We start from the raw sequence: 72,089 nt of genomic DNA, 5'->3' as shown, positions 1-72,089 counted from the left end.
AAATCTCACACTAACTAGTTAGTGATATGATTAAAACACTATATATAAGTGAGAGATAAATTTTATTTCTTGTGTTAGCTTTTGAGATTAAGATAAATCTAAACTCAAATTCTAAGACCATTATTCTTGTGATTTCACTTGGAGCTCACATGTGAATTATGTCAAATAGTTTTAACATTTTCACTAACTGAGGGTCTTTTTGGCACGAAGTGCAATGTTTGAGAAGTTATACACACATTTACAATTTATTTTTATATTTTCAATTTTTAATCAGATTGAAATTCATCAATCAAAATGAAACTAAGGAGACAATCCTAGATATAATCAATGCATAATAACCCAAGTTCACTTCCAAACAAGTTGAGCACAGGGAGTAGAGTGTCAGGAAAGACAACACCATGTGTCTGCAAGTTGGTTTTGAAAGCAGTAGCCCTATGCAAGACAAGACAGAAAAGGATCAAGATCTTAGGTGGAACCTTCAAATTCCATACATATTTTCCTCCACAACCTTGAACCTTTATTGTTGCCACTCGAATTGTATTAGAGATATAGGTTAGTTGGTTAATTAGTTTTTTTTCCCACCAAGTTATTGTTGTAAAGTATACTTTGCCAATAACTCAATTTGTGGGTGGTCTGATAACTTTGAAAGTGGATGGCTTGATATTCCTAATCAAGGTTTTAAATATTGATCGCATTTGCGTTGCGATTTTATTGTGTTTTTTGATATCACAGACAAATGCAACCGATGCGGTCCCAATTATGATTATGGATAGTTAAAAAACCTTGATGTTGTGGCCCAAATCACGGTTGGAGACCATTTTTTTAAAACCTTGTTCCTAATAATCATTGCTTGGATATGCTTAGATACTATCTTAGAATTTGTGTTTGGGTCGAATTCAACCCCACAAAACCTAACTAACTTATGTTCTCTATTTCAGTTACATCTCTAGTCGAAGGGAGATTTCCAACAACTTACAAACTACTACATTTGTTTTTAAATATAAGTTTCTTTTAACTAATATACACCCTTTAAGAAAGTTGGTTAAATTAGTTAGTAGAATGATTTATTTAAGCAATTTGTATTGTTTTTTCAAAATTACTCTTAAAATTATTATGACTCATTATCTCTTTATTTCTACTTAATTACTTTTTATATAATTAAAACGTGATAGTTTTAATCTCCAATTCTTGTATGGGAGAGAATTAATTTATCTTACTCCCTCTAGTCTTTATTACTATAATTAAGGATATTTTTTTTATCAAATCATAATTAATGCAAAAGATAAATTGAAAAAATCTTATAAAAAATACAAACAATTTTTTTCTTAAAAAAACCTTATGTTTAGAGACAGAGGTAGTAATCACATGTGGTTACCTGTTTCCATTGTATACACAAGTCACATAGATGACTTGACTTTATTACTCTACTTTCTATTGGTTACATATTTTTGGTTCTCTCATTTTCTCTCACATTTTCCTTTGAACACTCTAGTCGAGAGCAAGTTATTCAGTTTCAGTTTCACCATTATTAATACCCAACTTAATTTATTGTGCCAACGCAACTATATTCTTGCCTTTAATTAGCATCTTTAATTGAATCCTCCTTTAACCAGAGATTCTTCCATTTTGTCCCTACAAAAACACATAGGATTAGCTTTTGAATTTCATGAAACAATCCATCTAGAAAGGGGAAGCAAGACATCGCATCAGAAGGGTATATGGTATTGGCATTGCCCAATAAAATTAAAATTGATTGGATGAATAGTATTGTACATGCATGGCATATGGAATAGAGTAATGGACCTTATGTTTCTTGACACCAAGTTTATGTCATACCCTTGTAAAAAATATGTAGTTCGAGGAGTTTTTTTTTTTTTAACTAGAGTATAGTAATATAATTTTTCTCTTATTTTTTTATTTTTTTCCTACATCAGATATCAAAAGTGTCTCCTAATCCATTGGATTAGAGACTAATCCCGCTCGTGGTGTGTGAGCGACTGACCCAAGATAATTTTATACACAATGAAAATCAAACACACATTCTTCCGCTAAGTAAATCATTCTCACCCAAATTCTCCCGTTGGTAACCTCGAAAATCCGTCGGCAATTCAAAATTTCTAACAGACCAAAATTCGTCGGAAAAATGGTCAAAGGAAATTTTAACCAACAGATTTTTGTTGTCCGTTAGATATTTCCAACGAAAATATCCGTCGGAAATTTCCTACGGACAACATCTGTTGGTAAATCCATTAGTAATTCTATTTTATCAAGAATTGTTTATTTCATTTTTTTTCATTTTTATTATTTAACATCGATAATTTACGAATTATTTTTTGCATCTATATTATTTAACGTCAAAATTTTAATTAACACATACATGTAATTAACAAAATACTCAAATTCATAAATTCAAAACAAATAGTAAAATAAATCATTCAGTTAAATTTAAAGTAAATCTAAAAGAAAAGCACAATATGTAATATGTAAATAGTAATTTTGTGTTGCTAAGTCAATAATCAAAATATTCATTAGGAGAGTGCCTCTGCTGGTCATCGTCTTGTTGTTGGCCATTTGGGTGGTTATTGTCTTATTGTTGTTGCTGCTGGTGGTGTTGATGTTGATGAATAATATTTCGCGCTTTAGAAGATAGGAACTAAAGGACAACTAACTAAAATACACTTATCTCCTCCTTTGATTGACGAAGCTCCTCCCTTAGTCGTTGAATCTTGAGTGCGACTGGAAGATCCTTGTGTATGTTGTATGAAGTTTTCATCTCCACATTTATAAGAACAAGCAAAATCTCTAGTACCATAAAGGCATCCCTTACGCTTTGGTCCAACAATAACAACCTAATACCGAGTCCTAAGTCTTTGTTCTTCAGCCCCTAAAGGAGTAAGTGGTCATTCACCAACACTTGATGCAACATCAGACTTAGCTTGAGATAGTCTAGCCTCAAATTCTTCCTATCATTCATAAATAGTTATTATTTCATAAATATAATAAACATTTAAAAAAAAACATTCAAGATAATGGTCTCGTATGTGTTTGCCTAATTTTATCATCGACAAATTGACCAATATCCTTTCGTAAATGTGTTTGCTGAAAGACCTTATCTACATATGCAGATCGACCAAGCTTCTCTGATTATTAACAAACATTATAAAATAAAAATTTAGTGATAAATTAAACAAGTACAAAGAAGTATGTATTACGATTTTAATGTACATAGCAAGTGAATGGTGTGATCCTACAAGCTAATGGAACCACCTGTGTGCATACACCCACACTTTTCAGATGCCCAATTTGTTTTTGGCATGCGCACACTTGAAACGATACCCAAGTGCATTCCAATGTGATTACAGGTTGTTCTAGACATGATCTCCAATCTAATATGGGCTTTTATTTTTATTTCAAGTATCCTTAAACATCTCAGAAAGTCTACGAGAGGCTTTCGAGTTAAAAGCTTCCTTAGTTTCATTCTTTTCCTCAGGTCTCCAGACCAATTTTCTCTAAAGTATCACAAAGTTATGAAATGTTACACAATTAGCAAAATACAAATTTTACAATTTCATATCAAATAAAACAAAATCAGCATTACTATCCATTTCAACCATTGAACTAAATCATTAAGACGTGAATAAGTTACCTTAAAACACTGGAAAAAAAGTTCCTGATGATCTTTTGGAATTGCTCCCATGTAGGCCATGGGTGACCAAATTGTTGTCTAATGGACAATGTGATAACGTTTGCCGCAATCTTAGATGGATGAAACCTAAATAGGAAAAATAATTCGTGAAAAAGTTAAAGATCAAATGATGTATCATATATAATGATAATTATTTAAATTTTGTAATACTTACACTCCATTGATAAGTGTAACCATATGACGATCATTGAGGGGGAAGGGGTCTTCCATTGCTAAATTTGGAACGTCTTCATCAGTAGGCATGTTTGCTACAACCAGGGATGGGGATGGTGTGGATGTAGGTATCGAGGATGCTCCATGTGCATCAATCGGGGATGGGGATGGTGTGGTTTTAGGTATCATGGACGGTCCACGTGCATCAATCAAAGATAGAGATGGTCTAACTTCAATCGAAGGTGAAGATGGTGTAGGTGCAACATCCGAATATCTGATTGGTATATATACAGTAGATGACGGGGATGGGGTAGATGATGACAGACTATCTCTAAGTGGTAGTAGTCTAACCACATATCGTTTTTCTTCCCACTTGTCCCTTTCCCACTGGAGTCATGTGATGGGGGTTGAGGAGGGTCAGCACCACCAGATAACATATCTATATATAGAAAAATAATATTATAAATAATTAATCAAATGAAATATTGGGAATTAAAATTAGATAACTAACAAAATTTAATTTCACACCAAAAATAAAATACACTAATAAAATGTTCAAGTATTAAAACAAAACAAAGATGTCACTAATAACAAGCATTATAACTGACTAACAAACATCAATGTCTAATCCTCTTCAGAATTGTAAACTTCAAAGTCATCTTCTAATTCCCCTTCATTGTCTAGTTCAATATTATTTGATTCTTCTTCGTTTGCCAACAAGTTAGTAGGGTCTACTTCTTCAACACCACCTCTTAAATCTTGCAATCCAAAAATACTTCCAACTTCAATGACTTTGTTCACATGTGACATTTCGTCTTCTTGGTAAGGCACATCATCTTGTACATTATTGGATTTTTATGTAATCCCTTGGCTTCATTTTAATTGCAACACACCAACCACACTTGTCCCTTCTTATTGTTGGATATGGTACATAATAAATACACTTGCCTTACATTATGTGCACTGATGAATGGGTCAAAGAGATTATATCTTTTATCCATTCAAATTACCACAGTGCCATATTTGGGATCAACTCTTGTTCTTCTACTCATTGGATCAAACCAGTGACAATAAAATAATACTACTCACTTAGGATAGCTTGTAGTATTATAATCTAGCTCATATATATGTTGAATGAACCCATAAAATCATCTACACCTCACATTGAGACTATAATTCTTACATTGAGTCCCAGGCATGAAATGACTTTGACCCCAAGGTATATGTAGACAACAATGGAAAAGGATCACATATCATGTCAACACATGCTCTAAGCTGCATAGTTGCTCATGCCTAACATATTGTGAACTCCAACTTTACAAAACTGAAAGCTAATTATTGTATAAGCTATGTAAACAAAAGTATCTTATCTAGTGTAACGCCTCGTCGCTATGACATTAATAACTCTAAAACATGACATTTCAATTTTTAAGTGAAAACTCCATTAATTTGATTATGAAAAACGAGGGTAAATTTTTTTATATATATACATTCACCAAACAACGCACAAATACTTAAATAAATACATACATACACACACACACACACATACATACATACATACATATATATATATATATATATATATATATATATATATATATATATATTAAACCATTATACATCATTCACATGAAAAAAAGTAATTTAGTTTATACATGTATCTAAGCCTGAGATTTACATGTCCAAATAAAAAATAATCAAGGAACCAACTATGAAAGAGTTGATAACAAAACACAACTCTCTCCCAAAACAATCCCAATGTTATCATGTCGGTTTGATGGCTCCAACAAAAGAATCTCCCTCCAACATCACCTATTGCTGCCCATCTACTTCTACTAACGAAGGTTCGCGATCATCACAGGTATCAACTACACGGTACAAAATTTCAAGGGTGAGTTTATTATAAAAGATCAACAAAACACTATATGACAATAGTTAGCAAGAAAACAATAACAGTAACCACAATCATATTCAATAACTTATCAATTCAATGTACACTTAACAATTAGTCATTGACTTTTCCACAATTCAATCAATTATGCTCAAAATGATGCATGCACCTGACTCAACTCTCAAATGCAATATGGTACCATTCGTCAGGAAATAGTCTAAGTGTGTCCATGCGACACTCTCACATAGAAAAACTAGGCATCAATTGTTGAGGTCACCCTGTCGTGCACAAGCAACTTCCCCCCATGGTGATCAACCTAAGTCTCAAGGAAGTTCCAAACCAAGTGACATGCCCTCAAGTACAAGTATTTTTCCTCATGAAAAACTACAAATACTTACTGACAAAGTTTATACTATTTCCATGCAATTATGAAGTGTGAAACATGGGCACAATTAATGCACTGATCGTGGATAGTTAAAGATTCTAAGCAATCCCCTTCCATTTTTTAGTGATGCTTAAAATTATTTAACCACTCTCTTTGCCCCTCTAGGGATATCCAACATGTTTATTTCACCCCCAATGTACATATCACAATGACAACATCAACATCAACATCATCTCATATCGATATCATCATCAACATCATCTCATATCAATATTATCATAAACATCAACATCAACATCATCTCATATCAATATTATCATAAGCATCAACATCATCTTATCTCAATGTCATCAATATCATCAGTAATCACATTCCACATATATACATATAAATTTCATGCCTAGGATTCACATTCCTCAGGTCTTCAAACAACACAAGTCTCATACAACAACAATATCATCATTCACAATTCCATTCATTAAAAATAAATACATAACATCCCATAAGTAAAAAACACAGTTTTTCTTGAAAACCAGCATGCACAGGAACAAACACACATCCTCATAGTTGGGTTCCATGATCCCAATTGTGGTATCAAAAGTTGTAAACCAATCATAAACTCCTATCACCTATCGATATCTCTTTGTTAGATCCTCTCTGTGTCGCTCGGAGGTCTCTCACTTTCACGTCCGTTGGTCCAAACACAGAGCTCTATATACCAAATCAAAGACACTTTAGTATAGATTTCAAGGATAAGGTTAATATCAACATTTGGCGTCAAATACCCATTCAAATTAAAAAAAAGGCTAAGGGGTGTTTTAGGGTTTACATAAAAGAGAAGTCATTTTGAAATTCCAATCACGACAATGTGACTGAGGTTCAACGAAGGTCATGAAAACAATATCAATTTTATCAAAGGGTAACTTCTACAATGTCTCATTTTCAAAGGTTTTTCAAAGGAAGTATAAAAACATCCTATTATGGTACCCAAATCACAAGAGATACTAAGAGAGACTCAAACTAACTAAGAGAAGACATGAGAATCATGGTTACCTTGAAAGGACCACAAAGAAAGGATTTAGAGCTTTGTTCTGTATCGAATCCTTGAGGTGGATTCTGAAAATTCCACTCCAATTAAAGTGTTCCTCTCCATGTAGTGGTCTGGTGGCAAGCAATGGCGGCTTGTGGCAGTCACTGGTGGTCGTGGGTGGTGGAGGAGGAGGATTGGGGTTTTGGGTGAGGGTTTGGAGAGAGAGAGAGAGAGAGAGAGAGGTGAGAAATGCATATTTTTACGCTGTTGGACGTATTTATAATCTGTAGATCTCGCTTAGCGAGCTCGTCTCGTTAAGCAAAACTCTACTTTTGGTGTTGAGCGCAACATTTCGTGTTGAGCGAATTACCTCCTTGGATTGGAATTGCGCTTAGAACGCCTATCTCACTAAGCAATTTCCTCCTTGGGTTGGAATTGCGCTTAGCATGCTAGTCTCATTAAGCGAATTTCCTTCTCGGGTTGGAATTACGCTTAGCGTGCTAGTCTCGTTAAGCGAATTTCCTTCTCGGGTTGGAATTACGCTTAGAGCACTTGTCTCACTAAGAAAGTTGTCAAAAGATGTTATTTGGAAAATCCCAACGGTTAAAACATGAAAACATGAGCCATGAACATACAGTTCAAGTTTGAAGGTGATCCAACGGTTAACAAGTCCAGGATCATAGTTTTGCCAAAATAGGTTTTTGGGTCAAACTTGAAATCTCATATTTCCAACATAGGTCAATCAAACTCCACATAACCTAACATTCACACCAAACGTTTGCACACAGATAATTTCACACAACACCTCATCTAATCCAAATTAATCAAATAATACAAATACTACATCAAACATCTATTTTTAGATATCAAAATTTTAGGGCATTACATCTGGCAGCCTCAGAAAATTATTAGATATTTAGTCCATCCTCTAAAATAGCTTCAAAATTATTATGAAGCACCAATAGTCATCTTATAGTATTTTTTTTATCAGCCAGATAGTATCATGCTACATCTTATCTTTTGAAGCCTATGTTATTAAAGAATACTTCCTTGTTCCTATAAAGTAAATATCACATATTTTTACAGTTTGACAATTGTTTATAAAACCTTTAGGTTGCCAATTAAGATAAAAACAAAAGCCAAGCATTTCTCTCTCTCCAGGATAGTTGTACATCCAAATATATTTACCCATTACACAATACTCAAATATGAGTCACAAGTGTGATATCAAACTATAGATAAAAACAAAACATAAGAAGGTTAATATAAAGTTGAGCCATACTACTCTACTCATTAAGTTCATGCTCGATTTAGTTTGTTTTAGTCAAATAATTGCTTTTTTTTTTATCTCCTTGAGAGAGCTTTTAAAAAAATAATGATTATTTCTCTCAATTTAAGTAGAACCAAACATGCTAAGATTAAGGCCAAGTAACGAAATAAATTTAGATGTCAAGTGCTAATATGACCTCACTAAAATGTTGAGTAACAAAAGATATAATAAGAGAAAAGAAACAAAAATCTATTACCCAAATGCATACTACTCAACAAGACAATGAAAAGATGAATATTTTATATAAGAAAAACAAATTTCCTGTCGATGCCAAAACATAGGACGTGTAAGAGAAAAACAGACATGAAAAGGGTGAGATAGCAACACAAATAACTCAACAAAAGAAAGAAAATGAGTGATGCTTCAGAAGCCACAACAAATATGGCATTTCCATCACACAAGAATGAAATAACAACACAATTGTGACAATGTTTCACAGCTTCACGATGTGGGTACCTGATTAGAAATCTGGTGGAGAATGTGAGCCAAAAATGGAAAACAAAGCTGGCGTGGGAACAACGGCATGGGCGATAGTGGTGAGGGATTGACGGTAGCGGCATGACGATGTGAGTTAGACAATGACTTCACGATGTGCGAGACAATGACCATGCGATGACAACTTGGGTGTGACGTGAGAGGATGATCGAGATAGAGACCTAAGCAGCTCGTGCAACGACAACTTGACAATGGGTGTGAAACCTTAAAAAAACACGAAATGGTAAGTGACTGAAATGTGTTAGGGTTGGGTTCTTAATTTTGGGTATAATTTGAATTTCCGATAGAAAGGCATTCCGTCAGAAAAATCCATCGGTAATATTTCATTTCTGACGGATTTAATTCAGTGGGTCAACATTCGTCAATAATTAGTAATTTTTGACGAAAAACTTGTCCGTGGGTAAATTTTGTCAGAAATTCAAACATTTTCCCACGAAATTGACTCTGCCAGTAAATTCCGACATTTCCAACGAAATGTATTCCGTGGAAAATATTACGTCAATAATAACGATTTTTCTTGTAGTGGGAAACACATAGAATATCATTAAGCAAAAGGAAAGAAACACAAGGCACAAAATGAGAGGACTATACCAAAACCCATAAACAACATAAGGAAAACCTACAAGAACGTATAATTTACTATATTTTGTTTTTATTGATTTTTTTAATCAAAATATTGTTAAAATAATTTTTTTTATTTTTTTATTTTGAAAATTCTACCCTTTTATTTTAGAGGATAAAATGCATTCACAATCACTAATTAGAAAATTAAAGATGGAAAATTGTAATAAAATCCCATACATATTCTGCATATTGTGTTTCTAGTGATTATTTCGACAAGAGCATCTTAGGGGATTTTCTTGAATGAGAGCATTTTTAAATATATTTTTAACCTCTCATTTCTTTTAATTTGTCATTTTCATCTTTAATTTTAAATTTAATTTTAATATTTTTAACATAAATTATTAATATTCAAAATCATATCACAATATGAATTATTCATCACAAATTTCTGACATAATTATGTGTTAAAAATATTATTTATTACAAATTTTAGGTATAATATAATTTATATATTTAAACATATTTATTTACTATAAATTTTTGTCTTATAAAATAAACATTTTTCTTGTGCAGTGTACAAATTAAAATTCTATAGTATATAACAAACTCAATTTTTTTGTTATAAGAACAAACTCAAAAATTAATTAGAATCTCAACTATTAATTTTTTAACTAATCTTTATTGTTGAACATTTTCTTATAAAAAAAGCTTCCCTCTAAAGGAGTTAAATCCTTTAACTGTGATATACTTATTATATAGAAGGAGATTCGTATAATAAAGAAATAAAAGAATTTTTTTTGGATAAGCCAAAGATTTTATTGAATTTAAGTGAGAGCACAAGAAATGCTCATTTAGCAAAAGCATTAAAGACTACAAAATTTGTACATATCACCCCTTAAACATCAACCCGAAATGAAACATTCAAGACTTGAAATGTACAAGTAGACTATACTGTAACATCTACGTGAATTTGCCTCTTAATTCCATAATGGCTTCCACATATTTTTTTATATGGTTATTATGAAGCACTGCTATGTGTTACTAGCTAGGCACGCTGCAAGATTAGAAAACCAACATGATGCATGAGTGATTTAAATCCCTATACTTAGCTTTTATCCATTGCCAAGATTTAATTTTAACCTTGTGCGTGTGATTTAATTTTAACCTTCTGTGTGTGAGTGAAAGGGAATGTAACAAACATGAAAATATTACATTTGAGCCTTCAGGTCTGGTAAGGGATGTCAAATTGACATTGATCTTATTCAAAAAGTTGCAATACATCCACTATATATGCTAACTAGTCTGTAACCCGTGCATACGCACGGGTCACCAGGTTAATAAATAAATTTGCAATCACAGGAGCATAATTGAATATTAAATAGATATATAATTATAATGTTGATGAAATAGAGTATCCGTGTTATAAATACTATCTGTCAGGATGTTGTCTGTATCATTAGACTGTAAGTGGAAAAATAATATTTGTCAGAGTGTTGTTTGTATATTTTGACTGTAAGTGATATAAATACTATTTATTAAGATGTTGTTTGTATATAACATAAAGATAATTTGCATGAAGACTTGATTGTGTTGAAAATATTTTAGAGTTGATTTAAATTATATAAAAGAAACATGGGAAATAAATTAGAAATATTTTGTTTTTCTGGAAAGAAATTATTTTAGATGTATTTAATTGTGAAGAGGGACTAAATTTTAAAAATAATTTTGTAAAAATGTTTAGTGAGCATATGAAAATAATATTTTGATTATAAAAGATAATTTAGACTCATAAAAAAACTACGTTTTAGTCTTTGTTTAAAAAAATGTTTCAGTGTATACAAATAATTTGTTGTGATGTTAAATAATTTTGTTATCTCTATAAATAATAGTATTTAATTCTGATCCAAAATAAAATTTAATTTAATTCACCCATAAATATAAAGAGAAATAACTAAAATACACAGAAAATCAGAAATATATTATGTAAATAAAAATGCAGTAAGCAATCAGCAAGATAAAAATAGAAACATTATTAATTAACTGAAAAAGAAAAAAGTGATTTAAAAAATAAAACATCAAAAAGGATATATAAAAGTTGAAAAATTAATAAGATAAAAAATAAGCACACTTGCTAAAGTTAAATTAACAACACATAATAATAATAATAATAATAATAATAATAATAATAATAATAATAATAATAATAATAATAATAATAACAACAACAACAACAACAACAACAAAATAAATAAATTAATTAATTAAATACAAAAAGAGAAAGTAAGGAAAATTTTTAATTTTCATTGTACTACCGACATGATTTGTCTCCCGTGTGAATCTCGGCATTAAAGTTGATAGAGTATTTTCAATTGCAATAAATAAGAAATTAAGAGTATAATTTGTTTTCACCCATAAATATAAAGAGAAATAACTAAAATACACAAAAAATCAGAAATATAGTATGTAAATAAAAATGTAGGAAGCAATCAGCAAGATAAAAATAGAAACATTATTAATTAATTGAAGAAGAAAAAGGTGATTTAAAAAATAAAACATCAAAAAGGATATATAATAAGTTGAAAAGTTAATATGATAAAAAATAAACACATTTGCTAAAGTTAAATCAACAACACATAATAATAATAATAATAATAATAATAATAATAATAATAATAATAATAATAATAATAAAAATAACAAAATAAATTAATTAATTAAATACAAAAAGAGCAAGTAAGGAAAATTTCTAATTTTCATTGCACTACCGACGTGATTTGTGTCCCGTGTGAATCTCAACATTAAAGTTGGTAGAGTATTTTTAATTACAATAAATAAGAAATTCAGAGTATAATTTATTTTCATCTATAAATATAAAGAGAAATAACTAAAATACACAGAAAGTAAAAAATATATTATGTAAGCATAGAAACATTATAATTAAAATAGAAATATTATTAATTAACTGAAAAAGAAAAAGGTGACTAACCCTTTATTCTTTTTTATATAAAAATTTCCAAACTCCACACGAAAAAGAAAAACTACTTGACATATCCTATTTTATACATCTAGTTTACCAAAACATGGATTTTCAATTTAATCATAATTCATTAAGTATCGTAGGTAGAACACCAAATCTAAACTTAGTATTTAAATCTACAGGTGTGGAGTTTTTGCTAGTTTGTAGACCCAAATCTAACACAGCAATCTCGAACCCACCATTTTGAAACCATGCTCCCTGTGGTAGACCTAAAAACTGGTGTGGAGTTTTTACTTGGAGTTGGTTTTCAAAATAATCCACAATGTCTGAGATGACTGCATGAGAATCTTCCTGGCCCACTCTGTTAATAGCAGCAACAATATCATTTTGCCCAATATCAAATATGTAGATAGCCTTGGCAAAGTCCTCTAGCCTAGGAAAGTGTTATATGAAGGAGTTTCTCCCTTCTACATGCATATCACCAACACACATTTAAGTAGCATTATATAACATAAAATTACTTCACGATAGAAATATAAGGTGAATTGAAAGGAGAAGAAAAAGAAAAAAGGTTATAAGTTCAATCTCTAATAAAAACTAATATTCTAACAAACTAACATATTTGATGATATAGAAGAAATGTAAAATCACTTCATCATCGAAATAGAGGCTAAGTTAAATATATTATGTCATGTGTATATAGATATCTTGGAAGAACCTTGCCTGAAGAACTTTCCGATGCGTGCCTTAAACTGGTTGAACTGTGCAACCTGTATTTCAAAAGTGAAAGGAGTGCCACCCTCAAAGACTGTCCTTTTTTGGCGCCTAATGGTTGATGATCCTGCAACAAATTAAGTTTGCTCCATGCCTGTAACTTGTTCCAATTGAGTATATGTATGCACTGAAGAATGGAAAACCAAGATGCTGGGCTGCATAGATAAATCGCACCATATCATTATTTTGAACGAATAAAACTATATGATCTTCTCCTATTTTGTTTCCGGTGAATGAAAATTTTAGATTTTTTATATGACCATTATAGTTTTTTATGAATAATAAATAGATAAGTTGATATCTATATATTTAATTATAATTAATATAATTATAAACAGAGATATATGTACAAAATTAATCTTCACGATTCATTCTTATTGAATCCCAGCTTTATAAACAGAGATATATAAAAAAGGACACCCAACTACATAATAATAATAATAATAATAATTAAAGAACATAGGAAAAAACACAAACTAAGAGAGAGCAAGAAAAAACATGTGCTTCTTCCTGTTGAACAATAAATTAAAATAATTAAAGAATATAAATAATATAAATACCAATCATGTCAATCTCACAAAGAATTGAGTAAATTATCAACTAATAACAAATGCAGTGTATAGGAGACAATAACATTTAGCGAGAATCCTAAGAACAAAATTACAATACAGTTAGAAAAGTTACAAATTGCAGCAATAGGGAGTGGATGAGAGGCAGTCGTGTGAAGCAGAGCACACAGCGGGAGCCAGAAGTGAGGGAAAAGAATAATATACATGCTAGGAGTGAACCCAGCAGAAACATCTTGACCCAGAATCCATGCCTCTTTCGGCCACTGCACACCATAGTAAAAACAAATGCCACAGGAACAAAGTTTAGAGTAGGATTTTCAATCAACAAAAAGAAAGTACACAACTGACAATTTTGTTCTCGTGCTTCCAACCAATAATACAACATGCATTCAACTATAAAATTTAGTAACTTCATTAATAATTTATGTAATTTTTTGAAGTGAAATATATTGATGTAATTAATTCATTAAAATCTTATGAGTATAATTTAATTCAATCTTTGTCCATTTGCTTAAATAAGATTTAGTACTAAAATAAACCTTCAAATCAGCCTTGATGGGCATGCAAGGCACATGGCGTGAATTTGGGTTTCGGGAATCTTTCGCTGCGTGATATTCTCAAACACTTGGTGAGCACGCTGCAAAGGGATTACTCATTGCTTTCTAAGAGTAGCACGACCCTGAACCATCTGCTCTCACACACAAATAGATAACAAAAAGAAAGCAATACATTAGAACCCCATTCAAGTCAAGGGCAAAAAAAAAATTAAATTAAAGCTTTCACAAACAACAAAATAATATCAAATCATATATATTGTCAAGCAACTCTCTTGCCCTCTTCATCTCCACTCACACTCTCTATGTATCTTGTTTGTGTTTCTTTTTGGATTTTTTCGCATCCATGAATCTCCTTGTCTCTTGATTCTGGAGATCTTATAGAAATCTTTGATCTATTGGACAACGTCAACTGTTACCAATTCCCAAAAATAATCAGAATTTTAGGATTGAGCTAATGAACTTTGGGATAAAACAAAATTTCAATAGACAAACACATAATAAATAAGGATCAAAATTATTTAAAATCACTTTGAAATATATTTTTTTTTTTAACGAAAACTAAACTAATTATATATGGTATCATTAAAGAAAAAGATGGAGCTCACACCTTGCTTGGATTGAAGTTACAGAGAATCTCCAATAGTTTGAAGAGCCTATACAGAAAACATGCATGTAATTAGATTTCAGATTCAAGAAATTGAAAATCACACTCATATATATTGTTATAAAGTGCGTGAACAGCTTTAACAGGAGAAGAATCTCGTGACTCAACCACAAAAATAAAATAAAAAGAGAGGGGAAAATTTTTAAGATTAAAAACTAAAACTTCATTTAGGCATTTCATCAAACACATAACTTACAACCCATATGGGGAAGATGACAAAAAAATTAGCTCGGGAAAATAAAAAATGAACCAAAAACAGAGTTGAAAATCAGTAAAAAAAATAACTATTATTAAGAAGCAAACATGCATAACAACAAACAAAATTAGAACCTTGCAAATAAAAACAAATAGTAATGAAACAAACATGCATAACAGCAAAAGAGGAAAAAACATGCCTGTTGGATGCTTCTTCGTCGATAGCCCGGCAAAATAAAAAGGAACCAAAAACAAAATTGAAAACTCAGTAAGAAAAAATATAACATTGAGATGTTAATGCTATTAAAGGACACTCGTGAAGAAAACTGCAAAGCAGTGAAACCTGATAATCTTCTGAACTGCGAAGAAGCCATGGCAGTGAGAATAAACTGCTCCATAAAAAACTATAATGGTCGTATAAAAAATGAGTGTTGGGCCATAAATAGAAATAACAAAAGAGAAGAAGAGTGATAATTACGGAATCAACTCCAATGGTACTTACATAGTTGTCGACCTAGGAGTCATCCTGAAATGAAACGAAGAAACAAAGGAAGTGAACAAAAAGAGAGATTAGGAGAAGCAAATAAAGTGATGACTCACAGCGAATCTGAGAAGCAAGCAAGATTTTCCAACGGAAGAGTCGCCGATTAGGAGAAGCTTGAACAGATAATCACTGAAACCAAACCAAACCCTAAATTAAATAAGCAACACTTCCTCGCACTCTGAAGCTTGTTGGAGAAAAGAGGGAAGAATGGAAGATTGAAGAGTGGTGAGATGAAGACAGACTCAATCTCTGTGTGGCACGCATCTCAGATGAAGTCAGAGCAAAAATGCACGCGTCAACAAATGAAGCAACGTGGCACACTCAAAAAATGAAAATTGTCCATCTAAAAAAAACGTGGCACAGAGGAGTGGCAATTGGACAGTCATGGGTATTTTAGTATATTCCACATACTTCAGTTTAAATGATCAAAAAAACAAAAAATTGGACAGGTGTCAAGCTCTCAGCCATAGGCATTTTGACAAAAAACCAAAATTTTGGACAACTGTCAACCTCTCAGAATGGGTATTTCAGTATTTTCAATTTCCTTCTCTTTTATATATAGATATAGATTAATTATGGAAACATAATTCACACAAATTAATCTCTTGTAAAAGCTGGCTAAAAGCAATTAATCCATATGTGAAATTTTGAATTCTTTCACGGCAAGAGGGCATTACGTTGGATCACTGCTAAAAAAAACTATATTTTAAAACATCAAATCAACTATGGTTCTTAAGATTCGTCTTAAATTTGAACACGTAAATAATAAAAAATATACAAACACGGTTTTAGAAACCCGTTTTAAAAATCGAATGTTTAAAGGTGGTTTACTAAAGACCGTATTTAAATATATGGGTTCAAATACGGTTCATTAAAGACCATCTTTAAAATTAACGTCCTTTCCCATTCCTATTTCTCGCATGTATATAGGAAATGCGCTCTGCGTTCTCGAACCTTCTCGTGACCAACGAAACCCCATTTTTGTGCCGCGATTCCAGAGTTCGAATTCAACCAAGAAGAGAGCCCCATCGGAGAGCAACATAAGCTTCCTGAACTCTTCGATTACTGACATGGACTCAATGGCGGATTTGGGGGTTTCATCGTAAACAACAGACCCTCTTCTTTCCCCATATCTTTCAATCCCTTCTATTTTTTTTTCTATTTCACTTTCCTCTCTCTCAATCTCCTTTGTTTATTTTATGTTCATTTGTGTTTTCTGTTATGTGGCAGTTTTGCGTTGTTGATGTTCATTTGTGTTTTTCTGTTATGCGTGTTGTCTGTGGAGACGTGTAAGGGGAGGAGAAGGGGTGGCAATGTTGCATGGTTTATGGTGATGGATTGATGGTAGCCGGAGGAGAAAGGAAAGAGGGAGGTGGAGGAGGACGATGATGACTCATCCGAGTTACACGACTTAGTGGCTCACTTGGGTGAGGAAGGGACAAGGGAGAGAAGCAAGGTGCAAACCTTAGTGAGCTTGATGCGGAAGAGGAAGACGCGACGGAGGAAGAAGGTTTCAGGTGGCGGTGGCAGCAGCAGCGGCAGCGGCTCCTCATCTCCGCTGGGGAAGGATAAGCTTATATTTATAGTTCATAATGCATCATCCTTATATTATTATATTGTATTTGTTATTTCAAATTTAATTTATTATAAATTATATAAATAATGTACTATGAAGTTGGAGATTTTATCATTATTTAACTGAGTGGGAACTGTTGTTTGGTGGAACAGACCTGCCCGCAATGATGAAGTGTTTCTCGGTGTCCTTAGCCTCTTTATGGGTTTTCCTTGCTCTCTTTTCTCTGAGGTATGCAACCATGGAATGATTCTTCTGCTTCCCTTGCTATTGTTTTGTTCATTCTGAGTTTCACTTGTGTAGTCCTTTATGCTACACTTTGGACATTGTTAGGATATGCTTGATTGGTAATTTTTGCTTATTTGGAGGCGAGTATAGGAATGGAGCCACCCTGTTCACTGGGAATTTGATCAAGCAAGGACCAATCCACATGTGCCACGTGCTCAACAAGTGCTGAAGGTTGGAGCCCAAGAACGAAGGGAGCTTGTGTTTGTGCAAGTGCAACATCGTTCTTGGACAAAGGCTCTGCTCCCATTTTTTTGCTTCTCACTCTTTTCTTCTCTAATAATGTGTGTTGATGCTATTGATATGTGAATGTGATTTTATGATTGATTCTTTCTCAGCCTTTCTGGATTCTTATAGCACATATCAATATTCCATGTGTAATGATCTTATTCTTACTCGTTAACGCTTTTTCCATTGTAGACTAATGATGATGATGATGTTTATTTATTAGGATTCTCCATAGCTGATTTAGTAATCATGATTTAATTAATTTGACTTGATGTTAAAAACTCTTGTTTTGATTTGTCATATATGTTTTTTTGTTCAATTTCATTTTGCCTTCAATTGGAGGTTTGGTGAACTCTGGATTACCATGACTATTGTCAAGTTAAATGCAATCTTTTCAAAATGATGTCTTGTGTGACACAGGAAGTGAAGGACATTTACCATCTTTTGGAACATGAGTTTTATCCCTCAAATCTTGCATTAAAAGCACTGCCCTTAATAACTAAAATCTCAAAGTTAGGGGGTAAGCTTTCTACTGCATAATCTGTTCCAGAGGTGCAATTAGCTCAGTATGTTCCAGCACTGGAAAGACTGGCTACCATGAGGTTGCTGCAGCAGGTTCATTTTCCTCTTTTGCTTTTTTTGGGGGGTAAAGTAAATGTATTTTTCCTTCTGTTATGCAAAGATAATGCATTCTAACGTGTTCCCCCTTGGTCTTCTAGGTGTCTAATGTGTACCAATCTATGAAGATTGAAACCTTATCGGGGATGATCCCCTTCTTTGATTTCTCTCAAGTGGAAAAGGTTTCTGTAGATGCTGTTAAGTAGAAGTTTGTATCAATGAGAGTTGACCACATGAAAAATGCTGTGATTTTTTGCAAAAAGGTATGGTTTTGTTCATTCTGGTGTGGTTTTAATGGGGCAGTGAACATAGTTTTTTATTGTTTGTTTGAAGTTAATCTAAATAACTTTACAGATAAAATTTCTGGCATGTTATGTTATCCTCAGAATACATGACTTTGTTAATCAATTGTTTTTCTGCAGTATCGTTATACAAATGTAATATAAAAATAATGAATGCTTTTGTTAACAAAAATGTCTTGAATCAGTTGTTAATAATGAAGTTTTAAATGTAAGCACCCAGTACTGTTTCTCAATTTATCAGTTGTTTTTATTTATGGCAATTGTCTGATTGATTTTTAATGCAGAGTCTTGAGTCTGATGGCTTAAGGGATCACTTGGCCAATTTTGCTGAAGAATTAAATAAAGCAAGACAGATGATTTATCCTCCTGATAAGAGATCATCAAAACTTGGAGCTTTACTTCCCTCTTTGTCAGAGGTTGTGGCCAAAGAACACAAGAGGCTTCTTGCTTGAAAATCAATTATTGAGAAGAGGAAAGAAGAACAAGAACGACAGCTTCTTGAAATGGTATATTTTTATGATTACTAACATTTTTCTTCTTCCTGCTTATTTTTCAGCAATAATAAATTTTTATAGCTCTCTTGGGAAGCTCTTAAAAAAAATTTTATTTCTCCGAAATAAATTAATCTAAGCATCCACTTTCTATTCATGCATTCATGATACAACAATTACGTGCCAATCTAATTTGGCTCATATTAATATTTTACGTTAAACTCATAATATTTAAATAATTTAATTTATTTTCTATGTACTTTATCAATGCTACTTAACTTAAATATGTTAATAATACTGATATAAAATGAATCCAAACTCTTTCAAGTCACTGTAAAAATGATTTGAAAATTATTTAATTTTTATTTTATTCGTAAACCATTTAATTTTATTTATATTAATCCTATTAAATAGAAGAAACTATCAATCTTTTATAATCCACTCTTATATATACATTCAAAATATTTATCTTATAGCAATTTTCACTATATAAAAAAATATCTTCTAGGATTAAGATACTAATTATATTTAAAATCTAGATTAGGGTAGTTAAAATGTTAGTTGTTCATTTTTTTAATTTTTTTAAACATTTTGTTATTTCTTCATTTATACATAAAAATAAATTAAATAGATATTAAAAAAATAGAGTGACTTGAAGAAGTTTAGATTTATTATATATTATTATTATTATTATTAATTACTAATACAAATAAAAGTTAAGTAGTATAAGTAATGCATATAAAAAATAAATTATTTAAATATTAGTGAGTTTAGCTTACTAAAAAAGTAAGAGATTCTTTTTTGAGCATAAGGTAGGAGATTAATATAAGTCAAATAATCTTGTTAGTCAACTTAATTGTATGAGGAATAATTTTTTTGGTGTTTCTGTTGGGGAGATTCGAGGGGTACATCACGAGTCACCATATAAGGAAGTCTGACATTACACTTTATTCCAAAACCTTAAGGCTCAGGAGGCTTAGGTTTATGGGTCTTCTCCTCACTTATATGGTACTCAACCTTTTCACTTCTACCTGATGTGGAACTTCACCTCACACTTGTAACCCAACACATCTCCCTCTCAAGTGTGAGTCTTTTTCACATGGTAGTCTCCTCCTCGATATGCTGTGTCGCTAGCCATTTTGGCTACCTGCGGTACTTGCATATTCGTTTGAGCTGGTCACCAATTTGAACCATCGGCTCTGATACCAATTGTTGGGGAGATTCGAGGGGTACACCTGTGGACCACGAGCCACCATATAAGGAGACCTGACATCACACTCTAACCTAAAACCTTAAGGCTCAGGTTTATGGGTCTTCTCCTCACTTATATGGTGCTCAACCTTTTCACTTTTGCCTGATGTGGAACTTCACCCCACACTTGTAACCCAACAGTTTCTTGGCTTTTTTCTCAGCATGACCAAGTAATTTCTGGGATAGATTGGAGTGCAAGATCAAATAGAATAGTTATTGCATCCCATGACTACAATTAAATCATGAGTGCCTATGTGATTTAGAACATTATACTTATAACCCTAGATCTTGGTGAATTTTTAGAATTGTCTGTATATATATACATTATACAAAATATCAAATTAAAAGACAAACCATGTGGTCTTTGTAGATATGTTTGGAACCTGGAATGATAAGAATGGGTGCCAATTCTTGTGATTGTTAGATTAAACTATGTTGCTCTTTTTGTTCAATGGAGTCCAAAAGGTTTGAAACATGTTGCCATGTTTCAGTTTCTCTATGCTTCTTTTCTTAAGTGAGGATATGTTTATATATTGATGAACCTTTGTGTTGGGAAAATAAAGTTGAGTTGTGTCTGCCTTCTAGAATTAGATAAACATATTTTTTGTGTCTGAAATTCTACATCGGTTATTAGGATAACCGATGTAGAATAGTCAAGCGTTTACGACAGTTATGATTATAACCGATGTAAAATGATGATGATACTACAACGGTTTATATGGAGATCGATGTAGATTGTCCCTGAATCTATAGCGGGTGGCCAAAAAACCGATGTAGATTGGCTTGCTTCTACGACGGTGTTCAACATAACCGATGTAGATTGCCAATGAAACTAAGACGAGCTTAGGTCCAGACCCATCTTTGAATGAAGCGTTTCTACATCGGTCAAACAACTGATGTAAAATGGGGTTGGTCTTTTAACGACGCGGGCTACGACATCGCATTATAATCGTTGTAAAAGGGGCGTTTTAACCGATGTAGAAGGGTCATTTTGTAGTAGTGGATGATAAAATTATATTTAGATTCTTAAGTCCATACAAAATATTCACTTTTTTAAAACCTAAAACAGTGACAAATCCTATTCTCTATCCATAACAACAGAATTTTTACCAATATACGCACCCTCTTTAAAAAGATCTCAATCTACACTAGTTTGACTCTTATTTTCTAAAGTATACCATTTGTAAGTGGCATTGAGGGGTTATGATTTGTCAACCCGACTTCTAAACGGTAATTTTGTTTTTTTAATTTAAATTTTATTTTTAATTTTTAATTTATTTTTTAGTTTAAATTATTAAAAATATTAAATTTAAACTTCTATACTTTTTATTTTAAATATTATATTATATAAAAAAATTCATTGATTTTAAAAATAATTTTTTATTAAAATAATTTTTATTTGTTTAAGAAAATGATGTTATTAAAAAAATATAATTTTTTATATTATTTAATTTTTAAAAGTTGATATTAGGCTTTTTTTATAATATTTAATTTATACAATACTTTTGAACTTTTGATTTTTTTTAAATATGTTTTATAAAGAACACAATAAACATATAGTTATCGTAGTATAGTTATATTTTATGAAGAAATTAAAACTCTCAAATAACAATTAAAAATAATAAAATGAATTTGAAACATAATAAATGGAACATAATAAAACGAAAATAACGCAATGTACAAACAATAACAATTTCAACATGAAAATGACAAGTAATCTTAGTTTGAAAGATGTTGTGCAGCGGGCATGTCTTCGTCCAATAGGTGGATTATTAGTTTGTTAAAAATAGTTAAAATTTCTATTAGATAAAAACACTTCCAGTAGTTGGATTTTATTAACACCTTTCATTGGTTTTCAACTCTATTATTTGATACTCGATTATTTTTTCTAAATATTTTGTATGGCCTGACTGTCGAAAGAACAATTGTCTGACCAATTATGATTCATGAATTCCATAAGGGGAAACCCCTATAAGCGCAACTTACTTGATAACATCATTGAGTTTTTCAATGCTACATTGTGAAAGAATTTGAAATTTAATTGGGTTTGTCCTAGTGAATGAGTAACCCAAAAAATTGCGTTGTCGTGGTATCTTCCACTTGTTGTTGTAATACAACATTGCATCATGAGTAGGAGTGATGGTGGATCGAAGTAGGTTGAGTATACCATCGGGTATTTTGTTGATGGTACATAATAATTCTATAGAACCAACACATGAGTATTGCTCATTGCATATTAACATTGTGCAAACATCATCATCATTTTTCAATTACAGAGAATGAAAAAAAGATTGCTAACCTGCATCTATGGATGGTTGTCAGTAGTAAATTTCATTCACAAATTGGTCATTGGTTAGCCGAAGAGTGTTGTGAATTCTACTGTTCAGTGTATCAAAAAAACAATTTTTAGAAACTCACATCGGTATTGGAGTAAGACATTGAAAATAAACACCAATTTAGTTGTGAATGATTGATCCATTTGGGAAAATGAATGCTAATCTTGAGTTAGAAATGATTTGAGTGTTTGTTTCTCCTAAGAATGTCATAGTATTGAGATTGAATATGGTTTGTGAAGGTATGTTGTGCAAATGTGTGAGGGTGTTTTGTGTTATTTATAGTTGCTTGAAGCTTCACCCCATTGACGTTTATTGACACATGTCATTATTGTAATTTTGCTTTTTTCAATATAATGCATAGTGTTGTAAATTTTTTTACTGTGATTTTACCCTACTACTTGGTGCACTAGACCGTCCATTATCATTTTGAGAATTGAATGCAAATTGTGAGTTGTCAAATCAACATCAATTTTGTTGGTGAAACATTTATTGTTTTTTCAGAGACTTGGATAAATTGTAAAGTGTTATCAATTTTCGATTGTGATATTAGCCTACTACTTGGTGCACCAGACCACCCATTATCACTTGAGACTTGAATTTAAATTGTGAGTTTTCAAATCAATGTCAATTTTGTTGGTGAAACATCTATTGTTTTTTTAGAGACTTGGGTAAATTAGAAAGTGTTGTCAATTTTGACTAAGATTTTACCGTACTACTTAGTGCACCAGATCACCCATTATCACTTTGAGACTTGAATTTAAATTGAGTTGTAAAATCAATGTCAGTTTTGTTGGTAAAACATTTATTGTTTTTTTAGAGACTTGGGTAAATTGCAAAGTGTTGTCAATTTCAACTGTGATTTTACCCTACTACATGGTGAGTTGTGAGTTGGCAATTCAATGTCACTTGTGCTGGTGAAACATATATTATTTTTTCAGAGACTTAGGTATATTGCAAATTGTTATGAATTTCGACTGTGATTTTACCTTGTTGTCTGGTGCATCAGGCGTCCATTATTATTACTTTCATACTTAAATTTAAAGTATGAGTTGGAAATTCAATGTCAATTTTGCTGGTGAAGCATATATTATTTTTTAGAGATGAGTGTAAATTGTAAAGTATTGTTAATTTTGAATTTGATTTTACTTTGCTACGTTGTGCTCCAGACGTCCATTATTATTATTTTCAGACTTAAATTTAAATAGTGAGTTGTTAATTTAATGTTTGTTTTTTGTAAATTCACAACACTATGCATTATATCGATAAAAGTGAAATTAGAATAATGACGTGTCAATAAACATCGACAGAGTGTAGGTTCAAACAACTATAAATAACACAAAACACCCTCAATATAGCCATACACATCCACACAACATACATTCACAAATCATATTCAATCTCAATACTATGACATTCTTAGGAGAAACAAACACTCAAATCATTTCTAACTAGAGATTAACATTCATTTTTCCAATGGATCAATCATTCACAACCAAACTATTGTTTATTTTCAATATCCTACTCCAATATTGATGCAAGTTCTTGAAAATTGTTCTTTTGATACACTGAACAATATAATTCACAACACCTTTCGGTTAACCAATTACCAATTTGTTGATAAAATCTATTACCAACAATCATCCATAGATGCAGGTCAACAATCTTTTTTTCATTCTTTGCAATTAAAAATGATGATGTTTGCACAATGTTAATGTGCAATGAGCAATACTCATGTGTTGACCCTATAAAATTATTATGTACCATCAACTCGATGGTATACTCAACCTACTTCGATCCACCATCACTCCTACTCATGATGCAATGTTGTATTACAATGACAAATGGAAGATACCACGACAAGGCGATTTCTTGGGTTGCTCCTTCACTAGAACAAACACAATAAGATTTCAAATTCCTTCAGGGTGTAGCATCGAAAAATTCAAGGATGTTATCAAGCAAGTTGTGCCTATAGGGGCTTTCCCTTATGGAATCACGAATCACAATTGGTCAGACAATTGTTCTTTTAACAGTTAGGCCATACAAAATATTTAAAAAAATTAATTGAGTATCAAATAATAGAGTTGAAAACCAATGAAGACGTGTTAAAGGTGTCAATAGAATCCAACTACTGGAAACGTTTTTGTCTAATAAAATTTTTAGTTATTTTTAACAAACCAATAATTCAACTATTGGAAGAAGACATGTTCGCTGCAAAACACCTTTCAAACTAAGATTATTTTTTGTCATTTTCATGTTGAAATTGTTATTGTTAGTATATTGCGTTATTTTTGTTTTATTATGTTTCAATTTCATTTTATTATTTTCAATTGTTATTTGAGAGTTTTAATTTCTTCATAAAATATAATTAAACTGTGATAACTATATGTTCATTGTGTTCTTTATAAAACATATTTTAAAAAAAATCAAAAGTTCAAAAGTCTTGTATAAATTAAATATTATCAAACAAAGTGTATTATTAACTTTTAAAAATTAAATAATATAATAAAAAATTACTTTAATAAAAAATTATTTTTAAAATCAATTAAATATATTTTTTATATAATATAATATTTAAAATAAAAAAGTACGGACGTTTAAATTTAAAATATTTTTGATAATTTAAACTAAAACATAAATTAAAAATTAAAAAAAAAAAACGAAAGCATCCGTTGTAAGTTGGGTTGACAAATCCTGACTTCTTAATGTCAGACAAATGGTGCACTTTGGAAAATAAGAGTCAAACTAGTATAAATTGAGATTTTTTTAGAGTGTGTGTATATTGGTTAAAATTCTTATAATGACACTATTTGTAAGTAGATGTCGGTTATCACGAAAATAATGAAGGTGGGAATTCACGATAAGACGAGTAGTTTTTTTTTTTTCTTGGTTATAGTATTTGTATAAAAGTAACTCAAAATAATAATTAATATTTATTGGGGACCATGAATATAAATAAGATAAATATTTTTTTCATATTTAAAGTTAATTAGGATTCGAATTCTGTATTAATTGATCTTTAAACATTAATTTTTATTATTTATGTCAATCATTATTGGTATGATTAGATGGGTAGTTAGTGGAGCAGAATTAAACTTGAAATTTTGGGTTTGCGGTTTTAGAATTGTGGCTTTCTTCTATACATATTAGCTGGTTCCCATTCCCATATATAGTGAGTAATTGATATAGACCATAGTCTGACGAGAATGTTAAATAGTATCTTCATCTTGTTTTGTTCTGCACTATAGTCGATTGTTGAAATGGTCCCCAATATTGCATTATTTGAGTCTGTTGGTTCCGGGGCATAAAGCAATTTCTCCAATTGCTTTGTAGTAATCAGGATGTTGCTTTGTAGTCAAACTGTATATATTGCCTACTATATGGTTCTCTTATTTTGCAGATCGATAAAGAGTGCAAAGTCTGAATCTGGGCCTTATTGAATTGACATAGTTATATTAATATTTTTGCAATATCATTTTTTTCATCAGCTTTCTTATTTGAGTTATTTCACATTTTTCTCTTTTTCTATTCTTATATGTCTGATAATAATTGTATGAATGCAAATCCTCTAATGTCTTTGCGGCAGATCCTCTACACCAGTTTTTTTTAACATTGATCACATTCTTTCTCTTTATTAGCTACTATTGCAATAACAATCAATGGGCAAGATTTTGCAACAGTACCGTAGACAAATTTGGTTGGAGACTGGAGAGGATCCAAATTCTAGTTGTATACATATTTGTACAATTTTGTTATAAAAAAATATCTTTGGATAATCTTTTCTGATAGGATTTCACTTAATTAAGTGATAGGATTTTCCTTTTTAGGAGTATACGTGTTTAATTGATTTTAGGTTGATTTCAATTTAAAATCTTTTTATTTTATGGGAAATCTATTTATGATATGGTCTATTTTCAGATCAAATATTTTCAGTATTAAATTGAGATATGTGCAAATCAAGTAATTGTAATATACAAATATTCTTATTACAAGTAATTATGATATGTAAATATTCTCGTTATATTGAGTAACTAAATCCCACGATTTGTTGTACATATCTCATGAGATTTTTTGATGACCAAAACTCTATAAAAGGAGTGCATTGTTCTTTCTTTGGGTCATCGGACATGTTTCTCTTTCGGTATACAAACACTATTGCGTATAAGATAATGGGGGTTTGAAAACCAAGTTAGAATACTGGCTACAATAATGACACTAAATTAAGGAGTAAGGGAATCAAATAACGATGATTGGAGGTTAATATTCTCATCTGATAATGCATCCACCTAAAGTTTTGATCTAAACATGTTTTTTGTTATTAATATGTTTGGATAGTAAAATTATTCTTATATTTTCATCACAGTGTAACTTGCCACCTATAATTTCCATTTTGATTATTATATGCAATATTTATTTTTATGTGTAAAATTCAAGGATTTGAAAGTTTGCATGAGATTTGAAATCTGAAATTGGTCTTTTAAAAAAAAGTTTCATCCCATTTCAGTCTTTTTAAAATTTTAATATTATTATTCATCCAATTATTAATTTTGGTCATAAATTTGCTTAGGTGACAAACATGATCAAACATAGATTTTTTCAACTATTTCTTTTTTTTGCTAAAATATGTTTTGCATTTTTTAAATATGAAAATGTTTGAAATTCATAAAATATACATAATTGATATAAAAAAAAGTTACATTTACATCGGTTAATTATATGCATAACCAATATTAAAAACCATCATCGTAGATTCAGGTAGAAGGTTAATTATATGCATAATCAATGTAAAAAATCATCATCATAGGTTCAGATTTACCCAAACCATCACTTAAGATTTTTGCAGACCATTTGTTGGTCTAACATTCTATCCAAAGATTATGTTTACTCTTTTCCAAGTCCTTATAATCTCTTTGTATGTGTGCATTGTCTCTCCAAAGATCATATCTATCTTCCTTAAGATTATCATTCAGCTCAATTATCTCTTTTAAGTCTTTTTGTAAAACACTAAGTTGGTTTTCTAAATCAAGAAAGTTTTGCAACAAAACAACTTTATCTTCGGATATCTTTTCATTCTCAAGATAAAGCTTAGTCCTTTTTATTTCAAGATTTTCATAAACATCACATACTTCAATGTTTTCTTTCAAAGAACAATTGACTTTAGCTTCATGTTTCTTTTTAAGATCAATATGATCTTTAGACAACTTCTTGAAATCCTTTCTAAGGCATTTGTTAGGTTTTAAAAGAATAGAAGAATTGGATAGTAGTTCATGATAAGCTTGTTTTAAGGACTCATGGTTATCGAAATATACCTCTTTTTCTTGTTCTAACTCAGATCCTTTTGTTCATATACCAACCATCAGACACAAGTTGGCTTCCTCATTTTTAGATTGCTCCTTAATTAGCTTATCAACCTTAAGGGTTGTTGGTGTAGTCGTATGTGGTCTCCACTCAGTGGAACCTTCATATGATATTGTAAGAGTATCCCATATTTCTTTAGCACTTTTGATACAGTGCCCCTTTGCATACTCCTTTTTTGATAGTGCATTGATGATGACATTCCTTGCTTTTGACTTCAGTAAGTATCTCTATTTGCTCATCCGTCCATCTCTTTCTTGGAAGCTCTTTGAGGTTGTCATCATCTGGAATGTAGTTTCCATTCTCTACAACCTCCAACATATTACTATGCTAGGATTTAAAGAATGCAAGCATTATTTGTTTCCAGTCATCGAATCTTGTACCATTGAAGAGTGTCGATCTATTCATAGTTTGTCCTATGCTTTCCATCTTCCTTAGGATCAATTTTCCTTTGCTCTTTTTGGAGCTCAACCATTGAAGAGGTTGAGCTTTGATACCAACTGAAATAACAAATATCATACTAAAAGGGGGGTGAATAGTGTGATCAGACCTTTGATGTGGGTTTAGTAAATATGAAAATAGAATTAAAAATATGTTGTTTGTAATTATCGTCCAATCTAGTTTTCACAAGGATTTTCCAATAATAGACTTGTGCATCCAAAAGTTCAAAAATATGATCAAGAGAATATAAGTTATCAACAACTTGTCTTTTCTACTATGCGGTAGCTTATTGAGGAGAGAGAGAGAGTGAAGAGGGGGAGGGGGGGGGGGGGGGGGAGGGAAATAAAGGTTCAATGCTTTTGTGACTCTTTGCTCTACTACTTGTACAATTGATTCTATTGCTAATGATATTCCTTTTGTCTCTTCCTTTATACACTTGAAATTCAAATTAGTGAAATATCATAGCATACATCAAGAGAGAAAATTCAAATATTAGAATGAGTGAATGAACCTCGAGATGCTTTCACGTGTATGGCAACCATATGGACACTAACTAACTGAATATAAAACTTTGTGTAAGTTAGTTATGTCCTTTTGGACTTGTAAGAACAAATAGTACATAGAACCTAGTTTTCACAAACCATTGGATGCTTGTTTAATAAAAGTGCGTTGGACGCTGAGTAAGATAGTTAATAAAAAAAAATTTCATTAGCCTTTGGACGATAATAACTTGTAAAAGCATAAGGATAGAATTTTTTTTCCATATGAGCTTATATCAAGTATGTCATATCTTACTTAACATAAACCATTAGTCTATAAACTATTTATATCTTTGTTATCATCAAAATCATGGGTATTTTGGATCGTCTAGATATGACTTATTGGACCATCTAGATCTATCACATACTGGATTAAAAAAAGTAACCCTTTTGGGAAGACAAATTCCCTAGCCCAGTGTGTTCCTCTAATAACTCCATTCCCATAGAAATTATTTGTTAAGACAAAACACGAATGCATCAAAAAAATGACAAGATATAGCTTAGTACACAATAAGTTATCAAAGTGAAGTCAACATAATAACACATTCTCCTTTGGGCAGAATGCACAAATCAAGGTCACAACTTAGGCCAATACCTCAGATAGGTTAATCCATGAGCACACACTAAGTTTAGAAAATTGTTCCCTTTGGACAAACAAATCTGTTAACCAAGTGCATTTCCCAATAATTCCATCTATTCTTAACTTTTAACCCAGACATATGACAACCCCCTTTAATTGGGTAGACAATCACATGCCTAAAGAAAGGGGAGGTTTGGGCATCAAGAACTTGGAAATTTTTAACAAAGCTTTAGTGGGAAAGTCCCTATGGAGATTTTTATGTGTTGTGGGCTAAGTATGGAGAGATAAGACTTGGAGGGTAAAATATTACAACTAATAGGTTCAAATCACACTGGTGGAAGGATGTCAAAAATAGGCCTTAGCAATGGTCATGTTTGGTCCCTAAATGACCAATCCAACCCAAAAAAGATTGTAACTTTTTAGGGCCCACATTTGACCGTTTTGAACAATTGGGTCTGGCGAGTTCATGTCTTGCGGGTTACAAGTGAGTTTAATTGGTTGGGCCCCTATTAGGTCATACCATTTCTTAAAAAAAAATTGAAGAGGTTTTTGAGCATTTTTTTTGCTAACATTTCTATGTTCATTGAAACAAAATTTAAATTAGGATATCTGAAATTGTTTTTAAAATGGAACAAAAGTTAAAGTTTTATAATTTATTATTTACTATTTTCATACACTTATAAACTATACATTATATAGCAAACATCCTTTTGAATTAAAAAATTGTCCATAACGCTACTTTGGATTTTGTTTTCTCTAATGTCCATACGCTGCTTTGGGCTTGAAATTTGTTCATATATGTCCAAATCTTCAAGTAGAAGATAGTCATTAGATGACTAAAGAGCAAATTGTTCTTTCGCATAAGTGGAAGTCCAATGCTTATGGGGATATCATTATAAATCGGCCGGTCTGGAATTTATACCAGCGAAACTTTCAACCATGTCTTCGAAATTTCCTGCGTGTAAATAACAATGAGCATCAAGCATTATCTAAAACAACAATAATAATAATACAAAAAAGAAAAAGGTTTATACTTTAAGAAAATACATGTAAATCCATAGACTCTCTATCTCTCCTGAGTACCATAGCCAGTACCCTGATGTTACCCTTAATTTCCATCAAGACCCAGAATATTTATGAACTCATGCAAAAGAAAATACCATGCTTGACCATTTCTATTCCAGAAACTTTTGCTGGTTTTAGTTCATTTTGGGTACCAAAAAAATTTGCAACCTATAGTGTTATTTCAATTGTAATCGAATATTTAGATGGGAAAAAAATGTATATCTAATGAAATTTTCCCTGGTATAAATTCCAGAACCGATTTATAAGTGGCTTTTGGATCCTGTTTCAATTCTAAAACAACTACACTGATATGATTTGTAGGGGACGATACATGTAAGGCTGTTATCTATAATTGTTGGTGGTTGTTGCGGTGAGGAATTCTATCGTGCAATAAATGTTTAGTTCAGTTTGACATACTTTGCAGGGAAAAGGAGCACGGTTTAATTTGTTAATGGGTTGGGCGTAGGTCATTCTATATATGAACGATGCCCTAATGCATTATGGTAAGCTGGGGTGGGATATCTTTGTTCATATTTTTCTAAGTAAGTTCTTTTGTAACTTTTCTTTGGAATGATTGACACATCTTGTGCATTTGTTGCCGGAGGTTATATTAATATATTCGTTTTTTACTGTGAAAAAAAGAAGAAGAATGAGTCACACTTGGAGCTTTCATTTAAGCTTACATTAAGAGTTAGCTAGAGGTGTCTAAGCAATATTTTATGTATTGATTTAACTATAATGATCTATTTTGCTAGGTGAGTCGTGAGAGTATTGCTTGTTAGTGGAGAGTGAAGTAGTTCAATAGGTGTGAATATGATAAGTAGGATGTTGAATTGTATATTGGTATAATTTAAAAATTAAGTATCCGTTTGTTAGATTGAATTGTTTTCCATTGAAAAGTCAAATTCAATGGATGTGATCTTGACTGAGGCACAATGTTGGATTTTGTTAATGGTTTAGAAATATGCATGTATTTGTATAACCCAATTATTTGTTAGTAGAGAATAAAAGTGCATAGGTGTGATGTTATATATAATCTCAATTATTTTTACAAAAATAAAAAATGCATAATGAATAAAATATAGGAGGAATGATAAAGAAGAAAGATATCACGACTCGACTACTTTGTTATAAAGACTATATAATCTAGACACTGCCTGAAACGAGCTCCATCACCACCCTTGATTTTTGTACCACTACTTTTTTTGCCTACTCCATCATTAAGTCTGAAGGGAAAGAAATAAATGTTAAATAAATAAAAAATTAACAATAAATTTTATCCAGTAGTTCTTCGAAAGATAAAAATGTAATAAAACACCCTTATATATATAAATAATAATGATAACAAATTTATAAATTTTAAAAAATGTGTGTTTAATGTATTTATTATAAAAAGTTAATAAATGTATCTTATAGTATAATTTGTTGCGTCAAGAAATATAATAATTTATTATTGAATGATATTACACGTATCATATATATATATATATATATATATATATGAATATTTAATTGTTAATTTTTATATCCCTAATTGTGGGTTCTATATATTAATGAAATATTCTATTTTTTCATGAAAGTGATTATATTTATAAGCTATTAATTAAACAAAATATACTCATTGGTTGAATTTGAAAAACAACCATTTTTTTGAAAACCTATAAATCATTTAATGTTATGGATAATCTTAAAATAAAATTAAAATTTATAATAAATTAACTAATGTAATAATTTTTATTGATATTGATAAATTATGTAATTGTTTGTTGTACATAGGATTTTAGGTAGTATTAAAAAAATAAATAACAATGATTATACATTTAAATTAAATTCATAACTTTATATATACATATTTTAATTACTTCAACAATAACACATAAAGCAATAATTAACGGTTGATCTTGCTCATTCTTCCCAAAATAACTACTAACCAGACTAGCTGCTCAAAAAATTGTTAGGAAAAAAAAAGCACAAACACTTACTAATTATGTCCTAAATGTAAGATTCCTTTTAAAAAAAAGTTAATTTCTTTTTACAAGATTCTTTTAAATTTGTGTATTGCATAAATTGATAAGATAAATATTTATTAATTAGGTAGAATGTAATTAAATAGAGAGAGTGAGATGGTAAGTCCCCATAATTTTAAGGGTAATTTTGACAAAATAATATAAATTTAATTTTACTAACTAAATTGATCAATTTTTATAAAAGGCTGAATTAATTAAAAAAAAATATTATATTTAAGACAGAAGTAGTAAAATTTATCTAAATTTCAATGCGAATGGTCTTGTGTTATTTTTTTTTCTTCCGAATGTTAGTACTCTAATTAAATTTACCCTAATTTTCAACGTGGAATACCATGTAAAGAATTTTTTTTAATTGTTATTTTTTTACCAACGACGTGATAGGAAATTTTTTTTATTTGAAATTCTATCATTTAAGTGTGGGTGACTTTTAAATACTTGAATTATTCCCTCAAAAAGAGTTTAAATAAATTAATACTATATTCTTCCTTCAACAGTAATAAAACCATATTTAATAATTAGTGCAAAATATGCACTTTGTGTTTGGACTGAACTTGAAAGTTAATTGTATGTAAAGGTTTTTTTTTGTACGTAGTGATTTGTTTAATAAAAAATATAACTGCAGTTGGTAGTTAAAATAAAATGATATATGATTTCTAATAATTGAATATAAAAATGTAAAATAAAATGATATATTAATTCTTACTTCCTTCAACAGTAATAAAACCATAATTAATAACTAGTGCAAAATATGCACTTTGTGTTTGGATTGAACTTGAAAGTTAATTGTATGTAAAGGTTTTTTTTTGTACCTAGTGATTTGTTTGATAAAAAATATAACTGCAGTTGGTAGTTAAAATAAAATGATATATGATTTCTAATAATTGAATATAAAAATGTAAAATAAAATGGTATAATAATTTCTTTATAATAGTTATAGATTATAAATTAATCCAGTTAGAACCAGTCAGCGGATTAAGAATTGTAATTAATACTACGACTAGATTGATACAAAGAAAACGTGAAAAAAATACTATAGTAGAAAATTAGGTACCAAAATACCTGCCCCGATGGTCTAGACGAGAACTATTATATTATGTTTATCAATGACGTGGCAACGAAACCTTACCCTTCATATTTTATTTTCTACTACAACACTTCTTTCTTGTCAAAATCAAGGATGATTTATTCGTTTAGATCACGTTTATAAATTATTATTTTTTAAAATGGATCTCTCCTAAAAGTCAATTACTGAAACGGATTTGTTTTAACTATAGATTAGGTCAAATCATAAATTTTGCTTGTAAAATTTGTATCACAAACTATTTAATTTTTTTAATTAAAAAGTATCGATGTGTTAATAAACTTACAAATCAAACTTATACTTTAACTTAATTCACGATCACAACAGATTCATGCCAATAATAAATTTTAAAAGACACCATCTCAAAAATAATTTTTAAAAATGACCCAAATGAATCAATCATCCCAAATCAAAACATGAGCAAAGAGGCAAGGCTAGTCTCACAAGTCAACAACTGCATTAATGAGGAATTGTCGTGAGAGTGGCATGACACGTTGCTGTAATCAAACTTTTCTGATACGAGTTGGGGACCTACCTCTTTGTTTGAGCATTGATATGATATGATTCATTCATAGCTTCCCAATCATCATATGGTTGTATGAACTATAAACAAAAGCATCTCCAATCATGCAACACGCATCATCGCACCAACCATTTCATGTGGTGGAACCCTCTTTCTCGTCATCAACCCTATTCCATGTAGCTGTCAGTGCAGCTGCTAGTGCTATATATGCCCCCAACATCTATGACGGCTCCTCCAATAAAAATCATCCCAACTTGCCACATTGCTACCTTTTTGACCCATTTGTATATATATTTTTGGATTAATATGTTATTATTATAAAGTATTTATCAATTTTATCAATAATTAGGTCAGTTAAAAAAATCTAATAGATCATTTTTAATATAAAAAATTAATTACATTTTTTTTCACTTAAAGACCTGAATCTAAAATTTAGTTTAAAAAATCACTGAAACCAGTTCCTTGGTCCCATCAACTATACATAGCTCTTCATTTAGACACTTTTCTTCCATTTCTATTTTTTTTGGAAAATCAAAGAGAAAAGAGAATATATTGCTTTTCCCACTTGCACATATAACAACCAATCAAACAATTATTGTGCATTGATAGTAATCCATACTATTTCAATTCCTCGACATGAATTGATTAACACAAACAAGGTAAATAGCATGAAAATAACAAGACTCAAACTTGAATACTTTTGAAGATTCAAGCATGTATACGTACACATAGTTTTTTGTGTCCAAAAATAGAACACGAATTCCTGCTATTATCCATGCAACCATGTCCCCATCTCACTCCTTCGCTCCCTAAACTTTTTGCACCAATGGGGCCCAAAACCCCCAGTCCCATCCAAAACATACAACTCGGCTCATTACCGACAAATCACTCATTAATCACGAGTTTTGCAAATGCCAAACATATTTTGACAAGAGAGAATAATCCAAATCCAAATTAAATAAATTATACACACAAACGGATGATATTGATATTCATATGATATACTAAAATACATCATTTTCGTTCTCTCTAAAAAGAAAAACAGTGATAATTACGACTTAATTGACCCAAACTAACAACACAACGTATGATATAACACTTTGTACATACACATAGCTTAGCACACCGGCAAGGCCCCAACAGTGTTGATTGGAAACATCATTGAATTCACGGTTGATGCCGTGACATCATGGATGAAGTGATTGAGATTTGACAATAGCGTGAAAAATATATAATTGAGCTGGGGACATTTTTAATTAAATTGAGGTAGGGAGTGAAGTAGCTAGAAGAATCTAGCAGAGGGTGAGCGAAGATCCATCTCCTGGGTCCAAGCGTTTCGGTCCTGAACGTGCAAGTGCCAGAAGGTTTGAGCGAGTGAGTCCGGGTCCATAGTACCCTCACCTCCTCCCACTACTCCACTGCTTTGCTCCCCCAATGAATTTCTCCTCTGCGACGATGATGACGTCGTCGTCAACATTGGTCCTCTGTGCCCCACAGCATGCAAATTCATATCCGTCAATGCCTCAACATCCACTAACACCATTTATTATTTTTAACCAATATTAATGAACAAAGTATTTTTGAAGTTTAATAGGGGTGCTGATGTGAAAGTTTTCTTTTACGTAATGTGAAAGTTGTTATACTATTAACCAATTAATTTTTTTTAAGAAATCATACATTAACTATTAAAATAACTAATAAGTGTATTAGAAATCTCATATTTACTAATGATATAACTAAAATAGTATATATAATTAAGAAGAATTTAAGAAATTATTTGACAATTTAGAATCATTATATGTTTATTATCCCAATCAATCTTATATTTTTTAGTTCACAAAAAAAAAAAATCAACGATCTTAAATATATATATATTAATAATAATAACTAGATGATTCTTATTCATTAATTTCTCAAAGTATTCTTATAATACTTGGGGGACGTTTGGTAAAAAAAGATTTCATGTTTAGAAATGATAATTTCTAAGAATCATGATTATCAAGAATAACTAAATTTGTTTGATTGATCATAAATATTTTTATATAGGTTTCATTTAAAAATAAAATAACATATTCACCATAATTTGTAATTATTTATCTTATTAAATAATTTAATTAGAATAACATGATATTTTTATCACAATTAAACTTATTTTTTAATTCGAGAAACATAAATTTCATCTCTCCTCTGGGAATACTTTTGTGAAAAACTTGGCTAAAAAAATTCCTAGGAGCATTGTTTTCTGAAAATGTTATTTTTTTAAAAATTAAACCAAAGATGAGAAACTAATATTCCTGACTTCAGATTCTTGAGAAACTAAAAATTTTCCTAATACCAAACATTCTCTTAAAGTTAAGTTAGATGCTAAGAAATGTTTTTTTAACATGTCAGGAATATAACATAGGAATGAAAATGTACAAAGGAAAAGAAAACTATCTAATTTCAATACATATTTTATTTATTCTAAAACATTATCTTATTTTTATTTTTTGGTATGCATAATTACGAGTAAAATAGGAAATGGAAGAATTAATATGCAATGTTTCTATAAAACAAGAACAAGAAAAGAGAGAAAAAAATGGTGTATTAATTGGATTGTGGTGTTGAGAAAAAGATCCAAATGAGGATAAGCAAAAGGAAGTATATAAGAGGAACAAATAAACAAAGGAAACGAACCTGGGTGGGCCAATGACACCGTCAATGATAACATGAGCTACGTGCACTCCCTGAGGTTGAAATTCCTTGGCCAAACATTGCGATAGTGCTCTCAAAGCGAATTTCCCACAGCCTGTCTCATCTCCCCCATTGGGTGCAGTGTTCTCATAAATTAAAATTAATTCAACTCAATTTAACAAACCACACCACCACCAACAACAAAATTAATAAAAACACATTCCAAAAGTAAGGATAATTGGTATTTACATAGTTCAGAGTATCCAACAATGCCGTTCAGAGAAGCGGAGCAGCCAGTGAAGAGAATCGTTCCCTTTCCCCTTTCAACCATGCCCGACAGCACCTTAATTATTTCATCAAACAAAAACCATATATCATGATAAAGATTTTAAAGAACGGTCCGCGATCGTGAGTCATAATATCAAGGATTTTAATTATTTGTCACCATAATTGGAATTGTATCAACCTTATTTATATGTGATTTGTTATGATATCAACAAAAACACGATGAAAGTGCAGTGCGATTGCAACCGATATTTAAAACCCCCTTGTTAATAACCAACCTTGGACCTTGGTACTAGCTAGGTACCAGTACAATGGTTGTACTAGTAATTAATTAAGGAAATAGAATGGACTTTTTTTTTTTTATATCTGAAAAAATCGAAGACAAGTGAGAAAGTTTACAACATATCCTGCTCAAGGAAGTGAATTGGATCCCTTTGTAAGAAAATTTAATGGAGCGGTACCTGTTGAGCGCAGTGGAAGGCACCGACGGAAGAAATGGCGAGGGATTTTTCGAAGGAATCAACGCGAAGGTCTTGGAAGGAGGTGGGGTACCAAGGTAATGGCTGGTAAGCATTGTAGACGAGAATTTCCACGAACCCCAGAGAGAGAACTCCTTCAAATGCCTCTCTCACGCTTCTTGAATCGGAACAGTCTATTCTTATAGCAAAAACCTGCGCCTTCTCTTCCCTCGCTATTTCGTCAGCAAATCTTGACAACCTCCCTGTTATATAGTCAATCAATTAATTTGCATCTATCATATATATCGTATCATATGCTAACAGCAAGAAGAATAATAATGATGATAGAAGTATTTTGTTTTATTTGTGTATGATAAGATGGGATGTGAAAAATATTGGCTTGAAGTCAAACCCTTTACATGAATTCTTGGTTTTCGGCTAAGAGATACGTACCCAAGTCACGCGCGAGGATGGCAACTGTGTAGCCTTCGTGAGCGAACTTGCGAGCGATGGAGAGGCCAAGGTTGGGGCCCACACCGACGATGGCTGCAATGCCTCGCGAGGAAGCCGAGCTTGCCATGCTTCGCATCTCTCTCTTTGTTATGTCTATGAGACAATTATGTGTATGGCGAGAAATTAGAAATCCAGAATGAATTAAAGAGGAATTGGGAATTGGAAGCGAAAGCAAGGAGTTATTAGTGGGAAAATGAGAAGTGGTTGGTGGAATATAGAAAGAGGGAGATATTTAAGTAGTGGAGAGGAGAAGATTGGCGTTTTGGAGGAAGGGGGTGAGATGTCTTCGGCATGTCCGAATCATTGCCTCCCTTACAAAAAGCATTCGTTTACCCTCCAGTTCGGCTCCAGCCTCTCCTCAATGAGTACTACTCTCTCTCCCCTCTCTCCTTCTTTCTGTACTTGCTCTCTCAACGTAACATAATTGTACAGTGACTCCATTCCTAACCAGAAATATTATATAGTTGCAAAAATTTTCTACAATAAGAAACAAAAAAGGATAGCAATGTTTGAGTGAAGTTATATCTAAGTTTTACAATAGTTATCAAAGTTCTTCCTAAAATATGGGTAAGTTCTTAATTGAGAATTAGTATGATAGTTTGTGTATATAAAATATCTCGAAAAAAATATTTATTATGAATTACAATAGTTAAAAAAAAATCTTTTATATATATATATATATATATATATATATATATATTTAACGTGGTTGTATATTGAACATTAAAATAACTTTAGAATGAATTGTCTATAAGTATAATTTATTGTTATTTAAATCTTCAAAAATATTAAAATTTCAAAAAGATCCTTAAGCGTGTAATTTTTCTATTACTTTAGTTCTGCCAATAAAATACTTCAATTAAAGTTCACCTTGTATCTAGGTGGCATTATATTTATAGGTGATAGTTTATAAATATGAATGTCATGTACGTAGCAATTTGATGCATACGTGATAGTTGAATGTAAACATGACAGTCCAATTCGGGAACAAAATGATAGTAATTGGATTGTGATGAGAATCCTGAACCTGACTAAATACAGGTTAAAGGCTCAAGTGGAGAAGGACGAAGATCCAAATGGAGAAGGACAAAGGTCCAAGTGGAGAAGGATGAAGGCCCAGGGGCAGATGCACTACCAAGACTATTAATAGTTACTGAAAGCCCATACTAATTTGAAGGTCCATACCAAATATGTTTTATTTTTATTTATAATTTTTATTTATTGTAATTTTAGTCTAAATTGTTTAGAATGTCCATGTTTATTTTTATCTTTTTGTTCATATACACTATATGTATTGATTTTTGATTTTAAAAAAAAAAAATTTTGGGCATTTTGATAAAATTTGGTGAGAGCTTCTCTTTGGATTTCTTATTGAACTAGTCTCAGACTTATCAAGGTAATTCTTGTGGCGTCTATCCTGAATTAGCTTCTCTCTTTGGAAGTGGCGTCATCCAAAACTATGTAACCTATATCAAGCGATTCACTCCTAGTCAGTATCACATCATCTGGTATCAGAGCTTTGGCTCTTGATACAAGTTCTATCCTATCTAATTCTTTTTTTTCTTTGTAATTTGTCTAGGTTCGTGTTTTGTCCTTGTTCTGTTATTTGTTTTCTTGTTTGCGTCTTGTTGCGTTCTTATTTGTGTCTTTGTTTTGTTCTTGTTCTTGTCACACGTTTTTGTTCTTGTTCTTGTTTCTTGTTTCTTTCAGACTTTGTGTAAAAAAAACAAAAAAAAATCTGTTTGAACTTTGTTTCAAGTTAAAAAAATAGTTGCAGAAATTTTGAAAAAAAAAAGAAGAAAAGAAGAAAGAAAAAAAAAAGAAAGAAAGTGGATGTTTGATCTTTGAACACGAAATTGAGGCAGTTAGAGACATTTCTTTGGCAAATCTATTATTCAAATCTTTTTTTATTCTATCTGTTATCTTATCTAGTATCTTATTTGTTATCTTCCTTGTTTATTCTATTTGTTATCCAAATCTGATCTGTTATTTAAATCAAATCAAATCAAATTTTTTATCCAAATCAGATCTGTTATCCAAATCAAATTTGCTATCCAAATCAAGTCTAATCTGTTATCCAAATCAAATCTAAATCCAAATCAAGTCTAATATGTTATCCAAATCAAATATGCTACACAGGCTATGATAATTAAACTGTCTTTCCTGTTATCTACCTTGTGTGTCTAATTTGATTCATCCAGGAACTTAAGAGGGAGTGAGTGGTAAAAGGCAAGAGTGAAAACATCACACAAAAGCCTATATTGAGAGCATCAAACACGAGTGAACTACCATTAAAGAGAGAAACACGTCAGTAGAGTGTGGTGAGGTCCTGAATTTTTTTTTTAAATTACTGCAGAATTGTTTGTTCCTTAATCATGGAAGGAGCTGGTGACAGTGGTGGTGAATATCATCAATTGGACGGATCTTAGCGCTTATTACTGGACGCGATGACTACACAAATGCATCAATTGTTGAATCGTAACAATGAAGAGCTCTACAGACAAATAGAAGGACTAGAGCACCAAATGAACTCAAATGCTGGGAGACCTTATGGTGGGAACAGAAGGGTCAATAATGGATCGAACCGAATAGAAGGGCAGGACAGAATTGAGGGAGTAAAACTCAATGTACCCCCTTTTAAAGGCAGGAGTGACCCAGACGCCTATCTTGACTGGGAGATGAAGATTCAACATGCATTCTCCTACAATGACTATCCTGAAGAGCAGAAGGTGAAGTTAGCAGTAGCTACATTATCAGATTATGCCCTTGTTTGGTGAAAGAAAAATCAAAGAAAGATGAAGCGAGAAGAAGGGTGAGAGATAGATACATGGACTGAGATGAGAAAGGTTATGCGAAAGAGGTATGTTCCAACTAGCTACAGTAAAACCATGCGACAAAAACCCCAGAGGTTGTCCCAAGAAAGTTTGACAGTGGAAGAGTACTACAAAGAGATGGAGATGACACTAGTGAGGGCCAACATTGAAGAGGACACCAAAGCAGTGCATGATGGCTTCACCAACAAGATTTCTTTCCAGCACCATGACCAGAAAATTATTCTTAAACCTCTATCCCTTAGAGAAGTGTGTGATGACCAAATTAGAATGAGAGAAAAGAAAGAACAAGAGAAAGACAATAGTGAGGCACCACAGAGGAATAGAAAAAGGAAGAGTGATACACCTGAGAGATGGACTGATACACAAGAGAGAGAGTGATACTTCTAATCAGTTAACTATTTATGTTTCTCCTAGTGTTCAACCCTTATTGCAGGAATTTAAAGATGTCTTTCCCAAGGAGATTCCCCATGGACTGCCACCTTCAAGAGGCATAGAACATCAAGTTGATCTCTTTTAAGGAGCTTCATTGCCTAACAAGCTAGCTTACAAAATCAATCCCCCAACATAGGGATGCACAGGCCAAAGTTGAGTATGTGAAAAGATTGTATGACCAAGTGAAGGTGCAAATTGCAAAAAAGAATAAAAGCAATGCCAAGCAAGCCAACAAGAACAGGAAGGAAGTGGTACTTGAACCCGATGATGATCCTGGACATTTGAGGGCAAATGCTTTCCAAGAAGGAGGGAATGATGAGAATCCTGAAACTGACCAAACACAGGATAAAGGCCCAAGTGGAGAAGGACAAAGCCCTCGAGTGGAGAAGGATGAAGGCCCAGAGGCAGAGGCACTACCAAGACTATTAATTGTTGCTGAAGGCCTAGATTAATTTGAAGGCCCATACCAAATATGTATAATTTTTATTTATCGTAATTTTGGCCCAAACTATTTAGAAGGTCCATGTCTATTTTTATCTTTTTATTCAGATACACTATATGTATTGGTTTTTGTTTTTAATAAAAAAAACTTTTGGGCATTTTGATAAAATTTGGTGAGATTCTCTCTGGGTTTCTTGTTGAACCAATCTCAGACTTATCAAGGTAATCCTTGTGGTGTCTATCCTGACTTATCTTCCCTCTTTGAAAGTGGCGTCATCCAAAACTATGTAACCTGTATCAAGCGATCCACTCCTAGTTAGGATCACATCATATTGTCACATATCATTCGCGTGTATGCGATTAGCTATCACGTATGTACTACATTGTCACGTGTCATTTATGTGTAATGCATTGTTAACCGTGACTTAGACAAATAACATGTCACATAGGCATAAACATTAACTTTAATGAAAGTTTGTTAACGTTAGGACTAAAATGACAAATAAATTCATTTTCAATGATCTTTTTAAAATTTTAATACTTTTAGGAATCTAAATGATTATTCATGCATAATTTTATGTCAAATCATCTACATAGAGACAGAAGAAAAAGAAAATAAATGAGATGAAAAAATAAAAGAAAAATAACTATAAGCATAAAATAGATGAAGTATTAGTAGAAAGTGTGAAATATTAAAATGTTTTATATAATTAAAAAAGTGAACAAGTTTTTTTATTTGGCGGAAAGTGGACAAGTTAAAAACAATAAAAAACACACATGCCATTTTATTTTTTCTTCATTTTTTAATACGTAATTCATTATATTTATTATTTTTTTTCTTTTCTATTCCTATTCGTCTCATATGGTATGAACACAAGGACCAAATTTTTTTTTCCTCTTTTTATTTAAAGTATTAATTAGGCATCTTTCGTTACTTAGTACAACTATTCTAACTTAATCGGAACATATTATTATAGTGTAATTAAGATAAAAATGTTAGATTATTTAATCTAATTTGACTTCGTCATTATGAAATAACTTTAATGAAAAGATGTCTAATTTAATAGTTATTAGATTAAAAATTATATTAAATTCATTGGAAGTTATTTTTAAGTTATTAAAATAAGTCTCTCTTTTTTCACTTGTTAATTTTGGCATTAAAGGAAAAAGGATTTGAAAAGGGAGGTTATGGAAGTTTTCAAGAAAAAAAAAGATAACTTATCTCTCTCTCTCTCAACACATTTTTAAGCATTTTGTTTTCTCACATATAGAAAAGTGGAGAACACTGAAAAGGCCAAAGACAAGTTCAAAGGATTTTTATACCATCAAAGAGACCAAGTAAAGGAAGTTAGAGAAGGGAGAGATACTAGTAATAATCTAAAGAACATTATGGATCCGGATAGGTGTTCTAAACTTTCTCATAGAAATTACAAAGTATAATAGATGTGAGAATTATGTAATCCAAGATTCTATAATGTATTTTCTTATATGATGAACCCTGATGAGAATGACTATGGCTACAAATGTGAAGTCATTTATACCCAAAACAGACAATGCAAGGGAGCTCATAAAATTGGTCAAAGATTGCTCACAATCTAACATTACTAACAAGTCGATTGTAGGGAACCTATAAAGTGAGTTAACCAACAAGAAATTTGATTGGTCTCAACAAATTCATGATCATGTGACAAAAATGGTTAATCTGGCAGCAAAGTTCAATTCCATGGGAATGCAAGTGAGTGAGTCCTTTTTGGTACAAATTATTTTGAACTCTCTTCCTACTAGATTTGGCCAATTTCAAGTGAACTATAACACTCTTAAGGAAAAATGGGTTTTTCAAGAAATTAAGGTCATGTTATTTTAGGAGGAAAGCTTATTAAAGAAAATGAAGGGCAACTCAATTCATCTCATGACTCATGATGGAACTGTTGGACAAGTGCCCTCAATAACTTAAGGGGGGGGGGGGAGTGAATTAAGTTAAAAAATTTCTCGTTTAATTGACTTCTAAATCCCCTTTTAAATCTATATGATAAGAATATTGAAGACGAAGATGAAAATTATATCAATAGAATCCTTCAAATGTGCAAGATAAATAAAATATGCAAGATAAAGTAATCAACATAGGAAAGAGAAAAATGCAAACTCAATTTATCCTGGTTTCACCACTTCCTATGCTTACATCTAATCCTCAAGAAACTCACTTGAGATTTTCACTAACTTTGTAAAAAATCCTTTTTACAACTTCTGAACACCTGAGGGATCACTTTCCCTTGTGTTCAGGAAACTCACAATTCAAGAGACAAACAACCTCTTGATCTCAATAAGTCTTTAAAGAAAGTACAAATGTTTTTCTTTCTTTTAGAGAAAAAGATAGAAGATGGAGTTCTTAGAAGAATCCTTAATTGATTTGCAAGTGTTTGGCCAATGATTTGTTTTTAAGAGAATAAGACAATATGGCTCTGAAAAAACTCTACAAACTTTCGTAGATAAGTCACATATTTATAGGTCCTTGGTGGTTTTTCAAAAACTTATGAAGGGATGTGACTTTTCAGAGTAACTTTTAAAGTTTCCCCACTGGTAATATCGATTACAACTTTTTGGTAATTGATTACACTGTTATGTAATGAGGAGTCATGACTTTTCAATTTGAATTTTTGTAGTTTCGTTACTGGTAATCAATTACAGACAACTGGTAATTGATTACAACTTTCAAATTTCAAACTTTCTGAAAAAAGCTTTTTAAAATAATTTTGCTTTTGGTAATAGATTACAATGTCTAGTAATCAATTACTAGTGGAAAAATGCCTTTTATAGAAAATGATAAAAATATTTAAAAACCTTTTTATAATCAATTTAAAAACTATGTTTTGAGGCCAAACCTTTGCAATCACTAATAGACTCTTTTAACAAAGATAGACTAAGATTTAGCTTTCTTCTTGATCTTTGTTTTCTTGGTCTTGATTTTGACTTGAAATAAAACTTGTGTTGCTTTTGTCTTGGCATCAACAAAACCTTTATACACATACATTCATATTCTACCCCTTTTTGATGATGACAACCAACTGAAATCATTTACTGACAAATATTTCTTTTGTGAGACGATCACTCCCCCTTAATTTTGCAATCATTGCTTAGCAGAAAATATTTTCAGAAAGGTTTGCAATATATATATATATATATATATATATATATATATATATATATATATATATATATATATATATATATATATATATATATATATATATATATATATATATATATATATACACATATATATATATACCTGGTACCTTACATGATTCTCTCCCCCTTTGGCAACATCAAAAAGACGAAAGCACCAAAATAGAATCAATCATTCACATAATAACCAATCATTCACAGAGGAATCAACCAAGTGCTAAACATACCAAACAGAGTAAGTCCAAAACAATATTTTTAAATGACCAAAGCATTCATAAAAGAAGCAACCAAGTTCGAAACATATCAAGTCTTAAACAGTAGTATGAATGACCAAAGCATCCACTGAAAAACAGCCAAAGAAGAAATAAATAGCAAGTCCAAAACATAAATATAAAGAACCAAATCTGAAATAAACCCAATGCAGAAAGTTTGAAATATCAAGGAAATTAAAGACAGATAATTCTAGAAATCAGAACAAATATGTGATTATAAGTAATCAATATACAATTAAGCAATCAAAAACATTTATGAGTATGAACAATCACAAAAAAAAAAACCATCAAATGCAATTATTATAAACATTCAAAGTAATCAGTCATCATAAACAAGAAAAACAACCATTTCACTCAACCAAAGTAAACAATCATCATAATCAAGCATGGAAAATAAATATCAAACACAATCATTTTACTCAACCAAAGTAAGTAATAATCATATTCGATCATGATAAATAATCAAAGTTAAACATTCATCATAATCAAGCATGATAATTAAACAGTATAAACATCCAATGTGGCTAGGATTCTAAGTTATTTAGGTCTATGAGTCCTAATTCTCTTCTAATAGCAAAGAAATTTTCTTTGAGGGGTGGTTTTGTAAAGATATCAGCTAACTGATTCTTTGTGTCAACAAATTTTAACACACAATCCCCTTTTTGAACATGATCTCTCAAAAAATGATGCCTTATTTCAATATCCTTTGTTCTAGAGTGCAAAATAGGATTTTTAAATAGATTGCACTCATGTTATCTCACCGAATGGGAATATGATCAAGCATTAAGCCATAATCAAAAAGTTGTTGTTTCATCCAGAGTATTTGTGCACAACTACTTCCAGCAGAAATATATTCCGCCTCTACAATGGATAAGGCAACACTATTTTGTTTTTTACTATGCCATGATACTAGAGCAGAACCAAAGAAATGACAAGTGCCACTAGTACTTTTTCTATCAGTTTTGCATCTAGCAAAATCAGAGTCAGAGTATCCTACTAAGTTATAAGAGGAATTCTTAGGATACCATAATCGTCGATTTATAGTGCCTAACAAATATCTCATTATTCTTTTAACGACACTTAGGTGAGATTCTTTGGGATTTGCTTGATATCTTGCACACATACAAACACTAAACATTATATCAGGTCTACTTGTTGATAAATAAAGAAGAGATCCTATCATACCTCAATATTTCTTTATGTCTATTGACTGACCAGTTTCATCTTTATCCAGATAGCAAGCAATGCTCATAGGAGTGACCATGTGTTTAGCATTTTCCATCCTAAACCTGTTAATTAGTTCTTTGCAATATTTTGACTGACTAATAAATATTTCATTCTTTGTTTGCTTTATTTGTAGTCCAAGGAAGAAATTTAACTCACCCATCATGGACATTTCAAATTCATTTTGCATATCATGAGAGAATTCTTTGCATAGAGAATCATTAGTTGACCCAAAGATTATGTCATCAACATATATTTGTACTAAGAGAATATCATGAAATTTTCTTTTGATAAAAGGGTGGTATCAACCTTTCCTCTTGTAAAGCCATTTTCTAAAAGAAATTTGCTCAGATGTTGATACCAAGTCCTAGGGGCTTATTTTAAACCATATAGAGCCTTTTCAATTTAAAGACATGATTGGGCTTTTCTGAGTTTTCAAAACCAGGTGGTTGATCAACATAAACTTCTTCTTGGATGAAACCATTTAAAAAAGAACTTTTAATATCCATTTGATAAAGTTGAAAATCCATTATGGATGGAAAGGCCAATAGCATTCTAATGGCTTCTAATCTGGCTATTGGAACATAGGTTTCCTCATAATCTATTCCATGTTCATCCAATTTGTTTCTGAATACCCATTTAGTTCCTATAATTGGATGATTATTAGGTTTGTCAACTAATTCCCAGACTTTATTTCTTTCAAATTGATTTAACTTTTCTTGCATAGCAATAATCCAGTGTTCATTAATTATGGCTTCATTTAAATTTTTAGGTTCAATTAAGGAAACAAAAGTCATATTATTGCATGCATCTTTGAGAGAGTGTCAAGTTGTTACCCCTTTTGAGATGTCACCAATGATATTATCAAGAGGATGATATCTTGAAGTTCTCCACTCTCTTGGAAGATCTATATTTTTTTTTTTATTTTCATCAATTTGAAAGTCTTCTTCATTACCATTTCCTTTGCCTTTATGCCCTTTCTCATCAATGTGTATGTCTTCTAATGAATTTGCAATATCATCAAGTGTTTCCTTTCTTGGCCTTATAGGGTCAATTTCATCAAAAGCAACATGGATAGATTCTTCAATAATCACAGTTCTTTTGTTATAAATTCTAAAAGCTTTACTATTCAAGGAATAGCCAAGGAATATACCTTTATCAGATTTTGCATCAACTTACCTAAGTTGTCTTTCCCATTGTTTAGCACAAAACACTTACATCCAAAAACATGAGGATGAGAAATGTTCGGTTTTCTTCATTTGTACAATTCATATGGAGTTTTTCTTTAAAATTGGCCTAATTAAAGCTCTATTCATTATAGAGCATGCAGTATTAACAGTTTCAACCCAAAAATATTTAGGAAGATTTGTATCATTAAACAAAGTTATGGCTATTTCTTCTAAAGATCTATTTTTCCTCTCAATTATTCCATTTTGTTGAGGGGTTCTAGGTACAGAAAAATTATGTTCAATGCCATTTTCATCACAAAATGATTCAAAATCCTTATTTTCAAATTCTCCTCCATGATCACTCCTAATAGATGCAATATTGAGATTTTTCTTGTTTTGAATGATTTTAGCAAGTTTCTTAAAAGAATGAAAAACATATTTTTTGTGAGTGAGAAATAATGTCCATGTGAATCTTGAATAATCATCAACTATAACAAGAGCATAGTAATTTCCTCCAAAACTCATAGTTCTAGAGGGACCAAAAAGATCCATATGCAAAAGTTGTAAGGGTTGAGTTGTAGAAACAATATTCTTTGATTTGAAAGAAACCCTTATTTGTTTCCCTTTTTGACATGCATCACACAATCTATCTTTTTCAAATTTGAGTTTTGGTAAACCAATTACTAAATCCTTAGAAATTAGTTTATTTAAATGTTCCATGTTTATATGAGAAATTCTTCTATGCCATAACCAAGAATCATCATCTTTACTAAGAAAACATTGAGCATGATTTGATGTTTTATCTAAATTTATCATGTATACATTATTAGTTCTATAGCCTATATGTTTTATATTTTTATCATGTTTATTTTCAATAACACAATTATGAGAGTCAAATGATACTAGAAAGCCTTTATCACATAACTGACTAACACTTAGTAGACTATGCTTAAGACCATCAACAAGTAAAACATTTTCAATGGAGGTAGATGAATTCGTACCTATTTTTCCGATTCCAAGAATTTTACCTTTGTTGTTGTCTCCATAAGTCACATGTCCACTTTTCTTAGGAGATATATGAGTAAGTTTTGATGCATGTCCCATCATGTGTTTAGAGCATCCACTATCAATGTACCAACTTTTCTTCAAGATATCCTTTGTTGGATCAAGTGACCTCAGAATAATTAAGAAGGGGGGGGGGGGGGGTTGAATTAATTATTAATGTATCTTGACTAATTAAAAATTTAACCTTCTTAATGTTACTAGATTCAACTAGGCTTTTACTACTAAGTAAAGAACAAAAATAGAAACTTAACCAAAAGTAAAAGCGATAATTAAAAGTACACAGCGAAAATTAAAGAGTGTAAGGAAGAAGAAGACAAACACAAGATTTATACTGGTTCGGCCACAAACCGTGCCTACATCCAGTCCCCAAGCAACCTGCGGTTCTTTAGATTTCTTTCAATCTTGTAAAATCCTTTACAAGCCAAAGATCCACAAGGGATGTACCCTCCCTTGTTCTCTTTGAAAAAACCAAGTGGATTTACCCTCCACTTGAACTGATCCACAAGGGATGTACCCTCCCTTGTTCTCTTTGAAAAAACCAAGTGGATGTACCCTCCACTTGAACTGATCCACAAGAGATGTACCCTCTCTTGTTCTCAGTATAACAATCCCCAAGTAGATGTACCCTCTACTTGTACCACAAAGGATGTACCCTCTAATGTGTTGGGACAAAGAATTCTCAGGCGGTTAGTCCTTTGAATCTTTATAAAGGGGAAACAAAAGATATCTCAGGCGGTTAGTCCTTTGAAATCTTTTGCTTAAGGGGAAGGGAAGAATCAAAAGAATTCTCAGGCGGTTAGTCCTTTGAATCTTTTGTAAGGGAGAAGAGAGACACAAAAGAATTTAGGCGGTAGTAGGAGGGAGAAGAGAAGAAACTAAAATGGCGATAGTCCGCACTGGATCAGTAAGAAAGGGGAAGGGAAAAATACATATACAATTGAAAGTTTTATTAGAGAAGAAAGAAAAGCTTACAAAGATTGTTTCCCAGAGCCTCTCCCTCTAACTCTCTCTCTGTTGAAAAGGGTGCCTCACAATATGGTCGATGAGTCCTTTTATAGAATTGAAAAATATTGTAGCTATAGTTCAGGTCATTTTTTACCGAAACTATTTCTACAACACATGTAACAAAGATTTTTTAATCTTCAGCTAAATTAATACCAAAACAGTCATCTTCATTCTGGTAGAAATCTTTTGAAGAGTTCAAAAAGTTGGCGTCTGCTTTCTTTGACGAAGATTCTCCTTCTTGGCTTTGAAGTAATTTTAGAACCTCTTTTAAGTTCTTGGTTAGATGATCGTTAGACTTATATCCTGATAGGAAGGCTGCTAGCTTGGACTTCTGATTGAGAAACAATGAAGTCTCTGAATCAGTTGCTTTAAGGAATTATGGATAAGCTTTGAACCAGATTTTAACCTTTTCTGGATCTCCTTTTGTTGTGTCAAATTGTTCCACCACTTCACAAAACGATGTTCTTTGAGGTTCATTCTCTAGAGAATAAATTTCTTTTCTAATATATATATATATATATATATATATATATATATATATATGATGCAATCTTACCCCCAAGGGCATTAGATAGAAGACTCCAAGAAGATTGGGTCAAAGATGCAGGAGAAGGCCTTAGGGTCCTCATGTGCCCTAGTGTAGATTTTGAGCCCATGGGCTAAGTATGAGCCCACTTATCTTTGTAAATATTAGAATAGATTCTCCTTATTTTGGGTCTTGTATTTTGATGATTTTAGGTTTGTAGGGAACCCTACAAATTAAGGGTACAAGTTAAGGTGGTATAGGCTTTTAGGCTTGTATTTCAGGGCATTTTGAGTAGTCTTTGTAGTAGGGACTTTTTTGTATTTTCGTGTATTTTGGCATGGGGTGAGCTTAGCTATTAGAGGGGTGTGAGTAGCCCCCCCTCTAGCTTCTCAAGGAAGCTTTCTTCCTAGCTTCCCAACGAAGCTACCTTCCTTGCTTCTCAAGAAAGCTTTCCATTGTATTTTCATGTATTTTGGCATGGGGTTGAGCTTAGCTATTGGAGGGGTGTGAGTAGCCCCCTATAGGAGAGAAAAGGAAGGAAAGCCTCAAGAGGCTAACATTAACCTCCCATACTTTCATGGGAAGGACAATGTAGAGGCTTATTTAGATTGGGAAATGAAGGTTGAGCAACTCTTTGCTTGCCATCATACAAGTGAGGAAAGGAAGGTTCCTTTGGCTAACCTTAGCTCCCAAGGGTATGCCCTCTATTGGTGGACTTCCCTTGTTAGGGAAAGAAGGATTCATGGGGATCCTCCAGTAGAGTATTGGAATGACTAGAAAAGTGTCCTCAGGAAGAGACACATCCCCTCCTACTATAAAAAGGAGCTTATGGACAAGCTCCAAAGGCTTAGACAAGGGAGTATGAGTGTTGAAGAGTATAAGCAACAAATGGAACTACTCCTTTTGAGAGATGGGCTTAGGGAGGAGGAAAGAACAAGTATTGCTAGGTTCCTTAGTGGATTTAATATGGAAGTGAGGACCAAGGTTGAGCTCCTTCCATATAGGAACCTAGATGACCTAGTCCAACTTTGCATAAAGGTAGAGCAACAACTTAAAAGGAAGTCCACTTCAAAATCTTATGGCTCTCACTCTTATCCAAAGAAAGACCAAGATCAAGGCATCTTAGGGGCTATATCTTCTAAGGCTAAATATGATAAGGGAAAGAATAGAAAAAGAAAAAAAGAACAACCTTTAATGGTTAAGGAAGAGTGTAATGAGGTAAGTGTCTCCTCCAAGAGGTTAGCTAAGAAGGAAATTCATTTTGCAATAAAGACAAACATTAAAGAAACTTCCCTTCTTAGACAACCTCCACATCTTCTCCTTTGTAAAAGAACACTTGTTAGCACTGCCATACCTCTTGAGCTTGAGATTATTCCTCAAGTAAAGGAGTTGTTGGATGAGAGTTTGGTTCATAAGAGCTTAAATCCTTGTGCTTTATTGATGCCCAAAATAAGTATTATCAGGCACTAAATCCCTATGATAGGTGGTATGATGAATGTGTTGAGTGGTGCAACCCTCTTTTGTAAAATCACCCATGCATCCAACATCTTCATGATTCACATACATAGGGACTCATTAGGTAGGTTTGTTTTTATTTTTGGTTTCAATACAAACCTAGGTGCTCATATGGGACACCTTAGGTTTGTCATACTTTTTGGTAGGAGTAATAAACATGAAAATATAGAAAAATGTCTTTTATTGGATTACTTTCCTTAATTTTTTTAAATAGTGATCAAGGGGTTCCCACGGACCCTAAGAGAATAAAGGTCATTCCTAAATGGCCTACTCCACCAAGTATAAAGAAAATTTGGGGCTTCCATGACTTAATAAACTTTTACAAAAGGTTTGTCCTATATTTTTCTATACTTGTATCATTGAGTTGGTGAGGAACCTTGTTCTCTCATGGGAAGATGCCCAGGAAAAGGGTTTTTAGACTTTATCCTACTCTAACATACCCAATACCACTAATACATATGTTTTTATTCTTTTTACAAGTGTTAAGGGAAGAAGTCCAGAGTTTCAAGAACCTCTGGATTTGAGGTCAGATGCTTTTCAAGGGGGAGGGGATGATGCAATCCTACCCCCCAAGGGCATTGGATAGAAAACTCCAAGAAGATTAGGCCAGAGGTGTAGGAGAAGGCTTTAGGGTTCTCATGAGTCTTAGGGTAGATTTTTGGCCCATGGGCTAAGTATGAGCCCACTTATATTTGTAAATATTAGAATAGGTTTTCCTTCTTTTTGGCCTTGTATTTTGGAAATTTTAGGTTTGTAGGGTACCCTACAAATTAAGGGTACAAGTTAAGGGTATAGGGTTTTAGCCTTGTATTTCAAGACATTTTGAGTAGTCTTTGTAGTAAGGACTTTTTTGTATTTTCTTGTATTTTGGCATGAGATGAGCTTAGCTATTGGAGGGGTGTGAGTAGCCCTTCCTGTAGCTTCTCAAGGAAGCTTTCTTTCTTACTTCCCAAGGAAGCTACCTTCCTTGCTTCTCAAGGAAGCATCCCATTGTATTTTCATGTATTTTGGAATGGGGTGAGCTTAGCTATTGGAGGGGTGTGAGTAGCCTCCCTCTAGCTTCTCAAGGAAGCATTCTTCCTCTATCTTCCCAAGGAAGCTACCTTCCTTTCTTCTCAAGTAAGCTTCTCATGTGCTAGGCTATAAATAGAAGCACGTGTAACACTCATCATAAATTTGATGAATGAGAAACTTGTGAGACACACTTCAAAGTTCAACTTCTCTCCTTCTTTTCCTTCAATTTCCACGCCCCCCTCTCTCTTTCTCTCATTCTTTTCCTCCATTGAAGCTTCCTCTCTAAGCTTCATATCCAAGGCACTCTCTTGGTGGTAAAGCTTCTCGTTCCATGGCTTATTCTCTAATGGATGGCGCATCCTCTCACCTCTTCTCCTTTATCTTCCGCTGCAACTCCATGGCTAAAAATCACCAACGAAGGACCTTATTAAAGCTCAAAGATCTAGGCTCTATAGAAGCTTCTCAAGCAAGCTTCCATCAATATATATATATATAATCGAGTTGTAGATAAGGAAGGTCTAGCCTTCAGGAGAAACTCCAGAAATCAAGGTAGGTCTAGCCTCAAGGTAGAGGAATCTCTCAGAGAACTTATTCAAAGTTGTCTAAAGTTGTGCAACATTTGTGAACAACAGCTTCTGATCAGAATAAATCTTTCTTACTTGTTTATCCAAGGAAGTTAGTCTTCTATCAATAGGTATTTCTAAATACTCAACAATAGGAGGGGGTGGGATGGAATCTTCTCAAAAGAAACATCCTCGCTTCCCTTTTCTTGGAAGGCTCAACAATAGATGACTCAAGTGGAATCAAAGGGGGGAAAGGAATGGAAAAAGTATAGGGTTTCCCTTGCAAGCTAGAAATGCCACATGCATTTTCGATAGAAGTACAAAAGAGAAGAAAGTATCAATATCTCTGCATATTCTCAATGTTAAACAATGAGTCCTTCACTGATCCAACATGAATCTTCTCACCAGTATTCTCTTTTTCAATGAAAACTTTCCCTGGTTCTTCAGCAGCAACTCTTCATTCTCAGGAGGCTACATTACCCTTAGAAGGGTCAACCATCACTTTTTGAACATCTGCATTCTAATCAGGCACATCTTCACTTTAAGCATATTGATAGCCTTCATCACTCTGAACAACCTCAAATAAAGACTCCGAATGGTGAACATCCTCATCCTTCTTCTATTTAGAAGTAACTTCCTTACAAAATGAAGTATCAAAATCATGGAATTCCTCAAATTCCTTCTCCTTTGACACTACTTCCTCACTCTTAGAGGATTCTTCCTTCTCTTCTTTATTTTGAACACCTTCAGAAACATCTTTCTAACTTTCTCTAGAAAGGTCTCCAAAAACTTCTTTCTCTTCAAAAAGCACGTGTTCTTGCTTAGCATCTACAACCATAAGTGAAGAATTTCCCTTCTTCTATTCTACTTCTTGTTTTGACTTCTCTTTCCCAATCTCTTCATCAGTCAGAAAAATTAGAATTCCTTCCAACCCTTATTTAATCCTCTTGCCACTCTTAGCTAAATCAACTAGAATAGGAGAGGGCCTCATTGCAAAACTTTCATCTTCCATGTTCTAAGCATTTTTCTCATCATCAGAACATACACAAATTGTCTCCATTCAAGGCAGTGGATTCAACTTCAAAGAGTTCACATTTTTTTCCTATATTAACTTGGATATCATCATTTGTGGGCTCATTCTCAAAAGGGACATTATAATGTTGAAAAATCTTGGTCATTAGCATTTCATATGGAACACTAGATGTGGATTTCACTGGTTTGGTTGCCTTGATCATCTGGTTGATGACCAAGTGAGGCAAATTGAGAGAAATCTTATGTCAAAGGCAGTAGATGACTAGTAAATCCTTATCACTGACCTCTTGAAATGTTCCTACTTTCGGAAGCACATAATGCATGCAAATCCAGTAAACCAATCTTCCAAATGAGTTAAGAGCCTTGGACTTAAGCTCATTGTCCTTCAACTCTTTTAACTTCTTGATCACCTTGTCTCTTCTAAGACTTGGAATCTCAAACCATCCATCATAAAATATTTTATTGTTTTTTGGTACCTTCAAAATGATTTCTAGAATATGTTCTAAGATCAAAATATCAATACCCTTTAGAGTAGCCTTAATGGTGAAGTTACTCTGATCAACAACAACGATAGCATAGAAGGCTTTAACCCACCTTAGATAAATAGGTTCTTCGACATCAATGAAACTTGTCGATTTTTTGCTTCTTAACAATGCAGAGAATATCCTTACCACATTTTTAATCATTTCAAGTCTATGAACCTCTCAAAGACAAATTTTTTGTTTTCCCAGCTGGTCTTAAACTTCTATTGGTAGCTTTGTCTTTTAACAAAGGGGCTTCCTCAAAATCTAACCTCCTTCTTTTCTGCCCTTGCTTCTCCTTTTGGGAGATCACCTTCTTCTTTGGTGACCCTATCATCACACCATTAGCATGTGGAGGAGTCCTTAAAATAGTCTTCTTTGAGAAAGAAGAGGAAGTAACCTCAATGGCCTTAGCTATGACATTTCCTTTGTCCTTCTAGATCACTGGTGAAGGAGAATATGAGCTTTCACTCTTTATTGCAAAGAAAGAAGAGGGGTTATTCACTGTAGCTTTCTTGGAAAGAACCATGATTTTGAAAAAGAAGGAAGGCACAAGAGAAAAAGGGAAGAATATGAGAGCTCGAGAGACAATGAAAAGACAGTGGTTAAGATGTGTAAACATTTTACTACAATGATTATATTATAGGGAGTCAAAGAGAGAAAAGCTAGGAGGATAAAAGATTTTGGATCCTCCCTAGAAAACTAGTCATTGTGGGAAACAATTAAAACATTAATTACAAATAAGCCCACTAAAATCTCTTTTAACCAACCAAAATAAAAATTTTGATTCAAAGGCACCACGAAACTTACAGACAACAACAAAATAACCTGTGTAATTTTAATTCATGTATCACAAATTATCATGCATAAATCTGCATATTGCAAAAATTATTTATGTTTTTAATATTAATTAGAGATTTAATAAAATTGAATTTCTCCTTGGTCAATCGCTTAGTGAGAAAGTCAACAAGTTGAAACTTGATTTCAACAAACTTTAATTCTATATCTCCTCTCTGAATATCATCTATGAGGAAATGGTGTTTGATACCAATGTGCATGGATCCTGAGTGTTGGGTTGGATTCTTTGATAGATTGGTGACACTTGTATTGTCACCATAATTGGAATTCTTTCAAATTCCACTGAATAATTCAGCATCTGATGTTTGATCTAGATAACTTGAGAACAACATGATGTTGCTGAAAAATACTTAACTTTTGTTGTGGCTATAGAAATTTTTCTTTATTTCTTTGTGGACCACAAAATCAATGATTTTTCAAGGAATTGACATGCAATACTAGTACTTTTCCTTTTCACTTTATCATCATTGGTAATTTTCAAATAAAACTAAATAATATTAACTAATTTTTTAATCAATGCATAAATTAATTGTTTTTACTTTTATTTAAATAAAAAGAATACTCTCTCTAATCTTGAATATAAGCAACAAAAATCTCTTATTTTTTGGTCTCAAATAATACTCTTAACCTAAATATAAGGAAAGATAGGTAACTTTTTGTTGATTAAGAAAGTTGGTTGGTGTCATTTAATTCTACTAAATTAATCATATATAAAAAAATATTTTTTTTCCTAAGGTGCCCAGTGAAATTTGACATCAAGAATAAAAAGAAGTTATTGGAAATACAATAACAATTAAAAGAAGGATATTTTTTAAATGATATCATTAAATACAGTCTATGTAGTTAAAATTTACTTCTATTTGAGTCAAAATATTTTTTTGTTGCTTATATTTAGGTCCAGAGTATACACAAAATTTAACTATTTTTGTATTATTTAATAAGATTATCTTTAAAATATCATTTATTTAATATGATCAAATACTTTTTATCTATGCTTGGTATCAAGTTTCAATGAAAGATAATTTAAAAACTTATTTTTTTAATTAAGGCTATTTTGTAAAACTGGCTGATAAGCTAGCTAAAAGATTATAAGCTATAAGCTAGGAGCTGAAAAGCTGAAAGCTAGCTAATTTAATCAAAACTATTGATAAGACTAAATGATAAGTTAACTGATAAATGTCAAAATGATGTAAAAGGACATACTTAATATTTTTAATATTTGAATTTTTTTCCTAATAACTTGTCATCTTAAAAAGTAGGTAAAATTTAATATATTTTTGTTGGCTTTCATTACTATATGTAACACCGTGAAAATTACAACTCATATTATAGAAAGTTTTGTGTTGTGTGAATGGTAGAAATATAATTGACATTGAAAATTAACTACAATGAGAATTTAATTCAAGTAGTTAATTTAAAATTTCAATTATATGTATGCTATTTTATATGATAAGTTTAATAGGAATTAGAATTGTATTACAACATGATTTTTACATTGTACATGCTTAGACAGTGTAACTTCACACTGCGTAGATTTACTTTGTGTATGATTGATTGTGTTTTCTCTTTGATTTGTGTAACTAGCACCATTGTTTTACTTCTATTCATAAAACCAAAATTTCCTTTTATGTCTAAATCCTACTATAGCCTTTTGTAGCAAAAATTTCAAAAGAGAAACTACCCATATATGGACTAGAGCTGCACAACCAACACCATTCTCTCTCCATCCATCAGATTCTTCCCTCAATCAAAGTCACTTGGTGACATGAGGAGGCTTAGGGACCAATGGACAATTGAAACCCTTGAACCTAGAGTTGTCCTAGACTTCCTTAACACTTCATTCCCACTTCATTTGTGCCTAGTTACATTCATTTTCATTTTAGTGTCATGGTTGAGTTTTGAAAAAGAAAAGAAGGTGAGTGTTTGCTTGGAATGCTTGTTTTCTGAGTTTTGAGCTTCGAGCCCTTCATCCTCCACCATTTTCGGGCTTTAAGCTGAGGTATGGAGGAGTTGATCCCTTCTTACTCTTGCTCTTCTTCTTTGATTATGTAGTAGCTTCCATTACAAGTGTTGTAGGAGCATAGGAAGTTAGCTTTCCATAAATCAACACTTTAGGTCCTTTTTCTTTTAGATTTCATGTTAAGGTTGTTAGAACTTGTACATTGTTTTTGTTTTAGGTGTTTAGTGTGTGGAAACATGTTTGATAGGTTTGGGATTCCATTTGGGTTGATTTGGAAGCCATTGAAAGTGAAAAACTCCTTTTTCTAAGCTCTGCGAGGTCGTGGCGCTTAAGCGAAGAGTTGCTCATCCTTAAGTGAGATGATCTGTAGGGGAAAATGAGCTATTGGTTTTCAAGCTTAAGTGTGGTTGGAATCAAGTTTAAGCATAGATTGAGCTAGGCTTAAGCATAGGCTGGACCAGGCTTAAGCAAGATGACTTGCAAGGAAAAATGAGTTGATGGATTTCAAACTTAAGCGTGGAGTGAGCCAAGCTTAAGCGTAGGTCAAGCCAAGCTTAAGTGTAGCGCAAGCCAAACTTAAGCGTGAAACTTTGCAGAATGTGTATGAATGACTTACAAATGGATTTCAATTGGAATTTCCTTAGTGTATAAGAATTATGAGATGAATAAATAGGTTTTTATGGTTGTGTTAGGAGAATCTACTTTTACTAAGTATCTATGAGTTGAGAGTTGAACAGATTTAAGTATGATTTCCTTGCACTTTAATTGATATTATTGAATTGTTATTGACTAACTTGGTGGCCGAGAGAACTTGTGATCCTCGGGAAAATGGTGTGTTGGAAACCTTTATTGGTGTGTGCTTGTATGATGACTTTGAAAATTATTGGTGTGACTAAGGATTATGAAATTCTCAAGGGGGAGAAAATGGAATCAATGCCTTAGTGTAGTTGTAGAAACTAGAATTCAACTCTAGTATTAATAAGAGTGTGAATCCAATAAATTGGTTGGACTTAGTAAACTTTAGATACCTTTACGCATTGGAGTACATTATTATGAAGTGGACTTAGAATGAGTCTTAAGTCCTTTGCTTGAAGAACATAAATTACGATAAACCCCACATAACATTAAGAGAAGAAAGGCTTGCATAAAACTTAATAAAACATGGGATGGGACATGGATTCTATTCATGGAAATGTATGAGAATTAATGCCTTGGGCATTTACTTGTGGTTTGTGATGTGTTTGAAATGGTTTAATGTCTTGGTTGGAGGGAAAGAAGGAGAAGTCATCTTTTCCCTAACGGTGTGAGGATCATGGTGGATATGTTATACTTGTGAATGAATGACAAATCATGGATGTTAGTTGGACAGGAAGCATAGAAGTAGTCACATGGGAAGTTCTACTTATGTTAAGTGTGAATGATGAGAGGTAGGGTTGAAATAATCACCTAGTGTGGTGATTTTCGATCTTTGTGATAAGGAGTCGAGGGCAAGGCCTCAAGCTTATATTTTGTTTTCCAACCACCACCAAGTACATGTCATTGAAGAATCCCAAGAAGATGAATAAAGATAATCCTAGTGAGGAGAGTTGTTAAGGAGCCAGTCCTTAGAGATTGGATGACCAAACAAAGTGGTAACTAGGGGATGGATCGTTGACTTGCTATTTCTTGGGGGTATGGCACTGAGTTTGTGGTCGCATTTCCATAGTGCCAACTTAACAACCTTGACAAATGTGAGACATAATCGATTGGTGAGAGTCTGCCATTATATTGTGGTGAGGGTGTACTCCCAACAGTCATCTACCTTCAGTTGTGTAAGACCACTAAGTTTTGGAAGTTCTAGTGGCAACGAGCCTGTGATGTGATAAGTTAAGAATTTGTTAGACACGTGAATAATATTGCGAGTGAGACCGTGAAGGACCACCTCATGGTGGTTAGTACGTATGTTTGTGACCGTAAGGTCTTTGGCTTATGGTTTCAAAGGAGATGTGTGACTCACTTCATACACCTTTTGTTTTTTAGAGAAAATGAAGGACTTGATGCCAACAATAAAGATTGGATGAAAAAACAACGATGACACTAAAGAGGTAGTGGTGCTTGTTTTCTTTGAGTCAGTGCTCTGAGTCTCAATATTGTCTTGTACAAAAGAGAGTAGATTAGGTTTTAATCTTATGTTGTTATCATTGTTTTTATGTGACTCAGATGTATTAAGTATCTAATTTTAGGAATGTAAACATATGTTATAATTGTATAGTGTATGTCGTAACCTACCTTACGACCGGGCGACAAAAGAAAATAAATAAAAGTGCGTTCGTCTCCTAAGGAGAAAACGAGTGCGAGTCACCACCAACGTTTATTTAAGGAAAACATTAGAAAAAGCAAAAGAGGTCTGGGAATTTTGAAAAGAAGGATTTGAGAGTTGTTTACGTATAGGGAATGTATTAGCACCCCACGCACCCATCACAAGGGACGACAACCTTTAATTGAGTGTGCAAAACATGACTTTATTTATTTTCCTTTTATTATTATTATTATTATTATTATTTTGAATCGATAAGGGTGTTGCCCTTGCTCCTACATATCCCCAGGTACAATGAGGAAATTAGACCTATGTAATTCTTTAAGTCTGAATGTTTGTGTGTTGAATTGATTTTATATTTTTTTTGAAAGATTTATTTTAATTGCAAACAAAGAGTCATTAAGGCGTTGGACCTTGAAACGATCTCAAGTGATATTTGAGTAGAAAAGATTACATATATAATATCAAGAAGGATACATAACGGTACAAAGATTACACCCGATCCTTAAGAAAAACTAACTGATCGTTGCGCAGGTTACAAGACTAACAAGAGAAATGACAAAGGAAATGATTCACGATCACAATTCTACAACGCCTTGACTTTACTTTTCTTCTTCTCATTTTCCTTCTGCGTTTTTCCTCTATTTTTTTCAGTCCCCCCCTCTCAACCTCTCCCCCGTGCATGGCTATTTATAGAAAAAGCCATTTGGGGCAGGGGAAGCTCGCCCAGGCGAGTTGCTTTCTTAGGCTTGAAGTCATCAGCTCGCCCAGGTGAGTTGGAGCTCGCTCAGGCGAGTAGCTTGTTTAGGGCTAAAGCTTTTTCTTGGCCCAGGCGAGCTAGATGCTAGCCTAGGCAAGTTTAGTGTCAGAAAACTCTAAGAAATGACTATTTTGACCCTTCCTTGTGGCTTTTGTTTCTGGAACTGACAAACAACCATCAAAACCCTGTGCGACCCCTTGGCCTTGTGTTGTAACCAATGCCAAACACCGTAATTCGATTAGCAATGATCAAAACATCATATCCGAATGATAAAAATATTATACCCAAGTGAAATTAGGGTCTGATAGTGGAGTTTCTTAAGGAGGCACAATTGAGATTGTACAAATGAACTTTTATTGTTTTGTATTGGTTTAATGGAAATCAAGTATTTTATAATTAAATTGTTCTTATTGAAAGATATGATGTTGATGGACGCCTTATTTTGCATATAACGAGTATTATTTTAATATGGCTTATTATTTTAAAAGATCTTCAATAATAACATTTTTAAAACAATGAAAAAAAGTTATTCATTATTTCGAAAAAGAATGTTAGACAATCCATTTTAAATTAATTTATTTACTTCATAATTTCACAAATAAACTAAGAAAAATCATAATAGTAATTACGGGTGTTACACTATACAATGGAGTACTATGATTTTGATTTTTTTTTTATTATCAACTTTGCTTTAGAAACCAAATATTTTAACTATAAATAAAAAAAATAAACAATGTAATAATTCATTAAAATAAATAATTTGATATTAAAGAAACTGATAAAAAAAAGTAGAATTATAAGTTATACAATAATAAAGAAAATTAGATATGAGAATTTTTCAGACAACAAACCAAAAAGATAAGATTTTTAAATTGAATAAAAGAATAACATGAAAAATAATAAAATAGTAAGGATTAAATTGAGAAGAAAAAAAATTAATAACTTATAAACTAATTTATTTTGCATAAGCTACTTAAACGGACTTATGAAAAATGATACTAAAATAAACTCATGTATTAAATAAATTTATTTTAATTAAAAAAACTTATAATTTAGTGAAAAAAAACCTATAGACTCTTTAAAAGTCTTATCAAACATAATCTTAAATTAATACAATTAAACAAAATAACTAATTTTTAATAAGTATAAAATTAAATTTTTTCTATTTATTCGAGATGGATGGAATATCGTAATCTATGGAATGAATTGAATCCGAGTTTGCTAGAATATGATTTGTAAATGATTGATAGCATTAATTATTAGATTGAGAAATTAAATGCCGAATCTACATCAATATGCATGCGCGACACGTTTAGGATGTTGGCGAACGACACAAATAATTAGGACTCGGAACTTGGTAAATTAACTCACTCAGTAGTGTACAATTCCCCACCACTTGTCTTTCCAGCTTGGTCGCAGGAACATTGCAGATGTGGTGTTTTCACTCGTAGACAGGGTGTTCCAGTTCAATAATTATCCTCAACAGAATATCATTCATGTTTCGGAAATCAAAGACAATCCTATTTCACTGAAAGTGTTGCATTTGTGACAGTGTTGGTTCATTCATATCTGTGGCCACAAACAACATGCCATCAGATATTCGTTGCTATGAATTGAATTGCAACTCCGAGAACCACACAAGGTAAATAGAAAGTAGTACAGCAACTTGTACAAATATATATATATATATATATATATATATATATATATATATATATATATATATATATATATATATATATAAATTATGTAAATAAATTTTATTTTTTTAATAATTCTTTTATATATGCTTCATCAGGAATCAAACCCTATCAATATATTTAAAGAATCTAATCATCTATCAATTGTGCTTAATTTTATTGATAAAAATGATTTTTTTAATATAGCTCAATATCATATTCCTGTGGACGTCCCATAAAATGTTAATTACTGATGTTAAGCTTTCATTGCTTAGAATAGTGAGTTGTGGTTCGCATGTAAGGCAGTTATCGAACATGACTTGTCTAATAAAATCCAATCTATTGAGTTTGCAATTGTCCTAGAGCAATTCGACTTCTATAGACATAATCACATACATCATGTGCAATTAGAATTTGAGGAAAGTAAAGCTTGTGGATATAATTATATTTAAATTATAGAAATTTACTTTTTTATGCTTTTATTTCTTATTTGAAATGTTTAACCAATCCTTTAAATAATAAAAAATAGTTAAGTTAAAATATATATTTTATTTTATTTCAGAATGATATTTTAAATTTAAATTTTTTTATCTCATAGTGTCCCTGTTAAATCAAATTATTTTTTTGTTATACTAATTAGTAATTAGGGATACATGACAAATTGTGAAAGATGACACATGAAGAATATTTGTCACACATGCATGGCAAAAAATGTAGTTTGGCCAACTTAAATTGAACAAATTTTAACTACTTTCACCTAACTTATGTAATAATATCATCTAAAAATTAAAACCTTCAATTAATTAAGATAATATTTCCAATGAATCTATTTTAATCATGCAGGTATCAATTTCGGAAAAAATATTTTAAATATGATTAGTAGAATTAATGATATTAATTAATTTTTTTAATTAGTGTAAAAGTTATTTAATATTAAAAATAACTAATTTCATATTAATTAACTAATTTCATATTAATTAAAAAAAATAGTTAACATAATTTAATTTTATTAATCTCGATTAAAAATGATTTTTTTTAAATATCCTTCATTTAAAATTGATATCATAAATAAAAGAAATTATTAAAAATAAAATTATTATTAAATGACGAATTATTTTTAGAATCATATCATTAAATATGATTAAATTAATTTGAATTACTTATAATTTTCAGAGTAGTACTTGTCTAAATTAATTATTACTGTAATTTACAGCAAATAACCTTTATTTTACATCGGATTCGATTATATCTACTTCATTATTGGGGTATCTTCGTATTATGCAGATGGATCTACATTCCTTAAGATATGAATCAAAATAATATTTGTATCTTCGATATGAAGCTTTGGGCAAAAAATAACCAGAATTTAGGACTATGATGTGAAAATCTCACGATTCTGCAGTGAACAATTATAGGGACGTCTGATGAAGACTGATTTTAAATTTCATAGCATAGTTTTTTTTTTTTAATGTATGAATTATATGCATACATGTACAAATGGCTTTAATTAACCCTACGTATCAAAACATAAAAAGAATAACATATTTAATCATTTATATAACAAATGTATTTTATCAATTTCTCTACTAAATAATGAAATATTATATTGATAAAACATATATCAATTTTAAATAATTTAGACTACATAAATATATAATTTATATTTTAAATATTATATTAAAATTATAATTTAAATAAAGTAGTATAATTAAATAAATTTAATATTTAAATTGTATAAAAAATAATCTACTTTATTAAAACTTTCAGTATACCAATAAAATTGATAAAATATACTTATAAAAAATTATTCAAAGTATTATTTTCTTAAATTTTACACTTAATATTAATTGATCCTCTTATAAACATACACATAGTCAAATTTGACAATATTTCAATCAAAGCCAAACCCAAGAACGAGGGTGTTACAGTTCAGCGATGGTTGGTCCAAATATTGTTGCAAATTAACAAATTATTTGAAAATTAATATCTGTCATTTACGCAAGATAATTAGAGCAATTACAAAACTAGATGACATTCACAAGTTCGAGGCTGGTAATGAATTAATGTATAAGGAGGAGTATTGCTGAAGCTCTAAATGCTAAGTTAATGACATGCTTGCCATATATATGAAACTTTCACTCATCTTGCGAGCACAGCAATTCAACCCACAATGAACGATGGTTAGGGTTTTGAAATTAAGTTGTTCATAGAATCAAGAAGTGATATTTTAAAATTATGAATATTGATTAAGTTGATTTTAAAAAATATAAAAATGTCATTTTAGTTTTTATAATTATTAAAGAATAGTTTTTTTTTTTACCATTGCAATATTTAGAAACAGATTATCCAAAAGAATCTACCTCAATAGATTAACGGAATGTGTGAGTTGATGTAAATTTCCTTGATACTTATATTTAATCTTTATGATTATTTTTTTTATAAAAAATATTTGATATGATGACCGTTACAATGATTTTAAAAACTCAATTGACCAACACTAGTAATATGGTCATTATTATCTTTAATTATTTTGATAAGAATATTAAACACAAATGACATCTACTTTTGTTATTTTTCTATTATAAATATAAGATGCAGGTTAAGAATTCAAAAATATTATTTTATTATAATAATTTCATTAATATATATATATATATATATATATATATATATATATATATATATATATATATATATATATTATTGATTATAGAAGAAATGTTTAATTTTAATTGCTTAAAATGATATTTTGGATTATTATATTTACACTAAGAAAAAATCTAGTATATGTGTTCAACGATTTAGGAGTTTTCTATCCCCAAATACTACAACACTGTTTCGGTGGGTTTGGTTGGGTAGGAGAGTAAAAAAAGAAAACAAATTGAGAAAAAATATTTAAATTAAAATAGAAAGAAAAGAATATGAGATCCACACATAATTTTAAAACCTTTCCTTCCTTTCTCTCATATATATTTATCCACAACCAAATACGCACTTAATATTGCCTACAAAAAAACAGCATTACCAAGTGGATTTATGTTCCAAATGTGGACATTCGGATCAACTTGCAGTGACTAGTTCCTTTACAGGAGATCTCTCTTTTGGTGATATCCTTATAGTTGACCCTTTCATATTCTGACTTGTGGGTTGCCTAAATTCCTGTATTCTTCTGGGAAAGTAAAATACAATTAAATTTATATACTATTATTTTAGATTTCTTTTAAGGATGGTAAATAACTAAGCTAACTGATTCGAATATATATGAAATGTTAAAATTTATTTTTTTTCATATTTTTTATTTTAAATTCTTAGATATCTGCAAACGGCTACAGATAGATATCCATTTATCCATAAAGATGATAAATAGGTATCCCGACGAAAAAAAAAGGTAATAATATACCACACACCTGCCGTGTGTCATTCTCTACCTATAGTTCTGTTTTGAGTTTTGACCATGGAGCTGTGCTTTTGCATCATAACCTTTCACGTTTTAAAGGGCGCTAAAAGGGATCATAGACAAGCTCAAAATTATAGGAACTGCTAAAAGGATATATAGTCCACAAAAGAAAGCAATTAGTTGCCCCATAAGGCAATTAGGATATCAATTAGCAAATTTTTTTTTTTTTTTGACAATTAGCAAAAGATTAAAAATGACAATATTGATCTTTAAGGTGTCTAGTCAATCATTTTATTAACCACCACCAACTCAATATATAGCGGAGGTCGTAATTTATTAGGTTTTATTGTTAATTATACAGTTTTTTTATGTAGTATTGTTATTATACTATTACATATGTAGTTCTTTGTTCCAATTGTATAGAAAAAAAATACATTATTCTCAGGAACTATTTGCTCCTCTGATTTTTAAAAAAATACATTACGAAAAAGTTAAAGGATTTCATACATGCATTTCTATTACGAAAAAGTTAAAGGATTTCATACATGCATTTCTATAGGTGTTATATGTGTTATTATCTAATTAAAATTAGAGTTTTACATTGATATAGCCAAATAACACCACATATAACACCTATAAAAATGTACATATGCAAGTTTTTTTCTTTAACTTTTTAGTGATGTATTATTCCCCTAGACCCCCTCCCTAAATTAGAGGCTTTTGGGGTTGGTTGGGGATAAATTTTGTTAAAAAGAAGCTTACAACCAAAAACAAATAAATTGAGAGCTACATGTTTAAAAAAAATCCAAACTCATTTTATTTTTATACGAGGTTTAAATATGTTTTTGGTTTCTATAAGTTTATTTTTTTTTAATTTTGATTTTTATAAATTTTTTGTTCATTTTTAGTTCATGTAAGTTTATATTGTTTTTTAATTTTGGTCTCTTTAATATATTAAGCTTATTTTTAGTTTATGTATGTTTAAGTTTTTTTAATTTTGGTCTTACGGAGACTAAAAATAAAATAAAAATCAAATCTTAAAGGAATTAAAATTGAAAAAATATAAATTTATAGACACTAAAAATATAAAAAAAAAATTACAAAGATCAAAATTAAAAAATGGTGAACTTATGGAGACCATATATATACTTAAGACTTTAACTAATAAATAAATATCATGTCATTGATTATGAGTCACATGGTGATCAACATTAACAAAGCTAACCGTTAATGTTTTCAAATGGATGCCCAAACCAAAATTGTTGATTTTTTAAAAATAAGAAATTAAATGTTTCTAATTTTATATTGAAGGGACAACATTGCGGATTGTCAAACTTAAAAAAACAAAAATCACATTTTAGCCTAAATTTTATGAGCTAATACTTAAACCTAAAAGGAAGGGAAATGTTATAAAATCATGTTGATTGTTACCACAAATTAAATGTGGATTTTGTTTAAAGTAAAATATTTTAGTAACTAAAAGTGTATAGCATTGCCACATCAATTTTTAAATTAAATAAAATGGAGATAAGTAATTAAGAAAATGATTAGAAATTTAAAGGACTTATTTTAAAAATATAGCATAAGAAACCGATTCGACTGTACATTACACTTCTAGCAACTAAAATGTTGATTTACTCATTCAGTAACTTTGTACAGACTCACAATATGTAACATTAGCTTTAACTTGATTTGTTCAAGCTCATTTTTTATTTACTAGGTTCTTAATAATTAATTTTCATTTGTTTATCACAAAATAGAATATACCCTTTTACAATAGAAGAAAAATTAACCATAGACATAGGAAAAGAATGACTACAACAATATAAGAAAAAATAAATAAGAAGAAATCCTATCTTCTATTGCTTAAAATTTTAATACCCATATTTCATTTGTAAATATTATTATTTCCAAATGTCAGTATTATTTTATTGAAATTCATGGAATTTGTGAGAGAAAGAATCAATATATTGATTGTTGATTTTTTTTTATACGGGGTTATAATCTATATTTAAATATTTTCTATATAATTTCATCCACAACAAAGAACTATTTTTTTAAGCAAAAAGAACAGGCTTAGAGAGGCATCACAGAAAGGGTGGACATTCCAACTATGGTGGTACCCCAATCCTGCTGATCCTATATCCCACAAATCTGAGTATATGTATATATATATCACCAGCAATTAAGCTAGCGGTTTTTCAAGGACCAGGGAACCATGCCTGGAGACTTAAAAGCTTGAAGAAGGAGCATGAAGTCAGTTTTTAGCTAAAGGTGACTCCAGTTGTCCACGACTTTCTCAATGGTAAGAATGGTTGCCATGATGTGTTTTGCACTCCAAAACTTTGCGTGAAAGCTCCATGGAAGTTCAAGTCATAATCAATGAACCCCTTCCCCCCCCAGAACCAGCAAGGTCGGGACTACCCCTTGTAGCCTTGTTTAATGAGCTTAGACTTAGCCTTTTTAGGATGGTCTTGGACCGAAAAATTCTTCAAAATGATGAAGTCAACAATAGAGTTAGACATATGTCCAGAGGATATAGATCCTAAAATATGAATATGAGTTGTGATATTACAAGTAACTGATCCCAGGGAAAGCGGTTGATTTTCAAATTTCAGAAAATTCCTTCTTTTCCAAATAAAGAACTAAGAGAAAGTGATAGCAGCAAGAATAATATCAACAATTTGAGGGGATCGGTTAGAGAAATAGATTACTAAGAGATTGTTGATAGAGCTCAAGTCAAAAGAGCAATTTAGCATAGAGGAGAGCCAATTCCAAACCTGGTGAGCAAATGTGCATCAGCGAAATAAATGCTCAACCGTTTCACAACCGCTGCCACAATTAGCACAAACAGAAACTATGTGCAAGAGATCTAATCTACTCATATCATAGAAGCAATTTCTTTTTATACACCCAACATAGGATCTTTGCACTAAACCCAATTGCAGTTGAGTCCCTTTAACAGAAATAACAGAGCTAACACTATTAGAAAATACACTTTCAACATCGGTTATTTAGAACATTCTACATCGGTTCTAAAAACGATGTTGAAAGTAACGATGTTGAATGTATGAATGTTAACGTCGGTTTTGGAGAACCGATGTTAACATACATATGACAACATCGGTTCTCTAAATAACCGATGTTAAACACATTGAACAACAACAAAAAAAGTGTACGCATGATGAACGTTGACATCGGTTTTCCAATAAAACCGATGTTAATATGTTAGTTTAATATCGGTTTTCTAGAAAAACCGATGTTAATATATGCCCTTAACATCGGTTTTTCTAGAAAACCGATATCAACGTTGATGATGCATACACTTATTTGGTGTAGTTCTGTGTATAACATCGGTTAATTATAAATAATCGATGTTAATATTCAAATATTCACATCGGTTATTTATAATTAACCGATGTTAATGTAGACTAGTTGACATCGGTTATCTACAGATAACCGATGTTAAAATACAAATACTGACATCGGTTATACACAAAAAACGATGTTAATATACAAACGTTAATCGGTTATCTACAGATAACCGATGTTAAAATACAAACACTAACATCGGTTATACACAAAAAACCGATGTTAATATACAAACGTTAACATTGGTTTTGTATTATAATCGATGTTGGTTATGATATTAACATTGGTTTTTGTTAATAACCGATGTTGTTTTCAAATTTTTTTTTATATATACTTTCTATTTTTACAATAAACCCAAAATTGTACCTGTCAAATGCAATTTCAGGAGGCCCAATTCACATCAAATAAACATTTTATTCTGCTTTCAAGCAGTTTTAATGATAATAAACATCATATACATCAAATAATTGATTTATATATTATAAAGAACAATCAACAAATGAATTCAATGTTCATGTTACATAGAAAATGTAAAAAATGTTAAAAAATGTTCCTAAATCCTAGGCCTGATCTCTAACTCGGAGATAAAACTGTGCCCACTGGATCCGCAATGGTTTTAATCTCTCAGGCTCCAATGGTCTAGGGTCATTAAAATACTGCATGATTAAATAAGTCATATTAAGTTAATAATGTAATACAAATTATAAATAAATCGATTTTCTTTGAAATAAACTTACCGCTTCCCAATTATTTCTAAAAGTTCCTAAAATGATGGTGGACATCCAGTGCATGACATAGTAGCCGCACTTAGTAGTTCCTTTTTGTCTATTACACTAAATACATAATGAAATTTGGATATTAATTAAACAACTAGTGTACATACACATAAAGAAATATATATAAGTGGAAGTTTTATGTAAATGACGTATCTTGACGACAATCCACCTAGCAGGAGCCTTTGATTTAGGCTGTGGAGCATCATCAAGACCCTTGATAGCACTGTTCCATATGAGTAACAATTAAAAACTGGTGTTGTACGTTGAGGTATTACAATGTATTGAAAAGAACACTAACCTATTAATAATCCCCTTAAGGTAGTTGTCTGGCCTGTTATGCAATGAACAAAACCAGACAACTAAGTGTTCCTTGGGCAGGATGACCACCATCTGCCAATGTCCGCTGCAGTGGAACCTAAAATGGGTTAGTACATTAGTAAACATTAATTAAATTTTTTTATTTTGTGACTTACCCATTTAGGTAGGCTCCAAGATACACATCGCGTTGTGAACTCTGCATCCAACTCTTTATGTAACTTTCAGATTCAAACTGCGATTGCCCAGACCTCTGAATGGACTGAGGCTCGAGGAAACCATAAATATCAGAATTCCCCGCTCGCATACATGTTTCAGTGAGATGCTTGTTTATGTTAAGAAAAAGTTAAATATTTATGAATTGAAAGCCATAACTTAGGTAAATAAAAGCCTTTTATATAAAGATTTACAGAATCCACAATTGTAACACTGATATGCTGAGACATTGACCACCGTGTGCGATTTCGGAGAGGTCTTCGTGCTTTATGTACAGGGGGAAATCTGGATTAACGACCCCGAACACGGTGGCATCCCATCTAACTTGATAGGGCCTCAAGAAAAGCTCTGGGATGGTCAATGTCATCAGATAAAGCAGATCATCGACCTCCGGATCGGGCTTCGGAGGTGGTTTTGGCGGAGACACAGCTACCTGTTCATGAGACACAGTTAAATAGCCAAATTTGAGGCACGCTTAATGAATTAATTTATAAAGAAGAAACATATAGTAAGGACAATAAGTACCTGGTGTGATAAAGACTTGATCAGATGTGTCGGCCAAGCAAGGAAGGTGTGAAGTGCCTGCCCCACTAAGGAAACCTCAGCAGTGGGTACAGGAACTGGAGCATCTGCATCTTTATCCTCATCCACACTCACCTTTACTTGGCCAGGCAACAAAGGAGTGTTATGAACAAGAGTGTATCCCTCATAAACTCTCCCCACGACAACCAGGCGGGCAGGATCTGCTTCTATGTACAAGCAGCACCTGTCAGAGTCACCCGTCTCAGGATCGTTTCCTGAGGGATCAAAACAACTCCCCTTTGTGCTCACCCGAGGACCAGAGGGACTAGGACCAACCAGAGGCTTAGGAGGTGCCTGAGATTGCATTTGTGACTAAAGCTAGCTGAAGGATGCCATGACCTGCCTCGTCACTTTCTCTGTGATGGACTCCTCTAGATGGTCCCTGATCTGCTGAGTCAACTGCTGTAACTCGTCAGGAGGCAGGGAGGAAGCGCTGCGGGACATCCGTGGAGCCGATCCAAAGTATTGCTTGATGGTGACACCGGCTCCAGCAGCACGGACACGTCCAGGGTGCTCTGGACGTCCAATAGCAGCGGCCAGAACATCCTGACGTCCATGGGGGACAAACGATCCCTGTGTGGCCTGCTCCTCAAACGAATCCTGCACAGAAAACACACAGTGGTA

At 31.8% G+C, this 72,089-nt stretch overlaps 1 protein-coding gene and 2 long non-coding RNA genes across 6 annotated transcripts; 1 reads left to right on the top strand and 2 right to left on the bottom strand.

The window, feature by feature from the left end:
- Positions 1-12,626: 12,626 nt before the first annotated feature.
- LOC114412362 lies at positions 12,627-15,376 on the bottom strand. Of its 2 annotated transcripts, XR_003666693.1 has the most exons (5): positions 15,042-15,376; positions 14,730-14,843; positions 14,417-14,565; positions 13,993-14,140; positions 12,627-13,463 (listed from the first exon to the last, which is right to left on the bottom strand). It is a non-coding gene; the product is annotated as an uncharacterized LOC114412362 (long non-coding RNA). The 2 variants fall into 2 exon arrangements; XR_003666694.1 differs by lacking the exon at positions 14,730-14,843.
- A 1,355-nt stretch (positions 15,377-16,731) lies between these two features.
- Positions 16,732-26,743, top strand: LOC114412361. Of its 3 annotated transcripts, none has more exons than XR_003666690.1 (7): positions 16,734-16,939; positions 17,068-17,641; positions 17,744-17,869; positions 18,344-18,538; positions 18,643-18,804; positions 19,128-19,349; positions 26,557-26,727. It is a non-coding gene; the product is annotated as an uncharacterized LOC114412361 (long non-coding RNA). The 3 variants fall into 3 exon arrangements; XR_003666692.1 differs by having other exon boundaries at positions 17,789-17,869; positions 26,557-26,725; XR_003666691.1 differs by having other exon boundaries at positions 16,732-16,939; positions 17,789-18,538; positions 26,557-26,743.
- Positions 26,744-35,468: 8,725 nt separating this feature from the next.
- On the bottom strand, positions 35,469-38,894 carry LOC114412360 (3-ketodihydrosphingosine reductase-like). Its single transcript, XM_028376213.1, has 5 exons — positions 38,399-38,894; positions 37,949-38,208; positions 37,452-37,545; positions 37,206-37,317; positions 35,469-36,013 (listed from the first exon to the last, which is right to left on the bottom strand). Exons 1-5 carry the CDS (start codon positions 38,532-38,534, stop codon positions 35,812-35,814), a joined length of 804 nt encoding a protein of 267 aa, XP_028232014.1. The 5' UTR covers positions 38,535-38,894; the 3' UTR covers positions 35,469-35,811.
- Positions 38,895-72,089: the final 33,195 nt, after the last annotated feature.

This window comes from Glycine soja, chromosome 5, assembly GCF_004193775.1.
Source record: "Glycine soja cultivar W05 chromosome 5, ASM419377v2, whole genome shotgun sequence".
Classification (NCBI taxonomy): Eukaryota; Viridiplantae; Streptophyta; class Magnoliopsida; order Fabales; family Fabaceae; genus Glycine; species Glycine soja.
This window is presented reverse-complemented; position numbering and strand designations above follow the sequence as displayed.

Coding starts and splice junctions, on each gene's coding strand:
- LOC114412360 (XM_028376213.1), bottom strand. CDS start 38,534: ATGCGAAGCATGGCAAGCTCGGCTTCCTCGCGAGGCATTGCAGCCATC. Junction 38,209..38,398: donor CATCCTCGCGCGTGACTTGG/GTACGTATCTCT, acceptor ACTATATAACAG/GGAGGTTGTCAAGATTTGCT. Junction 36,014..37,205: donor GGTGTCATTGGCCCACCCAG/GTTCGTTTCCTT, acceptor TGTGGGGCACAG/AGGACCAATGTTGACGACGA.